A 67,399-nucleotide genomic window follows, 5' to 3' on the forward strand; every position below is an offset into this window, starting at 1 on the left:
AATTTGTTATTATTAGTGGTATCTAATTAAAATGAGAGTATAAATTGCCGCTTATTTTCTAATTTTGTGGATAATTATTAATAAGATTGCGTACAAAAGAATATATATGTTTTTTTTTTAAAAATATATATATATATATATATATATATATATATATAATGAAATGACAAGTTCTCACCCCTGGTTTCAAAAATTTCATATTCTCACGCTTAAATTAACAGAAAATTATTTAATGTAACGATCAAAGGGTAAAGTGGTAATTTGCATTGCATTAAATCTAAAATGAAAATAAAAAAAAATTCAAATAACCCTCCACATCTCAATTTCTCTCCCAAGCACTCTCAACTCACCACCATTGTCGACACCGTTGCAATCAGCCCAATAGGTGTGCATAGGGCGTTGGGCACTGGCGTTGGAGATCTGTGCGCGCACGCTCACTGTGGGCAAGCAGGCTGGTTGGGGAAATTCGTCAAGTAGATGGTGTGCCAACCCCAAAAACTCAGCAAACTCTAATTGCCAACCTGTCCAAATCCCATAAAAATAACACAAACACTCCAATAACAAACACAAACAACCTCCAAACAAAACCAAAACCCTCAAACTCCAAACAATTCACCAAATCGACTTGCAAAAAAAGCACAAATCAGCAAATCGCGAAGAGAAATGCGAACCTCTTGTTTGGCGAATTGACGAGCAACCAATTGCCGGTGAAAAGGGGGTTATGAAGAGCAGGAGCCGATGGTTGAGAAGGTGGTATCTGATTGCATTTTGGTCGCTAGATATGGCTGGAATCTGGTGAAGAACAGCAAAACCCTAAAACCAAAATCGCCAGCAAACGGAGGGATCATCCCATCCCCGCGGGGCAGGGATGGAGATTCCCCGACATCCCTGTCCAGGGGATGAGGTAGGGACGGGTGATCCCCTAAGGGGTGGGGGACGGGGCCGAGGACCCCATTCCTCGGCCCCAACCCACCCCATACCCATCTCTAAGTTAAACCCAAGTACCTTGACCTTCGGTTGCGTATATCCTAAGTCATCATTGTCGTCCACATCTAAATCATGATTGTTGTTCTTCATTACTATGAGAATCAAAATCCATAGCCTTAACAATATCATTTATTTGTTTAATTTTATAATATCATTGAGGCATAAATGAAACAATACACCAACCTTCATCTAATTGATCAACTACATAGAAAACTTTTTTCAATTGCAAAGGCTCCCGACCTGTTTAAGGCCTCTAACTTTAATTGCCGAAGCAATTTCCCTACTTCCATCCTACACCAAACCCACCATTTCCAACATAACAATCATAGCAAAAAACCCCACCTTTTGTCCTACGAACTACCATCAACCTTTCCCCTTCCAAATTAATAATCGCAGCAAGCCACCTCACCTCCATCATCCGTAATCAAAACTCCCCACCTCCATCAAGGTCTCAATCATTTTTGTTATGATTTGGGACTAATCTAAACGCTAATCAACCAATTAATCACAAAAGAAATCAAGAATAAGCAAACACACACAAGAGTTTAGCTTGGTTCACTTGCTCAAGATTTGAGCAAGCTACATCCACATTGAGCTCCGGAACACTGAGGCTCGTTGCACTAAGAAGCTCAATCTCGTTTACAGAATACAATTTCAGATTCTCAAATACTACCCAACTCACCTTGCTAATCTATCACTCAGCTTTTTTACCATAACCTTTGAACCCAAGAGAAAGACTACCTAAGCTACTCTACCCATGAAGGAAACACCACCTTCACTAAATAACCCAATTGATTGCACAAAGATTACAAGAGTTAAAGTAAACTGAAAACCCAGCAAAGCATAAATTTACAAAGTTGAAGAAGAAGAGAAAAATCTGTTTTGTTCACTATAGCTTTAATTGAATAGCAGTCATCTTTTGTACCTTTGACTTTTTAGGGAAATGTCAGCCATTAGATGAGCCTTGAATCAACCTTCAAGATTGCAGGAGGCTTGGACCAAAACGCCAACATCAGACTTAATCTTATGCGGCTGCGTTTTTAGCTTCACACATTTACAATTTCTCACCTCCATTGAAGCATAAGGCTCACAACCATTGTTGACCAAAGCCTTAGGCTGTCGCTAGTCGGCCTACGTAATTGAACCTTAAACAACCAAATCCTTAAACTACCGCCATTCGGCCAAAATCGATTGTGGACTGATTTACACATCTTAAGTGAGATTGTTTTAGTTTTTTTTTCAACATGTTTTAGATCTTGTAGTTTTAGTTTTTTTCTCATGTAAGAGTAACGTTGTGCATGCTTAGCTAAAGTTTATTGAGAAAGCAAGCAAAAATGACCTTTACACCCTTCTACCATTACAATTTTGTTAACAGAGTTTCATTTTTTGGTGGGACTTTGTAGTTTAGCATTCAAGGGATGGTAACTTGTATTTTTGCCGAACCTCGGGTCGGGAAAATGAATTTCGGCCAAATCTGATTTGTGGCCTAGTCTATTTAAGTGAACTAGTAGGAAACCAATTGATTGACCTTGACACCCAATGGCAGATCAAAGATTTTTGCCTGAGGGCCCTCTGAGGGTTCGTTGTCAAACAATTAATAAAAAACTTTAAAAAATCAACAAAACCTTAAATAAAGAAAATAATACAATATCAAGAACATGAAAGAAAGGAATGCAATAACATCATACTTTCCTTCTTAAATAAATCTATGAGAAGCAAAATTTTGAGTAAATGTGTTGAGTAAATCAGCAAACCTTGAGCAAAACCTTCTTTTAATTTTTTTATTTTTGGCTTCCAAAGATTTTAATATAAATTTCATGATCTTGATTAGACCTGGTCTAAGTTAAAGTCAACCAAAACTTAAATCAATCGACGTTGCGTGAACTTTTAATATGAATTAATAAAAAAAAAAAGGGGGAATTTTTTTAGTATAAACATAGATAGTAACTCAAATTTTTTTTAATAATTTTAAGCAGCTAAATGGTAACGATTAAAATATAGGAAAGTGATGGGTAAAAAATAACGTCTTTTAAAATATAGTTAAGGTTTTTTTTTGGGAACGTAGGAACGTTCTTAGACATAAAACACAAAATAAACTCACAAGATCCATGTCTTTTTCCCTCAAATTAGAATAAAAAATCCTCCAAAAAACAAGCATAATTCAACCTTAAAATAAACTAAATTGAAATGAATAATACACGTACCTAAACTGATAAATCAGAAAATGGAGCTAATTATGGCACCTTGAATAGTAAAAGCTTCAACAATTTTAATCTTCAAAATAACATGAGAAAGAGAATGAGAGAGTAAAGAATTTTAAGGACCAATTCATAAAAAGCAAATAGAGCCGTGAAGAAGAAAAGTGGAAAGAGTTTTCAACTTTTAATATGATGTGGGTTTGGAATATATATATATATTAATAATAAGTTTTTTATGGGTCTGGATATATAGTTCTCATTTTCAAAAAATATGAGGATAATACTAAATATATATATTAATAGCAATTTGTTATGGACTTAAATATTAATATTTTTTTTTTTAAAATCTGAAACCTACTCTCAAATGGGCTGGATCCGCCTCTTGACACCACTGCTATTATTTTCTTAATCACACTTAAATACAGTAACATTGAATGTTTGATAGTCAATATCTCAAATCTCATCAATTACCCCATAGAAGGACACATCATCGTAAACAGGATTTCTAGCTTTAGCATTAACAATTTCACCCCTAGGTTGAGTTATAATTAAACTCAAAATAAACCTTGTTTGTTATTATTCCAAAACTTTCATTTGCTCTTTTAAATCAAAAGTCATTTGCTAAATATTTATGGGATTTCATGCTAGAGTAGAGAAATTGAATGACGAAATAAATCTATGATCATTTTGAATTTTAAAAAGGTTATTTTTAACTTTTAAGAGTAATATTGTTATTTAGTTGCCAAAATCAGTCAAAAGTTAGTTTTAATGAAAAAAGAAAGAGAAAAATAGAAAACAATAGGGAAGGTGGTTGTGTAGTTTCAATACTAGGAGGATCAAATTGTCTATTATTTCGGACAACTAAAGAGCATGGTTGTCAAATCACGTATCGTATCGTGTATCAAAAACCTAATTTTTCAAATCATGTATTGCGTATCGTATTGTATCGTAAGATACGTCTTTTTCAAAAAAATAATAAAACAATAAAAATTTTCTAAAAATTAATATCATTTCCAAGATTAATTAACGAATTTTGTGATGTTTTTTTGCTTTAAATTATAGTTTTAAATATTTAAAATTAATCACAAAATTAAGAATCTATATCATTTCCTTTCAACCATTCATATCATTTCTAAGATCAATATCAATATCTATATCTCCACTTGTGTTATTATTATCATGCAAAATGAGCAACACATCTTTCTCTTTACTTTCTCCATACAAAATGAGTAAATTTGGGCAGGTTCTAATGAACTGAGTTGGGTAGCCCGGATCTGACCCAATCTATTTCAACCTGACCTGAATTTTTTTTTCCTCAATTAATAAAGTCATATCGATTTATATCGATATTTTTAAGGATAAGAACTAATATGTATCGTATCGTAGGATGCATATCAACGTATCGAAAGGTTTATGATACACTTTCTAATACGTATCATTAATGACCCTTATCGAGTCGTATCATAGGATATGTATCGTGTATCGTAGGATACTAATAACCATGCTCAAGAGTACTCTAAGATTAAATCCTTCATAAGTATTATATTTTCCTTTTATATTCGAGTAAAATTCACTACCAAACTTTATTGGAAATTTGCGCTCCCTTCACTCTAAACTCTAAAGTGAGCTTCATCCACCAAGGGTCCTCTGATGACACCATCAAGCCAGCTAAGAGCTGGCAATTATTGCCATTTTAATCAAATTCTTCCTAGGCTGTGTTTGGTTAGGGCTGTAGGCAAATAACTTATGTTACCTATCTTTGATTCCAAACATTCCTTTGTTTGGTTTGACGGTAATATAAGATTATGTGAATATTTCATTCCCAATAGTGAATACTGTTGGTCATTTTGGGGGTTACCAGATTACTTAGTCCGGGGTGTTAATCTTTTTTCATCGGGGTTATCTTTTTTTTTTTTTTTTTTTAACCAGATTTTCCCTTAAATAGAAGCCATTTCAGATTGAATTGCCTTCAAATGTCTACCAAAAAACAATTAATTACCTAGACCCCTTACATTTGAGAATTTAGCTAAAACACCTCAACCACAAAAAGTTTAAAAATTAATAAAATACCTTCAACAACCAAAGACTATCATCGGCCACCGACAATAGTTGCCAGATCAACACACAACCGGTAGGATCTGATTGACCATGCACCGATCTAGTTGTTTCAGGCCATATCGAAGGCCGAAAATGGCCAGATCACCGTGGATCTGGCCAAAGATGGCCAAAACAGATTTGTTCGTTTGTGGCCATTTCCAACTAGATCCACAATGATCTGGCTGTTTTTGGCCTTCAGTTTGCAGCGTATGGGTTTGGCTGGAAACAACCAGATCGTCGTGGATCTAGCCATTTTCGACAATCTACCTGTTTTTGGCCTTCGATCCGGCCAAAAACGACCAAAACGATGCATGACTAGCCAAATCTCGCCAGTCATGCACCGTTTTAGTGACTACCGCTAGCACCAGTCGTGCACCGTTTTAGTGACTACCGCTAGCATCCGGCAGTGGTGGCCGGCGGTCGGTGGTGGTCTTGGATGGCTAGGGGTAATTTGTTAAAATTTAAACTTTGTTATTGGTGTTTTAGCTAAATTTTCAAATATAGGGGGTTAAAAGAATTTATTTAAATAATAATAATAATATTATAATGATATTAAAAAGGAAGGGCAATTCAGCAAAAGCTTATGTTGATAATATTTTATTCTTCCCAACCAAACATCTTAATTATTTGTACTCATTAATTCAACTAAACATATTTCCCTAAACATTCCCAATAATTTTCAAGGTAATCTATCTCATTGGTAATCCTACATTTTCAGCAATAAAACATTCTGTGAACCAAACGTACCCCTAGAGCTTTTGAAAAGTTTGTCACTCATACTCCAAAAACCTAACATGTTTCGGCTGTTGTTAGGTTAGTGATTTTACAATAGTATTTTTTGCATTACAACATTATTTATAACTAATAAAACTACTTATTCAAATTAATTATCTTATATAAATTTATGTGGTACCGTATGATGTAATTTTAGTAAAAACTAAAATAACTAAATAAAAATAAATGATATTATTGCGAAAATAATATTGTAACAATTTGTATAATATGTTAGTGTGTGTTAGGTTGAGTTATCCAGTCCAAAACAGCACAATATAACGCATGAGAAACATATTAATTGAGATTGTGATTTATAAGCATAAGCGAGTGGTGTTATTTAAACCCCGTTCAATCTCTTTTCAAACCCCAATATCAATTAAAATGATTTTAAAAATACAATTTACAAATACATTATATTTCATTCCAAGATTACCCATTTCTAATATTTTCTTCTTAAATCTCTTCTTTGTTAGCCCACAATTTTTTTTTTCTTGAATTAAATTTGAGCCACCATTTTTACCATAATATAAATTTAAATACATTCGTTCAACAACATATTTCCTCTTCAAAACCTTGTTTGATATCAAGTTTTTTCGTGATTTATCTTTCACCAAGAAAATAGAAGATAGCGAAAACATCACACAAATTATATATATATATAGTCCTTTGGGACTGGTCCCAAATGGAACCAGTCGCTCATGTCTCAAGTCCATGAGAAATATGAGGACCTGGACCGGTCCCTAGGACTGGTCCTATGGGCCTGGATAATTTCTTTTCCCCCATTTTTTTTTATATTTTAGGGGCGAAATGAAATTTTATAGGGGGTTTTTAGTATTTTTTATGGGCAGATGACTAAGTTTCTAAAAATTTAATTAATTTTAAAAAATAATAAATAAATTAATAGTTAATTTTAATTTTTAACATAAATTCACATTCACACATTTACGCTTCACAAATAAACAATTAAATAATTTTTTATTAAATTATTCATTTTCATCGTCAACAATATTTACATCATTCAAATCTGTATTCCGAAAAAGTTCGAGTAGTTCGGGATCTTCAGGGTGTTGTTGTAGTCTTCTTTCTGCATGAGTCCAATCCCGTAAACACGTTATTACTTCAATCATCTCATCGGTTAAAGAACATCTTCTGTCTTCAATAATTCGACCACTCATTGAAAATGTTAACTCGGATGCAATTGTAGAAACCGGCACAGATAAAATGTCACGTGCCATTTGGGCTACAACGGGGAATCGACTTTCATGTTGGTTCCACCACTGAAGAATATCCATATCATGTTGCTCTTTCATCGTCATAAAGGACAGGTCCACTTGTAGGTAGCGATTCAGCTCATTTGGTCCATGTATGTATGAGCTAGAGCTGCTACTTCCGCCACGTTCCACATACGTCCACTTGCTCGATCCTTGACGGAGGGCTACATTAAGGTCCGAATCCTCTCTCCTGAACGTTCTACTTCCACTTCCACTTCCATTGTACCTGTTCTCATATAAAGAAAAAAGTCCATCCAATTTTTGTTTAAAGTTAGTCAAATAAGACGTATAATCATGTCCTAAATGCTGGCCTATCTCAGTAATTATACAGTTAACTACGTGTAATTTAAACCTAAGATCTAGAACAAGGCCTAATTCATATAAGAATAGAATATCTAACCAATATCTCTCATATTTTTCTTCCATCTTTAAAACAATTTCCCTTAAATCATTATTATATCTATATTGAACAAAAGTTTTAGCAATTTGAAGTAAAATATCTAACACTAAATTAGTAGTCGGATAATAAATACCACTTAATGTATTAGTAACATCATAAAAAATTTGAAGAAATTGATAAAAAAGTTCACAAACAGCCGAATCATCATAGCTGACAACTTCCTCTGGATAGTGCTTCCGGTTGACGAAATCTGTAATTTGTTTCGCGGTTGGCAAAGCTTTTTCCAACATCAAGTACATGGAATTCTAACAGATAGGCATGTCCGTACATAACTTCAAAGGTCGAACCGGTGGATCCTCTGGCTTACAATATTTGACGTACTCCTGCCATCTTTTATTGTTACCGTCGACGATAAATCTGATAGCCGGACACACCCTCTCCATCTTCGAATGTATAGCATCTAAACCTGCTTTAACTATCAAATTGATGATGTGGCAAGCACATCTCTAGTGAAAAAATTTGCCTTCACCATGCGGATTTAATCTCTTTTCAAATAAAGAGATTGCCACGGTGTTAGCAGCTGCATTATCTAGCGTTAACGCCACAACTCTATCAGTTAATAAATATTCTTGCAAAACTTCAAGAATTGTAAAATAAATAGTTTCAGCACTATGTTTTTCATATAATGGTTTAAAACCCATCAATTTTTGTTGTAAACCTCAATTATGATCTAAGAAATGTATTGTGACAGTTAAAAAATCGGTTTTTGATCTACAAGCCCATATGTCTGATGTAAGTGCAATAGATATATTCCTAAAATTTTAAAATTCGTTTTTAAGTTTATTATTTATTTTGTTATAAAATTTTAGTATATCTCTTCTTCGCTTCTTCTCTTGTACTTCTACTAACAGGGGTATATGCTAGACAAAATGTAGTTTTAATCATGTGAATAAAAATGATTTTCAGAAAACAAATGGGAGAGTCTGTACAACATGAATCTTGCATTTCCTCTCGGCAACATGTGCTTGTATTGCCATGTTGAAAGAGTTGAGGATTGTGGATTAAAATTAGTTGAGTTTGAATTGTCTACCTGATCCGCTTGAAGATGTATCTGACAACTGCATTATTTGGGGGTGCTTCTTCTCCACGTGTCGTCACATCGTCGAAGTCCCCTTCTTAGCACCAATAATGCTACAGAAATTACATATCCCACACGATTCTTCTCCCTCCCCATTTGCTTTGGCCGTTTTGATTTGATGAAGTGTCGTCATACATCGGACAGACCCTCTTGACGGTTGGGGGGTTGGGCTATGCCTATGCCTATGCCCGTTGACTCGCAACTCGCATTGTTTTGGTTCACCTCGTCCCGACCGAATGTGGTTGTAATTGCAGCTGCTTCCTTTGGAGAAAATGTTGAAAATGGATTGACCCTTCCATTTCTTCGGTGATGAATGTAAAACTCTTTGGGGAAGCCATTATAAATTTATGATAAAATATAAATAATTAAAATGAAAAGAATTAAATAATAACATGAATTATGATGATATTGATAATAGAAAAAATTGAATATATAAATAATAATATGAATAAATTAAAAAATAAATATAATTGAATGAGAATTTGATTGGAGATTTGGAGTGTCGAGATTGAGAGAATGAGAGATGAGTTGGTGTGGAAAATGAAAGATTTTAGGGTTATTTATAGTGTAGTTGGGGTGGGGGAATAAAAAAAAGGTTAAACTATATAACCGTTGGCAGAGATTGATTGGTGTGGAAAAAATGAAAGATTTTAGGGTTCTTTATACTGTAGTTGTAGTTTTGGGGGGGGGGGGGGGGGGGGGGGGGGGGGGGGGGGTGTGAATGAAAAAAAAATTTAATATAAATTATAACCGGGCTGCAGTGACCGTTGGCTGCCAGCCAACGGTTAAAAAATATATATACCGTTGGCAACCAACGGTTAGTAAAAATTTTTTTTTTTTTTCATATTTTTTGTAAAATTTATTTAAACCCTTCTAATTCATGTTTATTTAAAAATTATAGGGGGTTTTAAAAATTGTGCAAGGGAGTAAATTGAAAAAATCCAAAAAAAATTGGGCCCAAGCCTAGGCCTTGGAGGAGGGCCCGGGCTCTCCTCCTTATGGGACCAGGCCTCCTAGGACCAAGTTTTGGGGCTGAGTTTTTAGACCTAGTCCTAAATACCCACCTCTATTTGGGAGTATTAAACGCTTAAGTGTCTTTTTTGGCATTACAGTTTAAGAACGAGTGAATCTACCATAACACTACGGATACCGAATTTTTTACACCGAATTTTTGTACCGGCCGCTGGAACGCGTTCTCCCATTTCTTTATAATTTTTTTCTAGTGAACGGCCGTCCATCAAATTTGGACGGCCGTTCAATCACATGGACGCCCGTCCTCAAATATGGACGGGCGTGCCATATCCAGAGACGGGCTCCGTAAGTAATGGACGCCCGTCCCTATTAAAATAAAATAAAAAAGTTTGTAAAAGTTTAGGGACGGCCGTCCATCCATTATGGACGGCCTCCATCCATTGGACGCTCGTCCATCCTATGGACGGCCGCCATATGCGAGGGACCGCCGTCCATATTATATGACGGCCGTCCCTATTAAAATAAAATAAAAAAATTTGTAAAAGCTTAGGGACGGCTGTCCATCCACTATGGACGGCCGTCCATTAATTTTGGACGGGCGTCCACAAATATGGACGCCCGTCCTTCACCCAAATATGAAAAAAATAAAATTTTCATTATGGACGGCGTCCATAAATTTTGGACGGCCGTCCTTTTATTGTGGACGGACGCCCGTCCAAAGTAATCGTAAAAAAAAATTAATTTATTAATTTTTAACCATGGACGGTCGTCCATCATTAGGACGGCCGTCCATTAATTGTGGACGGGCGTCCATACTTAATGGACGCCCGTCCACTCATTATGGATGGCCGTCCATAATGTTATTAAAATTTTTTTAAAAAAAAAATTTCGCTGTTTAGGTTAAAAACTTTGGGGAAGTTTCAAAATTTTTTTATTTTCCCAGGCAGCCATTACCATCTTCTTCGTCTTCCATCTGTGTCTTCTTCGTCTTCGCGGTGTTTTCTTCTGGACTCTCTGCGTTCTTCTTCATCTTCCATCTGCGTCTTCTTCGTCTTCGCGGTAATTAAACAGTTTCCTTTTTCAAGTTTTTTTTTGAATTTTGTTTTGGTTGAATGAATGTGTTGAATGGAGTTGATTGATGAGATAAAATCCAGTCAATTTGGTGGGACTGGTTTGTGTGATTAGAATAGAAGTGTTCTGCCATTGATAAGAAAATGGAGTTTATTCAAAAAATGTTTTGTGTAAACTACCGTGAATGAAAAATGGTTTTAGGCTATGTATAAATTGATTTTAGGCACAATTTAGACACATTTGATTCGAAAAACAGGATAACATACACGATATACACGATATGGAACAGAGAATGTTTGCTTGATAATCAGTAAGATAATGTCATTGTGAGAATGGTTTAATTTGTCAGGTGAAGCTGATGGATTAATTGAGTATGGTATTAAACGATATGGAAACAAGCTGATGATTTAATTTGTTTTAAGTTTTCAGATATGTATATATATATTATATGTGAGTTCTGGTTTGCTTAATTTGTCCAATAAGGATAACAATTGATTCGAAAACATTAATCCCAGTCCATTTCGAATAAGAAATGTCCCTTGGTTTAGCAGCAAGCCATAAGACATTAGAAAAAGGGTATCTAAAAAAAGTGATCATGCAAGTCCTGGGCCCCCCACACAATTCCAACTCAGAATTTCAGGACCCCTCCAAATTCTCATCCTATCCTGAGTAAGCAACTGGTAGTGCATAACAAGAGAAAAAAACACATAAAGTGCAGCCAAATGAGCAAGAAGCCTCACCAGCTAGGGTACCATGGCGCTCTCCTTAGGTCTTTCTATAAGCAATGAGACAGTAATTTGCCGGTTACAAAGGTACTGACCATTCATTGCCTATTGACAATATAAAATCAATTAGAATGAAATCAACTTTTGAACAAAATAGACCAAACCGAGTCATAAATGTTCATAAATGTCATGGAGTGTTAGTCTTCCAAAGCCCTAACCATGTTAAGCTGAACTGGATTTGAATCCCATTTAAATTTGTAACAATTTCTAAGCATAAACATTAGAAGAAACCCATTACAAATTCAGCAACATAGAACATGATGGTTTACTTTTTGCATTATGAAATTCATAGTCATACCTGAGTTGCTTGAAATTGCAATTTGAAAACAACTTTGATCTTGTTCTTGTCGTTCCTCCATGACTTGAACATTTTTTAGGTTCGGATAAAAGCTTATAGTTTTTGTCAGTGAATCTTTGTTAAAAGTATCCACTCACCTCATTGGGATTGTGGCAAATGATAATGCCGCTTGTTTGGAATCTTTTTGCAGCAAAATTTAGAGGTGGGATGAGTAGGACAGAAACGATTAGTTTAATTTTGTTTACAACAGATAGCAAAAATTTCGGTGTCCGTAATGTTATTGAACTAAAAAAGCCCCACTGTTTGTTAAAATTTTATAATGACAAATTTATCTTCATATTAATTTCCTTTTCCTATTCTTTACCATTACTTTTGACACTTCATTATTATCTCATAAAACTTATTTTTTTTTTTTTTATGAGAATGAATGATAAAGATAGGGTTCGGAATATGAAATTATTTGTAGTCATATATAAACTTATTTTTATTTTTATTCAAAATATTGGTAGTTATTTTAATCCATATATTTTTTGTGTTGTTTAACTCTATTAGGTTCTTGGAATTATTTGTAAAGATTTTTTTTAATGTTAATTCTTTATGAACTTTCAATTTGATTATCTAATATGTTGTTTTAGGAATAACTAGGGTTATTCAGACAAATGCGTAAACCGAACTGAACCGATAACAAATTGGAAACCAAACTGAAAAACCAATTTTTGATGAAACTGGTTGATAAGAACCGGTTTTGCAATAAAAAATTAACTAAAATTAAAAATCCCAAAACCAAAAGGGCCAAAACAGGTAATTTATCAAACTAATCCCAAATCAAATGGCAAAAATTAGAATTCCCAAAATCTCAAATCCCTAACTTCGTTCAATCCTCACTCCTCAGTCCTCACTCACGCATCACGCTGCTCCCTCAATCACTGTTCGTTTCTCGGCAACGAAATGGTGTGTAAGAACTATCTTCTTCTTTAGTTTATCTCTTCAAGTTCTTTTCTCTTCTCCTCTGCTTTAATCTTTCGTTTCTCCACCTGCACAAGTTATGTGATAAAGTTCTAAAAAATTGCCAAAATCAAATGACAGATGTTGTACACAACTACTTTACGATTCTTGAATGCAAATCCACCATCTCTTCACTCTCTTTTGCATCACTCTCTTGAGTTTCAGTAGACGAAGAAGAGGAAGAAGATGGCCAAGAATGGTTTGGAAATACAAACCAAGTGAAAGTTTTAGAACCCAAAATAGAAACAAACCCAGATGCAACTGTCATTAATGGAACCATAAACAACAACCGCTTCATTGAAGACGATGAGGAAGACCACCATACATAGCAGTTTTTGTAACCTTCTCCCATTTTTAGCAAAGTTTTTTTTGTTTCTTTTCTCTTTCTCAGTGACTATGACTTGAGATTATGTTTCTGTTTCTGCAATTGAAGTAATAAAAGCAAGAGAGTCCGGGGAAATGTACTCAAATGTAAAAACCGGTTAATCCGGTTAACTAGAAAATCGGTTTTCCTTTGACTGGCTCGGTTTCGGTTAAAAAAATTCCTTTACATCGTGAAAGAAATTTATTTGGTAGAAAAAGAGATGATAATTATTTAAGGGGACATAAGGAATTTACCCTTTAAACGATCTAATCTTACAAAATAGTAAATAGAATAAAATATAGAAGAGGAATAAAAAGGTAAAATTAAAAATAATAATAATAATAATTAAAACAATCAATAGATGTTACAATAAGAAGTAATATAATAAAATCAACCGACCTGTAATAAGCTTACGAGAAATAAAAAATTCCTAATGTCCTATAGATATTGATCAATCTTGATTTATAACATGAAATTTGACATAACATATATATATATATATATATAAGTTCTTTCGAAAAAAAATCATTTTTTTTGGCGTTTTTGCCTTGGTGGGAAATTAGGAATAGGGTATAACATATATATATATATATAAGTTCTTTCGAAAAAAAATCATTTTTTTTGGCGTTTTTGCCTTGGTGGGAAATTAGGAATGGGGTATATTATGAACAAACATTAAATAATTACTTAAATTTAGGGGCCAAATGCCAAATTCTCTCAAGTTAAATTGATTGCTACTAATTCATAAAAGTATATGACTTTCAATATTCATATCAAGTATCTGTTCATAACTTAAGTGGAGGGAAGCAAGCTCACATTGCAATTCCAGCTGCAAGTTTCATTCCACATAAACAATAAAATCTAAATTAAAATTAATTCAAAACTAGAAATACCAAACAAAGTTACTGGGGTTGTGGTTCTTTTTTTATTTCNTATATATATATAATATCTTTATTATAAAAAATCTATCCATAAAAACAAGAGTCTAACAGACTCTTTATCTTTTAAATATAAATTAAGGGTCTGCTTGAGAGTTTTATAGTAGCGCTTTTGAGGGTAAATCATCGTAACGGTTTTGAGTAACGGTTTTTAAAGCACCCAACCTGTGCTTGAAAGTTTATTTTCCAATGATTCTGATAGTTTTTTTAAATGATAAATTTACATAAATGCTCATAAAGTTAAAACACACTCTCTTTTGCTGAATTAACTTTGATAAATATAGATAATGCCTACATTATTTGTTTTTATTCTCTTTCTCTCAAATCAAACAAGAGGCTCTCTCTGACAGTTATGATTACTTTAACAAGTTCAGTTATTGGAGGTCATTAGTTTCAGTTTGCAGTTGTATTTGGTTTGATGGAATATATTTTTGTTTCTTTCTATTAAGATTTGTAATGAAGCTCTTAAGAATAGAAGTTTGCTGTGTTGATTTCCATTACCATCATAAAATGGAGGAGTTGACTCTTTTGTGAATTAGCGATTGCAAATAGCAACTTTGTTCGAACTATCAGAAACCAAAATGCCTAGTTTTAGGTTGACGCCGCTTCTTAACTATCACAAATTAAACGAGTTGTGTGCAGCAAAGAGATTTGTGTGTAGCAAATTAAAACCATTCACTCACTTCGTGTGCAACAGCAAGAGATTTGTGTGCTAGAGAGAAGTCAACAGCAGCAAGAGAATTATGTGTAGCAAAGGGATTATTAGTGGAAAGAGGTTTCTTTGGGATAAAATTTTTAAACCAGTCAAAACACCCCGATTTGGGGTGTTTTATAAACCCCTCAAAAATACACTACACTGGTTATGGGGGGTTTTTTAACCAGTCAAAATCAGCCCATTAAAAATCTGGCAAGTAATGGTTTTTAAACACCTCAAAACCAGTCTAATTAAAAACCTCCCAAAACCAGTAAAAAAAAAACTCTCAAGCAGACACTTCAGAGTGAGTTTAACTCTCTACATCTAGAGAGTCAAATTTCACTTTCTATTTCAATTTTAATTAATAAACTACAAGTTTCTATACATTTTATTTATTAATTCTCTCCCTCATCAAGTCTTTTTCTCGGAAATAATGAGCATTTTCATTAAATTTAAAGAGTTAATTAAATTTGAATAAAAATTTTATTTTTAATATTAATAAATTAATAAAGATACTCTTTTTTTATATAAAAATACTCTTTAAAATAAATAACACAATTAAAGATGCTCTAAAACTAACTAATTATACTTAACGTGTGACGAAACTATGCACCGCCAAGTAGCATCATTCTCCTTTTGCGTTTTAAAGTAAAGGCAACATATAAATAACAAAGTACTCAAAAAAGCTTTATTTCTCATATACGGATAGTTAGTGTTAAAATCAAACATCAAATTAAAAGTAAAGGCAAACATATAAATAAGAAAGCACTCAAAAAAGCTCCATTAAACATCACGTACTTAGTTTGTCGTTTACAATTTTGTTTTTACTATAAAGCAGAATTGATTATGTTGTGGGAAATTAGGCAGAGGCGTTAAAAAGTTTCACAGAAGACTTGAGTGGCCAGTTTAGTTTGATACAAAATCATTGGAATGGTATTATTGCTGCATGTGTTTTCTCGTGACTATTTACTCTCTTTTTTATCTGTCTTCTTCATAACCAAAAAGGGTCAATTTTCTGTTGTGTTGAATTATTACTAATTCTGTATTTTTCTCTGCAGTAAATGATGAGAAAATTAATGTTTAAATTGTTCTATGTTCAAAACACATTTTTAAACATTCAATTGAAAATGTCAAAGACTTTAAGAGTAAGTTCTCAGCTCTTTGGAAATGTTTTAGCAAACCACTTTCTAAAAAAATAAATTTATTTTTATTTCATAGAAAAAAAGTTTCTAAAATCCATCTAATATTTTGAAAGTTAATAATTATAAACCTAATTAAATAAATGCATTTTATTTATAAAAATGGCTAGAAATTGATCTAATAAATGTCCTTTACAAATATTAATGAAACATACTAGTTAAAGGATGATTAAGAGATGGACCACAGGCTTGTCCCGGGACAGCAGTAGCACCAATATTAATGAATTATTATTAAAATTATGGTTGTGACATTACTAAATGTCTAACTACCTCATTTTATTTACATTAACTTTACCAACTACCATCATTTTTCCCTGCATTTACAACTTCTTATTAATTCATCATTTCAATTCAATGAATGCCATTTAGTGGTGACTGAATTTTATTATTAAAACAAAGAGAAAAATAAAAACGATACTACTATTCTTCCCAAAATTTATCTAAATTTTTTTAATCTATTAGTGGAAAACTAATAGCTGCACTCATAAAAATCATGGTTATTAGTATCCTACGATACGCGATATGTATCTTACAATATGATTCGATACGGGTCGCCAACGATACATATCAAAGAGTATATCCTAAACCTTTTGATACGTTGGTATGTATCATATGATGCAATACATATTAGTTCATTTCTTTAAAAATATCAATACAAATCGATATGACTTTATTAATTTAGGCCAGATCCAGGTCACCCAACTCGGTTCACTAAAACCCACCAAAATTTACCTATTTTGCATGAAGAAAGTGAAGAGGAAGATGCGTAACCCGTTTTGCATGATAACAATAACACAATGGAGATATAAATATTGACATTGATCTTGGAAATGATATAAATAGTTGAAAGGAAATGATATAGATTCTTAATTTTGTGATTAATTTTGATTATGTAAAACCGTAATTTAAAGTCAATAAAATAAAATAAAAAATCATTAATTAATCTTGAGAATGATATTAATTTTTAAAAAAATTTTATTATCTTTTAAAAAAAATGTATCTTATAATACGATACGCGATATACGATTAAAAAAAATTAAGTTTGTGACATATCATAACAATAAACGATTTGACAACCATAACAAAAAATAACATGCCCTAGCAAACCCACAAGCCCATAGAAAACCAGGAAGATTGAAGTATAGTCCCGGGATCCAGGACATATATTTAAAAAAACAAAAAAAAAAAATTAATTTTAAAATTTATGATTTATGATGTAATTTCTAAAGACAGTATTCATCATACACAATATTAATTGTACACTCTTTTTCTTTATATTTGTATGCCCTTTTAAAAATTTTGTTAACCCTCAGTCTCTGGTTTCTGTGATTTTTGATAAATTTTTATTGGCCTTTCTTTGATAAATTTTATGTTGGTCCTCCCTCCCAGTTTTGATGGTTCCATCCAGATTTAATTGAATGAACAAGTTGTATGTGAAATAAATTGTCTCTCCAGGTTGGGTCCCTTTTTACAGTTGTATTTATAATCAGATTTATTTGCTTCAATGGTAATGCAACATCAGATTTTACCATTCCGATGGGATTAATTCTCGGTAATGTTACTGCTGCATAAGATATTCCTTTTGATATATGCACTGATAATGACCTATTCTAAGGCCGGCAATGTTACGTGATCATATTTTAGCAAGATTACATGGATAAAGGATTCTGGCAAAGGTACAAGGCAAAGGTTACTCGGCAATGCTACCTTGTTAACATCGTTAACAGTTGACCTGGCGGTGATGTGATGAACCGTACAACGTGGTACAGGAAACATAATATTCTGGCATGTTAACGAACTAAAACATCCTTAAGCGTGATAAAGTCACTTGAAGGTAACGTTACAGGGAAGACTCCGGCAACCCTATTCGCCGTTAAATTGCTGTGTTATCGCGATGTTACATCCTTTACCAGTAACGCTGGCGTGATTGCGGTTACCGCAAAAAAAAAAAAAAAAAAAAAAATTGGACGGACGCTAACTTCCGTCACCGCGCATATTAGCAATAATCAGGGTAATTGTCGCTCGCCCATTAAAAAAAAAAGGGTTTAAGGCAAACAATTTCTTGAAAATCGTATAACACAAACATCAAATGAAAAAGATAAATTAAAATGTGGGGAAGATGATTGTTGAGCAATCAATGGTGGAAAATGAATCACAACTGCCCACCTTCCCTTAGTTGGTTTTGCAGGGAACTCTTTCGGATACATAGTGCATTGATCATGGCACAACGCCGATACACACAATCCCTGCTCTAAACATTTGAGAACCGAAAAAATTAAAGAAAATAAAAACCACTTCTTTCATGTTAATACAAAACATTGACAAAGTTAGGGTTTCTTTCTCAAAGAGACGAGGAGTTCACTGCTAGTGAGAGCCGCAGTGTATATATATACTGTGTATGAGGCGGATGAAGAAAATTAGGGTTTTGTCAATTGTCTGCGTAATTGCTTAAATGCCCTCGGGAAAGAAATGACCAATGGGCCTCGTTAGAAAATTTGACCGGCCTTTTCAGTTTTTAGGAGATATTTTATTTTTAATTGATCATTATATATATACAATTTTTTTTTTTAATAAAATTGTTTTAAGTATTTAATAGCTTTCTCGAAAATATTGTTTATTAGATACATTGTTCATAGACCATTTCAAATTTTGTTTTTTCTAATTTAAAAAACATTTTCTAAAAAAACTATATCAATTTTTTTGTATTTATTTCAATCAAATGCTGAAATACTTTAGGATTTACATAGCAATGTCTAGGGGTGTTCAACTCCGGGTACCCTGTATTTTTTGAAGGAATCGAAACCGACGGTTCAGGTTCCTAGGTACCCAGAACCGAAACCTGTAATAACGGTTCCGATTCTGGCTCTAGATATCCTGTAAAATTCTCCCAAAAATTTTTAAAATGGCAAAAAAACCCTTAAAAACTTACAAATCCCCCTCCACCTGGAACTTGTTAACAAAAATAAAATTATAAATTATAAATTCAAAATTACAAACTCTGTTACTTTGTAAAGATAGATTCTCAAAAGTCAAATCAACTTCCTTTAAATGTTATGAAATATAAATATAAATGTATTCACATTACTTTTTCTACAAAGTTTTTACTAACCCCCTACTCTTTAATTTTATTTTATATTAGTTTCGGTTCCCGGTTCTGATTTCGGTTCATAACTATAAGAACCGAAACTGCATAATAACGGTTCCAAAAATTTGGAATCGGAACTTACCCGTTTACAGCCGGTTCTGGTAGGAATCGAAACCAAACCCCGGGTACCCGCCGGTTCCGATTCCAATCGGTTCTTTTGAACACCTCTAGAAGTGTCTATGACAGATGTTTTTAATATTATTATTTTATCAGAGCAATAGTCTTTATTCTTTGCTTGAACATGAATATTTTTATTTATTGACCCAAAAACTTCTTAAATTATATTATTTCCAAGAAAAGTATTGCTACATCTATAGCTACAGAAGTAACAAAACTGGTGAAGGCCATACTACCTTGGTAAAAAAACCCAATTTGGTTTTCTTTTTAATTATGAAAGCAAAGAATAAAGAAAGTAAATATTAAATTATTTTTAAGATCGTATCACATTTTTATACTTACGAAAGAGATACATCTAAGATTTACTCCAAATCGGAATCTTATAAGATATGAAGAGATATATATTGGACCAGTAATAGTTCTTCCAAAAGCATAAAGTAAACCCTCCATGACACTTAATTAATAGATAATCATGTACTAAAAGAAAAAAGTAAAACATTAATGCTTGTTCTTAGCTGTCACTAAACTATTGAAGATTAAATGCAATCGCCATCTTACGAAACGAAGAGTAAACACATATTCTCACCCAAAGTTTAGCGAAATCTTAGATTGATACATCTAGTTTCAGAAATTCTAAATTCCCACTCTCAACACCATTACTTTCTTTTTAATAATTAAAGATTAAAATGGTCATTTTAAAAACCTGTATTTTTTGCACGACTTCCATTATTCTTGGATAGTTTTCGGGCAATTCTATCATCAAAAATCTAAGCTGCCACCACCATTCGATCCCTCAACATCTCCTCTTTAAAACCCATATCACCCCATTGCCCGATCACTCACCGTTTGTCGAAAAAGCCTATTGTTTTTTGCGCAAACGACCACTTTGTAGCAGCTTTTCCGACCGTTTTGTCAACTAGAAATCTTCACCGCCACCACCATTTAAACCCCCTCTATCTGCTCTACAAACCCTTGCCTACTTTTGCCTCACTTACTCACCGGTTGTCAGTTACGATCGCCTCTTTCTGCCAAGGGACAGTCACTTTTTGCAACTTTTTTGATCAATTTTTGGCAACCGCCGGTTCAAGCTAGTTTGGCTTGATTCCGACGCCGTTGTTTTGGTGAGGGCTGGTCAGTGATTACAAAGGTGGACTCAGTGACTAGGTGTTCGTTGAGGCAAATTATCAAACACCTGGTATGCACAGAAAGGAAGGAGGATGGTGAGTCGTTGACAAGAGGAAATTGGCCAGAAAAAAACATCTAAACAACACAAAACAATCACCCACTCCAAAGACAACCAATTCACCCCAACAACTCCAATTTAAACCCAAATTCACCAAAAAAAAAAAAAAAATCCCACAAGAAAATCTATAAGAGGTTGCCAACAATCAAAGAGCTAATACGGTTTAGGTTGTTGGGGCTTTTGAAGAGGAGAGACCGGTGAGTCTATGGGTGGTGAAAGGGTGAATTTTGGAGCCAAAATAGGGCCTAATAGACTACGATTATGCGAACAAAAAAATTGCGATGGTTGACAAACGACGACAGCACACGGTCAGAGATGAGAGGGGTTTTGGAGAGGGAGATGAGATGATCTTGATGGTAGTGTTGGATTGGACAGTCGGCGTCGGAATTAGGCAAGATTAGTCCTTAACGACGGTCGAGTGGGTTTGGTGGGTGTTGGTGGTGGCTGGATGGTGATGGTGGCTACGCGTAAAGGTGGAAAAGTAACTCGCCCGGCCCGGCCCGCGGCGAGTTACGAACTTTGGCGGGTCGGGCCTGCTTAGGCCCGCCATTTTGGGGGAAATGGCTGGCCCAACCCAGCCCGCCAACCCTAACCCGCTGGGTTAGGCGGCGGTCCGGGCCGGATTAGCCGATTTTTTTTATTTTTTTTGTTTTTTTATTTAACTTTTCAAATAAATAATTAACAATTTATAAATGAATCAATTATAAATGTAATTGTTTTTAATTAACTTTTCAAATATCAATAATTCAATTCAATTCAATTAATTTTTTTTTGGTTAACATTTCAAATATTAATTCAATTTTAATACAATAAAATTGTAATATAAGAAAAATTAGACTTATTCATTTATCAAAAAATAAAATAAGAAATTGACAAAAGTATTAACTCGTAAAAACGCTCACCCAAGAAAAAACAATGGGGGTAAAACAATGGTAAAGGGGGGGAAAAAGAGTGCAATAATGACAATTTATTTACAATATACATTTGCAAAACAACAATTTGGGGGTGGTTCACTATTAAGACTCACGCATCATTATTCATTCAATATGTGAACTTCCATAGTGAGATAATTTTTAGCATAAGAAGGATATTTGTAAAGAAGGTAATTGGACGATCTAAGATTCAATTTAATTTTTTATATTTACGTACCATAAAAATACAATAACACATGGCAATATTATGAAGCTTTATAGATTTAATATTTTGATGTTAGAAGTATAGTTTAATTTATTGTGTAAATGATTGTACGTTCAATCATAATAGTTTAATAAAAGAACCTAAAAAAATGGGAGAAACTTAAAAAACAAAAGTAAGTTTGTAATTTGTTAATTTTTTTTTTCGGCCAACCGCTATGTCCGCAAAAAAAAAGCAACCCGCGGGTTGGACGGGTTGGCCATATGCAACTCGACCCGTCGCGGGGTTGGGTTAAACGGACCCCCAATAGGGGTTCCGGGGTTGAACCCTCTTCATGTCGAGCCGGTTAGGTTGACGGCCTAACCACCGACCCATTTGTCCACTCTAGGACCTAGTGCGGGGTAGATTAAATCAAAAGTCAAAGGAACGTAGGGATAGCATAACTCCCAACAACCATCTTTACATCGTAGTTTTGTAACGGGTGAGAATATAGTAAAGTAACCAGGGGTATGAATTTGGGGGGTCGCTAAACCTGGGGGTGGGACTGCGATCGTCTAAAAAGATGAATTGGTTGTTGAAAGCCCAAATGTCGATGGCTTTAACTCATTGGAAACAATCTTTTGGGATGGTTATGGATTGAAAATTGTAGGCCCATAGGCCCAGTAATTTTGGGTGGATCTCTAGTGAATTAGAGATCACTTGACATGATCAAAATGGATAGATATTTAGGTGAGACGTTCTTTCGTTATGATTGAGATGTTTATGTGATCTACAACGCTTGTCATGCTCTCATAATTCAGACGATAAGAGACAGGGGTCGATGATCAAAAGTCAAACAAGATGACAAAATCTCACCGTAGATTCCACTACAAAATTGGAGCCCACAGGTATTCGTTTTGAATCGGCCAACCACCAATCCTCAAACTACGATGTCATTGATTACTCAATTCCATTTCGCAGCGGCTAATCAAATTGCCCTTTCGCAAGTTTTGCCTGCTACGCCGTCGTACAACCCTGCCGTCAAATGGAAATAGAGATCCACGTCCCACTTTTTGAAGGGGAATCTTAGGACATTGCGAAAAAAAAAAAAAAAAAAAAAAAAAAAACTCTAACAACTCAGCAAAACTTTTAACAGCCACTCATTGCTTAATCACTCGAATCCTCCTTTTTTTACAAATTAGGAAAGCCTCAAATTAGAATTATGATTTTTTCTGTAAATTATTTTATTAGATATTAATATGTTAAGACAATTTCAGCCTTCTCTTCTGAATGGGTGTTTTCTGGTATCATCATAAGATAAATAATTAAAGGAGTAGAATATTAAATAATAGGTGAAATTCACAAGGGCATGTTTGGAAAGGCAAGTTAGCCGTCCTGACTGTCCAAGTACCAAGGTAGAGGCAGAGACGCGAAGATGCAATAGCAAGGGACAAGAAGTGCACACATAATCAAGCCCGTGGCATCGTCCAAATATAAAAGCAAAAGTCCTCCATTCAAACGGCCAGATCTCCGGAATAACCGTACATACATACTAAGAGAGACGTAGCCACTAGTAGCAAAGAAATTAGAAAGATTAAAAGGGGAATGCTCTGTTTGCAGTTGCTTATTCTATCCTTCAGAATTCCTTAGGAAGAAGAGAGAAAACGATGGCGATAGCAGTACCGGCTTCATTACTTTTGTGGTACACGCTTGCGGTTATCGGAGCAGTTTTTTGTACTGGTTTGGGTACTGCACTTTAGAGGTGGATAGCATGGGAAGCTCCAAACAAAAGTCTATCTTCAACGTAAGTCTCTCTCTCCTTTTTATTTCCAAATCGGGTTTCTTCTTTATTGATTTAATAAAAAATTGTTTTTCCATCAATATGATATTTTCTGTTTACATTTGTGTTGCTTTCTGCGAAGTTTGGTAAGTATAGTTTCTGGGTTGGTGGTTTGAGAGCCATTTCAATGCTTGTGCAGTTAAATAAATAATGTCCAAACGAGTGCTATTTTTTTAGTTATCTTATCATAAGTAATGTTAATGAAAGGTTGAAGAAGACTCTTGACTTTGGGCTTTCAAAAATATGCCTATTCATGAGGAGAATTAATTTCTTACCATTTCGATTGGCATGTTGTGACTCCATCATGATTTGGTATTGGATGTCAACCAATGCCTAAGGCTTAAGACTCTTTTACCTTATTTTTTATTTATTAAAAAAGTGTAATTGGGATAAAATGGTCTAAAATTATTTATATTAATTTAATTTAAGGTACCTTACATTCTGGCGTATTAATTAACATTATCTTAAAGTAGGTGTATGTCTTATCCTGTGGGCATTAATTACAACTAACCACCCCAAGGTAATTAATAAACAAAATCTACTCTCCCGTGCACCAAACTTTAATGTTTTTTCTCACACCAATTCCTTCTTTGCACAAAGTTTTCACCTACTCTTCAATTCCTCCTTTCTTATATTACTATTTCGGATCACCCATTACATTTGTGATTTACTCTACATTTGTGATTTACTTGTAATATATCAATGGTCCGCTAGGATTAGTCAAAGTGCAACCCGAACACCCTGGTTATTAAAAAAATAATGTTAAAAATATCATTATTATTTGTATGTTAGTGAGAAATAAGTGGAGAAAATAGGCCTTATTAATGAGAGCAAAAATCTGTGCACTCCACACCCACAGGATGTGTGTGTGATGTGGCACATATTTACCATTTGGATTATTTTGCTGAAACTACACTTGGGTAAGCCTCTGTGGTGGTGAAAAAAAGGATTAGATCGTATGTGTCTATTCATTTGTTGGCTGTGTTGTAGGTATCTCTTTCCTTAATGTTTTATAGTCCAGAATTCTCGATACGAGTGCTTTGTTGGTTTTTTCTTGTCAAGATTTTTACTAGATCTAGATATATCTCAAACTTGAGTGACGAACTCTCAAGTTTATTACAGTTCTAATCAGATATGGTTGTTAGGTCATCATCAATAAGATTGTTTTGCAATACTTGCAGGATTAAATTAATGCTTAGCCATGAAGTATCAAACTTTACTCTGAAACACTTACAGCTTTTCTGTTACAAAGTACTTAGATAAGGGCTTCTTTTTTATCTCAGAACGTTATGTTCTTATTATGTTTCTTGATATTTTTTAACAGCTTCACCGGTACTGATGCTTATTGGCCAATCATCATGTGGGGTGAAGGTAATTTACGTAATTTGTTTATTGTAATTGTATCAGATGGCTACAGTTTGATATTTTACTCTTTTTAGGAACGTAATTCTGAGGTTAGTTCAATAAAAACTTGCAATCTTTTATCTGATTTTGTTTTCCTACTCAACAATTACAGCCATATAAGTTTAAAGCGCTTATTTGGAGAAAGAAAGTAAAGAAGCTTATACATCTTGTTCTCCATGCAATTGCCTGATACTGGGCTGTATTGGCATCTACGCTGCATTCAAATATCAAATGAGAGCTTCCATCGCCAATCTTTACAGCTTGCACTCTGGCATTGGATATCGTCATTGTTCTTATGGCATTCAGGTAATTCCCCTTTCATTATTGTAATCTTCTATTCTTATGAAACTTTGATCATCTAATCTAAACATGGAGAGATACTTTAAAATATTGTAGTGGATAGTAGGTTTCTGTTATTCTTCTATCGGAGGAACAGATGCATAAGGAGCGCGTCGCTGCCCTGGCACGTGCGTCGGGCTGTTCGTTTAGTCCTGGCAGTCGCCACTGCTGCCATAGGTTCTTGGAGAAGCTCACATTCGGGAGGTTCACGGTCGCTAAATATGGATCAGAGCCTTGCTTGTCAATTTCACTGCTGTAATTACAATCAATGGAAATGCCTTCGTATTCTTTCATGTAAGTCGGCTCCAGCGGAAGATTGACTATAGCATTCAGCTTAAAAATAAGAGAGGATGAAGATTTTTTTTTCCATTGGGTGGAAGCTAGTAATTAAGCTGTGAATTATATATATAAATGTGTCTTTAGATAAACGTTGTCACTTATCAACCATGTGCCTCTGTAATATTTTATTTATTTGGGACAGTGGCATTGTTATTTTTATATTATTCTATATAATTTAATTAAGCTACCTTATATTAATAGCCTTCCCATTACACTAATAATAAGTGGTGTGGGACATAATACAGCTTGAGTTGAACTTGAACACACCTAGACGATGGTTTCAAAGGAAAGAACATATGAAGGGCGAAATCTGTATATCATTTACTTCAAGTTGTCCATGGGAAGATAAAGAAAAAGACTGGAATTGATCGAACTTATATTTACCTAAACCTATGATTGGACATTGACACCAACCCAGGCCCGGCCCAAGGGGTTGGCAGGAGAGGCACTTGCCTAGGCCCCCCAAAAATAGGGTCCAAATTTTTTATAATTATTTTTTAATATATTTAAAAACGAAAATGGTGTATGATTTTTTATCCAGTCCAAGGGGCAAAAAAAAAAAAAAAAAAAAGCTAAAAAGACCCAAATTTATTATAAATTTTTTAAATTATTCCCATCCAAAGTTTGACAAAATAGCAAGTTTATACCTATAGTTTTATATATTCTAATTTACACCCCTAAATTAACACATTGAATTTCTTTTAACAATAAAATGTTAAAATAGTCATTTAAATGTCTCAAATTACTCTACCCTAATTCCATCCCAAAATTTGACATTCACATAAATCATCTCCACCCCTCTTCTGCCGCCAGCCGTTTAGAGCTGATTCCGATCAATTTTCTTACCTAAATTGATCGGAATCATCACTTTATCATTTCTCAAGTGTTTTTCTAACCTTGATAGCCCTTGATGTGGCCTTTTTTTTTTACAAATCTCATAACCCAACTCCACCGCACACGACAGCCATTTCGGCCTTTTCAGCTTGTACCCAGTGTTGTTGGTCTTCCCCGACATCACCATCTTCCTCCCCTTAACCCTCTCACCAAAATCCTTATCATACCTCATCTATTTACTCCGTCAATTACCAGCCACCGATACCTTTTGGGTTAGGACTTCTCAAGCCTTTCTGGCCAATCCAGGCATTGAAAATTACCTATTTCACCATCCATCGCTTCTCCAACATTTGCTCTCCAAAACCCCCCACAAACCTGAACCCGTTAGCCTGTCGATCGTCATCCACTTCTCCTAGTGATTTTGCATTTCAAAAAGCAATAAAATAAATTTGAAATAATTTTTTTAATATATGCTTATATTATTAGAAGACCCCTAAAATAACTCTTGTCTAGGATCATAAATGTTCTTGAGACGACCCTGCACCAACCAATACAAAATAATCTGAGGCATTGATGGGGGAAAAATGAAGCAGGTGTTATCAAACACTCTTGTTTCACTTTCATCTCCCCATTAAATAATTTTAACAAATTTCATGAGATATTTTTGTCCAATTTTAATACAATATCCATTTTTAAATTTGTACAAGTAAAGGAATGATATCGATTAATGTAAAATCAAGGTTTGATTGATACCAAAATACAAGTATGAATTCATATCTTTTTATATCAATAATGATATCCAAAAGTAAGATTGGAGGGGTTAAGTTGGGAACAAATCATATCTAGTATATAATATTTTTAATGTTTTCAAAAATTAAGTGCGGTGTTAGTGTTACATAATAATAGATGAATGAAAGAAAAATCTAATATAAAAAAATTAATAATATATTATCAGGAGAATGACAGACCATAAATCCATAATTGTGACAGATAGACGCTCAGTCGACAGTGGACCACTTGTCGAAGCTGACAGCCAACTCCAAGTCGCAGAATGTTTAGCTCTCAGGAGCCCACCACGTGGCAATCCGTCCGATAACCGCCAACAAAGCTTGTCATTTTTTAAATGTTTCTCTTCTGGTACTCAAACCAATTTAGTATACAAATTAAAATTACTTCTTAATATAAAATAATTTACACAGCTTAGAAAAAAATTAATGCAGTAGATAAATAGTTTGACATCTTTCATTATATAAATAAAGCTTGTCCTTATCCAGAGAGTTAGGGGTGTTCAAAAACGGTTAACCGAACCGATGAACCATTTTTTTGAACCGAAACCGAACCGATTTGGAGGGAAAATCGGTTTTTCGGTCAACCGGTTTTGAACTAGTTTTTGGTTAACTATTTTAAAAAAGCGGTTAACCGGTTTTGAACTAATTTTCCCTTTTTTTTTTGTAAATTTTTTTTATTTTTTCCTAAATTAAATTTTAAAAATAAATAATACATATCTAAATAAAAATTAAACATTCATATATATCCATTAACCACTACTAGCAATACATTAAAAATATTATTATTTTTATTTAATATATAATATAATATATTATTTTTATTTTTATTTAATATATAATTTTTATTTTTATTATATATATATAACCGGTTTCGATTAACCGTTTTTTATTTTTTCCCAAACTGGTAACCGAACCAGAAATTCAGTTTTTTGAATTTTTCAAACCGTAATCGAACTATTTTTTCAGTTAACTGATTTTTCGGTTCGGTTATCAATTCGATTCAGTTTTTACATTTTTTTTAAGACCCCTATATAGAGCGTCACATTTAGAGTTTTTTTTTTAATTATTATTATTTTGAACGACAATATGAGAGACCATATCCATATGTGATTGACATTAATTGCTTTCGCCTAACCCCTTTGGATAGAGATACAAATCATTCTCTGGTTGCTGCCTCCTACATTGAAATGTACTTTCCAAAGGTGGTCACAGGTTTTGAATAAAGAAGATGACAATAAATAACTCATGCTTTTTCATCTCGAATTCTATCTTTAACTTTCGGTATTATTAATTAAATTAAATCAAAGAAAACATTAAAAATAATAATTGAGATATGTCGTATCAGTCGTTAAAGTTAGTTGGATTATAGGATTAGCCTTATTAACTCTCTATTATAACTTATTCAAACATATCATTTGACATTAAGGAGAATTAGGTATGATTAGGGAATTTATTTTTGAGGAGGAGTATAATCAATTAATAAGATTAAAAATAATTAAAAATAAAATTTACATAAATAAATTCACCTGTCACCACTGAGACGTGATGACTCGTTACGAGTGAAATGAATTAATCATTAATTATAAAAATTATAAAAGCAACCAGCAAAAAGTTTGCAGAGAAATAATAAAAATAAAATATTATTTTCTTTTTAGGAAAAAGAAAAAGAAAAACTAAGGCCCCACCTGGACCGTAGGTCCCCGGGGCCTTTATATGATACAAGTCTATAATGTCAGGTAAAATTATTTCTGGTACCCTAAACATTAACTTTTCATAATGGGTTCCGACCTCACCTCAATCCTCAGAATCAGATGCTAATTCCTGCATAGCTCAAGCCACAAAGTTAATTTTTTCATTTTTTTTTATTTTCTTGAGTACCCTTGTTTTATGCCGTTGATGCATAAATCTGCACTAACTAGAAAATTCTAATCGACTTTGATGGGATCAGAATGGATGTGATTGTGATTAGGGGTAATCAGCAGTGGATGAATAATAAATGTAATAAAGTAAATGACAAAGAGATTTTTAAAGTAGTTCGACGAGGTAAACTCTTGAGCCTAAGTTCACTGTTTTTTGTATTTACTATGAGAGCTTACAAGGTGAATATTGTGTTAAAATCGTAACCCCTTTTTCATTATTTGTGAGGGTTTATATACAAGGTTTATACAAAGGAAATATCGAAAATAAAGGGATTACAATTAATCTGAACTGCAATTCCGATATTCTTGCAATTAGACGCTGAGATTGATGTTGATTTGGTCATTCCTACAATAACTGAGATCTAAAAATATCTGAGAATTAATTGAATGATCATTCGCGAGTTATTCGTGACTAGTTTATGCTTGATCGAATTATGTATTAACAAGCTTACGCTGGATCGTACAATCGATGAAATTAGACTAATCTTTGGTTGAACTATATCCTTACAATAACCCAAACTTGATAAAAAAATCATACACAACATATCTAAAACCATAAAAATACAGAAAAAAATTCGATATACGTCGCCTCGGATGTCCTTATAATATAAGTACAAAAATGAATACTTCCAAAATGAGTTTGTCTCATTTCAGCACCAATTATCCACATCATCTCAAATTGTTTTTTTGCAGTCCCTGTTACGCTCAAACTGTCTTTATGCCCTCATTCGGAAGGCGTATCAGATTAAAGCAATATTCCGTTTTTAATTATTATTATTATTTTTTTTTTGAAATTGGGCAGGGGAATTAAGATAGGCACGAATGTGTTGTCAAAAACAATAAGAAGTGTTTTCATATTTTAATCCTTGTATGAGCTGTCAGGACACTATTGGTTGTGAGAAAAACTCGCCGATAATGTGGATCTTTATTGATTGCAACAAGGATAATAACCAACTTTACAATCTGGCCCACAAAGATTCCGTCGCCGACACGAAATTGGTGATGAGGGTTGAGTTGAGTTAGAGTATCTCACAAGATATTGTGGTGGTTGGAACTTGGACTTGGGTGGTGAATCTTTGATGTACTGTATATTTTATGCGACGCCGTTTAGATTCTGTTCCAGGACCACCCTTGCTCATAAGTCAGAAATTTGGATTCTTATTGCGATGTCGTCTTTGGAGCGATTGTCTGCCACATGGGTCTCCCCTATTGGAAAGGAGATATTTTCAGAATTGTCAATTATATGAATATGATTTTTTAAAAGCCAGTGGCCAAATAATATTTTAATAACGTTAGGCTTACAAAATTATGATATCTTTAATTGATTAATTAAACTTTGAGAATAAGACATTATTATATATAATATTATTAATAATTTAAGAATATAGTGATGAGGCTATTAAAATGTGGGTTGGAGTAATTATTGAAAGCTATAAGAAGAGTTTCATGTGTGTTTCAACTTATACGTTTTAAAATGCGCAAAACATGTTAAATCAATTATTCAAGGTACATTAGTTTTTGAATTTTTCAATTATGGAAGTTTTAATATAATGAGAAATTCACTAATTGAATGTTGGTCAGTCCTAGCTAATGTTGAGCCTTTCCAAAAAAGAAAAAAGGAATACGATGTGCCTCGGATGATATATGATTGATTGTGATTGTCACATGTATTTAATTTATCTTCTGTAATTTTAAATAAATAATTATTAACCCTCAAATGATTTATATATCTTATTTGTTATTTCTATATTTGTAATTTCCGTGAACATTTTATATAACCATATTGAATGAAATATTTGACTTATAAAATAGACATCAAGATTTGAATGAAATTATTTGGTAATGGTTAGGTCTGCACAAAAAAATTGCACAAATGTCATCAATACACCTGGGTTTTAAGTAATGATGATGATTGATGTTAATGTTGATTATACTTTGATAATCATCATTTAAAACTATGACTTATAAAAAAATATAATATTATTATTTCATCAATACAATCTTTTATTTATAAATTATCCTAAATATATTTTTAAAAATATGAGTGCCGCACTAAAACTACGTCGTGCTATTTAAGAAGATATTTACCATAAATGTAGTGATTACGAGATTGCAATATATATATATATTCAATAATTCCAATTAACAAATATTCATGATAGAAATTCTGGAAAGAGTATTATATAATGTAGTAAAATGTACTTCATCAAATAATTCAGGCGACTTTAAATGCACGTTATGGCCAACTAAACCTAATAAAAAGTTTTAAAAATATCCACCATCGATAATGGAATATCTTAAGCCCATCAATAAAATAAAATAAAATAAATTAGTATCAAAGTTTTCATTTTAGAATCTAGATATGTATTAATTGATTTTCAGCAATTATTATTTAATTAATTTTAATCATTAACTTAAAAAACTAATGTTATATAGGGTTGTTCAAAAAAATGCAAAAACTGAACCATCAAAAATACCAATTCGGTTTCTGTTAAAGGAAATACATAAACCAAAAATTCAATTTGATTACCAGTTTAAAGAATTTTTAAAATCGGTTACCCAGGTTTACAAAACCAGTTTTCACTTTAAAATTAAAAAATCACTAAATTCCAAAATCTTTTTCTCTTTACTCTTCACCCTTTACGTATTTCTCCCTTTATTTTTTTTACACAGACACACACATTTCTCCTAAGTTCTCATCGATTTTTACTTTCTCTTCCCTCTCAAAATAAAAAATAATTAAATTAGGGAAAAAATAAAGTTAAAGAGAAAATTGGTTAATCGGTTTTTACTAACTGGTTAACCGAAAAATCGGTTTTTCTCTTAATCGGTTCGATTTTGGTTTAGGAAAATTTCTTAACCAAAAAACCGGTTTGGTTGGATTTTGGTTATGGATACCCATAAATTGTTATATAATATATACTCTTATCAAGTTTACATAGTAAGTTGAGATATTATTTAATATAAAATAAAATTTTAATAATAGTAATAAAATTAATGAGTAAAAATTTGTTTTGTGTATCGCTGGAGTCACTGTCTGCCAACGCATAATAGAGTACCGGTACCTACCAATACAGCTCGATATTTCAAGTTACAGTTAACTCCGAGTTTCAATCCCAACTATAATATCTCAACCTCCACCATTCTCTGCCAACTTTCTTCTTAATTTCTGTTAAATTCTCTCCGCTTTTCATATTCTCCTGTTTCCTTTTCTTTTCTCCAAATTTAGCAACACCTTGCAGAAAGATATGGCCGAGGAGGAACCAAAGAAGATTGAAACCGAATCACCAGCTGACCCTTCTCCTCCTCCTCCACCAGCTCCCGTTGCTGAGCCGCCTGTTGAAGCTCCCAAAGATGTTGCCGAGGAGAAAGCTGTAATTCCACCTCCACCTGCTGAGGAGAAGCCCGAGGACTCCAAAGCTCTTGCAGTTGTTGAAAGTAATTACTATTTCTTTCTTCTCCTCTGTGTTTCTTTTTCTCTTTTTTTCCCCCTTTTTAACTAAACTTTAGCATCGGTCGTTTTGTAAAAGAGGAAAATAAGATTAAAGGAAAAAGTTGTTTGGTGATATTAATTTTGCTTTTCTTGATGTTTCTAAGCAACCAAACAGAGTGGATGCTTACGTTCATTTTATGTCCCTTTACAGATCATCTTTCTTATTTGTTCTTCTTTTTTATTTGTTAATAAAATCATCTTTTGGTAACAAAATTATTTTAAACAATCAGAGAAAATATCATAATATGTTTGGATATTGGAAAAATTAATATAATTTAAAAAAATAAAAATAAAATTTTATTTTATTTTAAGATTCTTTGGAGAAGATTAAGAAAATTTTGAATGGTGTTTGCAAAATTTGGGCCTAATTTGTTCAAAAAACTTTGATATAGCACCTATTATTTCCATTAGTTTTTACAAATTTAGTGAAGTTATTGATAAGAATATCNGATATTATTTAATATAAAATAAAATTTTAATAATAGTAATAAAATTAATGAGTAAAAATTTGTTTTGTGTATCGCTGGAGTCACTGTCTGCCAACGCATAATAGAGTACCGGTACCTACCAATACAGCTCGATATTTCAAGTTACAGTTAACTCCGAGTTTCAATCCCAACTATAATATCTCAACCTCCACCATTCTCTGCCAACTTTCTTCTTAATTTCTGTTAAATTCTCTCCGCTTTTCATATTCTCCTGTTTCCTTTTCTTTTCTCCAAATTTAGCAACACCTTGCAGAAAGATATGGCCGAGGAGGAACCAAAGAAGATTGAAACCGAATCACCAGCTGACCCTTCTCCTCCTCCTCCACCAGCTCCCGTTGCTGAGCCGCCTGTTGAAGCTCCCAAAGATGTTGCCGAGGAGAAAGCTGTAATTCCACCTCCACCTGCTGAGGAGAAGCCCGAGGACTCCAAAGCTCTTGCAGTTGTTGAAAGTAATTACTATTTCTTTCTTCTCCTCTGTGTTTCTTTTTCTCTTTTTTTCCCCCTTTTTAACTAAACTTTAGCATCGGTCGTTTTGTAAAAGAGGAAAATAAGATTAAAGGAAAAAGTTGTTTGGTGATATTAATTTTGCTTTTCTTGATGTTTCTAAGCAACCAAACAGAGTGGATGCTTACGTTCATTTTATGTCCCTTTACAGATCATCTTTCTTATTTGTTCTTCTTTTTTATTTGTTAATAAAATCATCTTTTGGTAACAAAATTATTTTAAACAATCAGAGAAAATATCATAATATGTTTGGATATTGGAAAAATTAATATAATTTAAAAAAATAAAAATAAAATATTATTTTATTTTAAGATTCTTTGGAGAAGATTAAGAAAATTTTGAATGGTGTTTGCAAAATTTGGGCCTAATTTGTTCAAAAAACTTTGATATAGCACCTATTATTTCCATTAGTTTTTACAAATTTAGTGAAGTTATTGATAAGAATATCAGGGAACGAAAAATCAGCAAGCTATTATTCAACAATAAAAAACTAAATAAAATCAAGATATTATCCACACAATCTACTAAATATTCAAATTCTCTAATTCATGCAGAGCCCGCAGAGGCTCCTGAACCTGCTGAGGAGAAAAGTACTGAGGGCTCTGTCAATAGAGGTAACTTTCGATCTTAATTTGACTTAACTTTTGTGTGCCTGTTATATTTAAAGCTTGTGATTAATGTGAGAAAAAAACTCCATCTTCTAAAAAGACTCCATCTTCTCCAGATACTGTGCTTGCAAGAGTTGAAACAGAGAAGAGGATTTCTCTGATTAGAGCGTGGGAAGAAAGTGAGAAGTCCAAAGCAGAGAACAAGTAAGACCCCTTTTGACTTTAATAGGTGTTTTGTTAGCCACCTGCTTATGCAGGGCACATATTGATGATTTTTAACTGTGACGGTAGTCTTATTTTTAAGTGATATGTCCTGATTTCTTGCATTTTTAACGAATAAAAATTAAAATAAGCTGATGAGTTGTATATTCTTCAATAATATGCAGCTATTTTTTTCTTTTGAATTATGCTTTAGTGATTTACCGTTCTACATGTAATGGTCTATCCAATAAACTTGTTGCTGACAATTGCCTTTCAGTCTCATTCAAATTTTCGTGTATTACAACTTCTTGAAGATGGGTTGGATTCATACAAAACTTTTGTTATTCCATATTAGTCAGTTGGAATTTGGTGTACTAAACTATTCTTATTGGAAATTTTGCACAGAGCTCACAAAAAGCTATCTGACATTGGTTCATGGGAGAACAGCCGAAAAGCAGCTGTAGAAGCTGAGCTTAAACATATCGAAGTAAGTCTCCATTTTCTGTAAGGTCGATATGGAAAGTAACATCATTTGCAGTTCTATAAAGCTACATCATTATTTTTGGAAAATTTAGTTCAGAATATATCCTCATTGTAAAACCCTGCCTTGATGTTTATATATACGTGCTTTCTTTTTTTCTAACATTAGTTCTGCAGAAACTTGTTCTCTGAATGCTTTATTCATGAGCATATATAACTTTGTTGTAATTAATTCAATAGAATTTTTTACACCTAAATGTTTATGTATCTGTCTCTGTCTTTACTTTCCATTTACAGGCAAAATGTTCATGTTTTCCCTCTTCAACTTTTATTGATAGATTTTGCCTCTAAGGGTAACTGTTATAATTGGAAAACAATGATATGGTTAGTCATACTTGTTCGGGGTAAATTCAGTGAACCAACTTTTCCTGCAGTTTGGCTCCTAAGCTTTGTTCTATTTGTTAAATTACCACATTCGGTATTATAATTAGTACAATAATGTTTTGAAATCAGTCCGCTATGACTTGGTACACGGTTCTTTGTGTAGACCTCAAAGAATTTGCTTCCTAGTTCTTACCACGTCTAATAAACTTTGATGCAGAAGGAGGATTAATAATCTGCCTTAAATTTTCTCTCCAGAATTCACATTCTCTGACAATTCTGTTATATATGAGCAGGAGCAATTGGAGAAGAAAAAGGCACAGTATGTGGAGAAAATGAAAAACAAGATAGCACTGATCCACAGGGAAGCCGAAGAAAAGAGAGCAATGGTTGAAGCTAAAAGAGGAGAAGATCTTCTCAAAGCAGAGGAGACAGCTGCAAAATATCGTGCCACGGGAACCTCCCCGAAGAAGCTCCTTGTCCTTGGCTGTTTTTGAGGCTGGAAACCCTGAAGTGTGATTGAAAAATTAAATTATATGTATATGTTATTTGAACATTCATTTGTTAATTTAGTCTTGGTGTTTGGTTTTGTGGTGGAGAATTGATAGATGTAAGATGTTCATTATTGTGTGTGCACAGTCATGTATTTGTGTGTATATATACTTTGGGATGAATTATTGAATTTGTATGAAAGAAGTTTAAAATAATGCTGAATCTGAAGTGCAATCCAATCACTCTTTGTGTTTTCGGTTATATTTGCTGAACAGTAAACCTCAGGACACCCATTTCATATGTAAGAAGTTACAGGGAAAGAAAAGAAAATATAGAACTCAGCTCATGCTATTTGGTTCCAGTTTTTAACTCTTTTTCCTATCTCTTGTCAGAGCTAAAACACAGCGTTTTAGATGAAACTGAGAATCTACTACTCTACATACAAGCCATAACACTATGAAACATTAGAGACATCAGGTATTTCTCTTCCCATGGTACCACCCGTCTGGAAAATGACAGTTTCAGTCGCATTGAAGATTATCAGTTTGTTCGCGTAAGAATTAATTCCGTGTCATTTAACAACTGGGAAGTCTAGTAGCGACATCAATGCTGTATCAAAAGAATCAGGGAAGTCATTAGAGCTGTTGGTGTCTGAAGGAGGTACCATATCTACATTTGGTCGGTAACAATCATCTTGTTCCTGAGTGGTGGTGTCAGTAGAAGTACTGGTTCCAGTGGGTCTAGCTTGAAGTGTAGCAATCGAATCTGATTCCAATTCTGTTGGCAATGTTTCGGACACTGCATTTGTAAGCACTCCACCTTCCCTAGCAGTACTTGAACAAAATGATTTTCCAACTCGGGAATTCCATAATCTAAGAAAGATATCAGAGTCAGTTTTATCTTCCAATGATGAGTTGAGTTGGGACGATTCCATTGACAAGCGAACCTCAGCCTCAACCCTGATACTCTCCCATTGTACCATGTGGCTGGTTGAAGTTGAAGGTGACTCCAATTTGATAGTGCTTGTTCCAGAACAGGATGGGGATTGGTGGCTCTGCTTATTGCTCCCCGCGGAAAGAAGACGCCTCTTTAGATGCGTATTCCAAAAATTTTTAATCTCATTATCTGTTCTTCCTGTTACATGGGAAGCTATAACAGCCCACCTGAAGTGTTGCATATAGAATATTACACAAGTGTGCAAAATGGCTACACCAAAAAGCTATTAGCTGCAAATCAATACTAATACAAACTATTTATCTGGAAGACGGTCTTCAAAGTTCAAATCACAGTATAAACGAATATTCTTCAAGTAATTACTTGTTACCGAGCAAGCCATGAAGTTGAATAATAGTAGCCTCTTCTTCATGAGAAAATGGACCCCGTTTTATGTCAGGGCGAAGATAGTTTATCCATCGAAGCCGACAACTTTTTCCGCATCGAAGAAGACCTGAAAATACATCATGCTTAATGCTTAAAATTTCATGTAATTAAGGACTTTACAAAATTCATATTAAGGTTAATTTCAGGCATACTAATCAAACCCAGAAAACAAATAAATGAAAAAGAAAGTGTCCTGCTTCTTCTAATCCAGTGGAACAAAGCTACAATCATTTCTATGTCTCAGATCATTAAAGACTTAAAAGCTAATTTTCATCAAGCCCATGTTTAATGACACAATAAAGAAACCAAACCTGCTTCCTTAGGAAGGTTACGCCAGTTTCCATGGCCATGCTCTTTGATATGTTGAATTAATTTGGCATCTTCTTCAGGAGACCAAGCTCCTTTTTTCACTCCATCCTTATCAAAACATGGTGCTTTTCCCATCTTCACTTTCTCTTTCAGAAAACAATTATCAGCTCAGACTTAACTATAACCATCAAGTAACAAGGGTTTTTAATAAGAGAGAGAGAAAAGCTGTAAAGAATATAAATTTATGGGACTCATCAATGTAATCTGATCATGGGTTTAAATGCCACTGACGGTGTGTGCATAAATGTTACGTGATTATTTAGATATACATTGGCCTAAACTTAAATAACATTGTCACTCTTAAAAGAGTTAAGAATACTCTTGCCACAGCTTTTACATTTATCTATCACAAGTTGAAGTTAACCAAGAAAGATACTAGTTCTGTATAAAGTAAAGGTCACAGTTTTACATGAAAAGAGTCGTAGTTAAGATTGTGCAGAGGGATTCAGTTAATTTTTGGTCTTCAATGGTGCACAATTGTAAATGAGTCTCTGTCAATACTGGTCTTCTTAATTGTGTTGTCAGCTCGTACAGTGCATATGCTTTTTCAATTCACTATTAACTCGTAATCTTAATTCTTCACCTCGATACCAATTAATATTTGGTCTTTTCATTCTTTTCTTATCTGTTAACAAGACAGTAACCTGTATTTATTTAGTATAGGTTTCAGGGCAGAGCCTATTTGGCTATTTCACCATTTTCCATTTTTTTACACAGTAATTGTAAACAATGAAGCCGGCGGGGCCTCCCTTTGTAGGTCAGAGTAGGATTTAATACACTTCAAAGCCAAAATCATAAATTCTTCTATGTTGGTTACTAGGGACATTTGGCCACCACAATGAATTGATGCTACTCCGTTCATTTTAGCCTGAATATAAAATGAACTGATGGTGGCTACTGAACTTTCTGGGTTTGTGTTCATTCCTAACTAATGCTTAGGTTAGCCTGTTCTCAAGTAATTTTGTTCATTGTAAATTGTTAACTTCTAAATACAACTAAGAAGAGAAAGAGATAGAGGAAATGAATATTCTTTTGTTTCTTCTGCATACCAGAAAAGGAATTACTTCATTTTCAAGCTAGGGCTTTTGCCCTGGTTTTAGTTTTCTGCCCATCAAAACCTGATCTTTATATAGTGATTGTGAGAGAAAGAGTTCCATAAGTGAATATGGTAAATCTAACAATAGTTGGAAGGGTGAGAGATGGTTTAGCTCTGGCACAAGGCCCCAGGTACATTAACCAAGTGAATGATAACTTCTCATTTTACAAGCAACAAGCAGAGTTCATCCTCAAAGAAATCTCAAGAGGAGCATTGGCACCTTCCAAGATGACAATTCGTGTTGATCACAACTCCTTTCAGTATCCTCTTCTTCTCCATTGCTAATTTACTTTTATAAAATTTGTAGTATTTGATATTGGGTAGTCTTAACATAAGTCTTAGATTATGAAAAGACAATTTTTTTATTATATCAAAACAATCAATTGAAAAAAACACAAACTTGAATAATGCATTAATATAATCAACATTATTTTTTTATTTTAACATATGTCTTAAGATATAAGTTAAAGACTTTAAGACCCCCTTTTAATATTTGATCATGTGCATAGCATGATTATGACATGTTGATGCTTTCAACTTTCTGCTTCATGAATTTATTTTTTGGGTAATAGTTTTATGCTAGGAAGAAAACAAATGATCAAATAGGGATATGACTGTTCATTTGGCCTTTAGGAAAGTTAATGAATTAAAGCAGTTACCATTTTTAAGCAATAGGGTGATGGTGATTATCTCTTTCACTTTATTTTTGACATTAAGCTACCTGATGGAGAATGGAATCTGCTTCATCACATTGTCTGACTCTTCATATCCAAGAAAACTAGCTTTCCATTATCTTCAAGACCTGCAAAAGGAGTTCCAGAAGTTTGATAGTGACCTTGTGGATAAAATTACAAGGCCCTACAGCTTTGTTAAATTTGGTAAAGTGACATTAATAATTGCGCTACAATTGATGATCCTGGACAGCCCTCTAGTGATGTTTCATAACATTTCTCAGAAACCACAGGACCTTTATTTGTATCAGAATGATACCATTCTAACACATGATGATTTTGACATTCAAATCAGATACTTTTACCTAAAGTTGATTGTTTAATTTCCTATCTCTACTATGTCTTGCAGATAGTATCATTGGAAATATTAGGAAGCAATATTTTGATACAAGAACACAGGCCAATCTAGCAAAGATGATTGTTAATCGTGGGCAAGATCTAAGTATAATTATTGAGCACATGTCCCAAATTGTAGAAAGGAAACGTCATTCAGGTTTTTCGTTTTTACAGTTACTTTTATGAACCATCAACTGATATAAATCATCTATATATTTATATATATAACTTTCTTATATTTCTGCAGAAACTTCAGAAAGAATATATACATCTCCTGAACCTAAATCCTCCATATGGGGTTCCCCGCTCCTTGAGGTATATGTTTATTCCTTCCCATTCTTTTTTTTTTTTTTCTTGTTTGCTGCAAAATTATATATTAATTGTTTTTGTATGCAGGATATTGCTCTGAAATGGACACCTATAACAATCATTTTTGTCGGTTTTGCTGTTCTTTTCTGGGCCAACTTAGCCCTCAAAGAGGATTTCATAATTTGAAGTTCGCAATGAAGCTTGTATTATATGGAAAGCTTAATGATCAAGTTGTATCTCAGAAAACTTTTTATATGAAAATGTAACTTGAATCTAATCATTAACATTTAAATTTACACGAAAACGTCCATGGATCAGGTCAGTGGGACATGGAATTGATATGTTGTTTGATTGCTTGAGGAGGTTTTAAATGAATTAGATAATGAGTTATGGAATCCAATGAGACTGTTCTTGTGATTATTAGCCTTAAAAATTTCTAATCGTACATCATACTGGGTGGACTTTTAAGGGCAGTTGCCAATGAAAAACCTGAACCTAAAAGAATTAACAAACCTCATTGTGAGGTAAGCGAAGGTTATATCCTTTAAAAACCCAATGACAGGGCTGTAATGAGGTGGCTCTTAATTCCCTCAGGAGTGAATTTATTAGAAAGTCAATGCGACTAAAATCTTTTGGAATGCAAGAGAGGTATCTCCTTGGGATAATAAAGAGTCAAGAACAGAGAACACAATTAATGGTGATTATTTTTTTAAGTTCTTTCATAAATAAAATAAATTTATGCAAAGGGAAGTACAATAAGCTGTTGAATATTGCTGCACAATGGAAANTTTTTTGCTGCAAAATTATATATTAATTGTTTTTGTATGCAGGATATTGCTCTGAAATGGACACCTATAACAATCATTATTGTCGGTTTTGCTGTTCTTTTCTGGGCCAACTTAGCCCTCAAAGAGGATTTCATAATTTGAAGTTCACAAAGATGCTGAATGTATTATATAGAAAGCTTAATGATCAAGTTGTATCTCAGAAAACTTTTTATATGAAAATGTAACTTGAATCTAATCATTAACATTTAAATTTACACGAAAACGTCCATGGATCAGGTCAGTGGGACATGGAATTGATATGTTGTTTGATTGCTTGAGGAGGTTTTAAATGAATTAGATAATGAGTTATGGAATCCAATGAGACTGTTCTTGTGATTATTAGCCTTAAAAATTTCTAATCGTACATCATACTGGGTGGACTTTTAAGGGCAGTTGCCAATGAAAAACCTGAACCTAAAAGAATTAACAAACCTCATTGTGAGGTAAGCGAAGGTTATATCCTTTAAAAACCCAATGACAGGGCTGTAATGAGGTGGCTCTTAATTCCCTCAGGAGTGAATTTATTAGAAAGTCAATGCGACTAAAATCTTTTGGAATGCAAGAGAGGTATCTCCTTGGGATAATAAAGAGTCAAGAACAGAGAACACAATTAATGGTGATTATTTTTTTAAGTTCTTTCATAAATAAAATAAATTTATGCAAAGGGAAGTACAATAAGCTGTTGAATATTGCTGCACAATGGAAAAAAAAAAAATCAACAGAGGGTATCTCCTGAAACTATTCCATGGACGAACAACCACTAATTAAGCTTGTATGGTTTCTAATTTCTTGGGGTCTCATTCAGATGACAAGATTATTATGAGAAGTGTAGTGAGAAGGTTTTCTTCATGCCCTGAAATTTTGAACTATTAACAACATGCATGCTCTCATATGTACATTACATCATTGTTCATATTCAAATGGCTACATATGTCATCCCCTGAGATAGAATCCACGAACCCAATTCCAGAAATCTGATCTTCGAACTTGAATCCCGAGACGTTAAACATTTCATCCACCAAACCATTGTTAAATCCAGTATGGAAATCACCACCAAATGCTCCCTCATTCAAAAAACAACCATGCGTGAAAGAATCTTGAACAAAGTTTGTGTTGTGATTATTAAAGCCATCCCTGGAAACCACTTGCTCATGACCTGAATTTACAGAGCTCCCACTATGAACATTCTCTACTGACAGCCACTCGGCAAATAAAAGCTTTGGCAAGCAGCTTTTGTGACCCTCTTTAGCCAAGTCATTATTATCACTTGATGATTTCTCCATGTGATTCATTAACGAGTCATAGCTTGGAATTCGAGTGTTGAGATTATTATCAGGAGAGATTACTGAAGAATCCATATTCTCTGAGCTTGAAGTAGCGGTGCACTGGGTTTTGATATGAGCTTCCATTTCTTCAAATTTGGCCACTTTTTTCTTCAGGTGTGAATGCCAGTAGTTCTTTATCTCATTATCAGTTCTTCCAGGCAAATGCTGAGCAATACTTGACCACCTAATTCATCAGAAAAAAAAAACGATTACTTTAATCAATTATTGTCATCTAATACAATAATAATAACCATAAGGCTTCTTCCAATTCAGTTAAAACTTAAAAGTTTACTATAGCTTCCATTTCAGTATCATTGACCAACTGAACAGAAAAGTCAACCTTAAATTTCAGTGGGGACCCACTAGTTGAAAGAAAAAAAAAAAATAGGTGGGTCCACATTATTTTCCGCAACATCTAAGACCGTTACTTACTTGTTCCCTAACAGGCGATGGAGGGACAAGATTGTTTCTTCTTCTTGTACAGTAAACATTCCTCGCTTTAATCCTGGTCTCAGGTAATTAATCCATCTCAATCTGCAGCTTTTCCATTCCTTTGCAAACTGCATGCATGTAAAAATTAAATTTCATTAATGTCCTGAAAATAATTATCTCAAGGCTAGTTTAGTAAATTGAAGTTCAAGTTATAATTAGTTTCTTTCTCTTAATTATTAATATGTTTATTCTCCCTTGAGAATAATAGAAATTAATCCATCTTTTTTTCTACTGAACATGTCAGATTTTCGAAAAATTCTTTCGTCTGGTTGACTGGAGTTGCCATGCCGTCCAATAATACAGAAAATTAGTGAGACAACCAAAAAGGATGAAATATCAAATTTTCATATGTATAGAACCAGAAACATTTAATGGGACCCCGTGACCCTCTTTTATTGAAGATATATATAAGTTAATAATATATAATGAAAGGTCAAATTATAATTATCATCTGCTCATCTCCAATTCAAGTAGCTCACCAATAATGCGACTTTAATCTTCTTATCTGGTTGAAATCAAGCAAATGCAGCTTGTTTTGTAAAACAGAGCTTTATCTTATCTGGGTCTGATCACAAATTCAGGAACATTGTAGAAAAGCAAACAAACTTGGAAAATGCTTACAAAAGATGGTGATATGTGTGAACAAACTATAAATTTTGCAGAGCTACAACATGAAGGACTTTATATAAACCTATAATTCATGAATACATGCTCTGCTCTTTTTTATCTTCTCAGAAAATTTAATGAAGATAAGCAGCATGGAAAGTCGGTAAACTAAATCAATAATCAACTATTTATAAGCAGTTCTCACCGGCTTAACAGGAACGGAGCTCCAGCAAGCGTGGCCGTGCTTGAGAACATAGTTTCTGAGCCTGTGCTTCTTCCGGTGACCTAAACCCTTCTTATGTTTTAACTTTGGTTTATCAGATGACTTAAACCCCATTTTTGCTTAATGGATAAAGTAACAATAAGCTTAATGACAGCTTAAAAGATGAAGGAGAGAGAAAGAGAGTGAGAAAAAGGAGATGGAGAGAGTTTGCGATGTTGTAAAGAGTAGCAACAGAAGGGGCAATAAATAGCCGACCATAAAGCCAAGAATATAAAGCCAGATTAGTTGTAATTCTACGATTATAAAAAGAGAAAAAAATATATATATTCCAAAGCAAAAAAAAAATTGTCTTTGAAGAAAAATATTTTTTATGAAGAAATGGCAGTAAGAGCCCTGATGGCTTAAAAACCAGAAATGTGAATGTTACCCTGTGTTTTAAGCAATGCAATTGACTTTATGAAACCTACTTCATATTCTGGAAGAGAGACTAAGAGAGAAGAAGAAAAAGTATTGGAAAGAAAGAGAGAGAAGAGAGCTATAAATTTTCTTTCGTTTGGTAAAAGTGAAAGGAGCATAACAAGGAACACGAGGTGGAAAAACTTTTCCCTTGGACCCCTCATTTTCTTAACTTCTCCCCTAAAGATAAAGGGTAATTAAAGGGATATCTCAGCTTTGTTAAGTTATTTTTGCACCCTTATTATAATTAATTATTTCAATTACACACTAATCTTCTATATAAAGTCTTTGAAATTATCGATCGAGTAAGAGTTTTAATAATCATCTCTATTAATGTACGAGAGGGTTCATACTAATTTTTCCTCTCTTCATCCGAATTTACAAAAAGAAGAGCATGTATCTTTTTCTTTCTTCTGCTTTCTTTCTCCCTTCCTCGTTCGCATTCAAAGTTCTGAAGTCCTGGGAAAGTGTATAAACTAATAAAAGTTACATTGGACTGTGATTCTCTTTCTCCTAATAAGACACTGTGGGAACACCATGACATTAGTTAATGTTTAATTTCGTTTCATCTGAGCAGTTAATTTTACCGCAGACTTGATGATTGACCCGTTGCGAACAACTGCAATAAATTATGAATAAAAAAAATTGAGCAGATGATGAAATGGTGATTCAAGCGCTGCAGCTCATCTGGGTACACTGTGAGGAAAAGAGTTGACGTCAGTGAAAGCTAAGGCTTGTAGTATAAATTAAAAAGGACTTCCATCTGGGTACACTGAACTGAACACAACTTCTGACATTAGCAATAACTAATTGGATAAAGATGAAACTTTGTTGGATCTTCTACCTCAGTATTAACTGGTTGTACTAATAGTTTTTCTTAACTTGAAATGTGAAAGGATTAATAGAATTTCCACCGACAAAATAAAAATTTTGACCACTAATCATTTCTGAGTTTACCATCTACATCACCCTAAATTATTCATTGGAAACTTGCAGAAATTGAATGGAAAAACGTCTCCCTCCACCGACAAGTTAAAAACTTTTCTCATCGTTTTATCATATTATTATTTCAATTAAATCTCCATATAAATATGATTTTAATTAATGAAACAATTTGCGAATCTTTTGTAATTGCGTGTATGATTTAATTAGCTAATAATAGGAAATAATTTATTGAAGAAAATCCCCCATGTTCTGATTATGTTCAACAAATCAATGGATAGTTTTCAATCATTTATGAATCATTGTCAATAACAGGCCACTCTGGTTCAATAACATCACATTAAAAAGAAAAACCAAAAAAAAAAATTAATAAAAAATTAATGAAGCCCCATTGCCAGATTGTATTTGTCTACTTTTTTGCATATTGGCAAGAATAATATCATTTTATAAAAAGAAGTTATCGGCCATGGGAAGCTTCTTTCTAATTAAAATAAATATTATTGTCATGTCAACCCTGACCTCCCATTTGTCAGTGAGGAATTAACAAATTAATTAAAGCTCACCACCAATTAATCTTAAACAAATCTCCAATTAGCCGTCAAACATATAATGTAAACCCAACTTTCTTTTACACGTGCCATAATTAGCAGGCTTAATTATATATATTTTTAAAATCCCACCTAAAACAAATTTTAATTATATGTATTGAAAAACAGAAGTTACATATAATAATATAATAAAATCGATACTGACCATATGGCCATATCGAATCCTTTTGAAGAGGGGGTGGGCAAGGTTCTATCTTCTGGATAGAATGAAACTGTTTTCGTTTAAACCTAATCACAATTTTTTTCTCTAAAGTAAACGATTTAATGTGGCTGCTATGAGAAGACCAGACTGTTAATTATTTTAACTAGGTGTCGGTATCACTACCTTGGAAAAGAAAANGCATGAACCATCCATATGCATTAATTGTGCATTAAGAAGTAGCTTGAGAAAGAGTAGAGAATTTCTACACTATGAGTATTAGCTTGAGAAAGAGTAGAGGTTTTTGTGCTTAAACAAATCTAAGAGCTAAAGAAGAGAATATAGAAGGTTGTGCGATGGGGAACCCGTGAGTGATGAGTAAAGTCACGAGAGTGGGTGCTTTGTGATCCCCAGCCGTGCCTCCAGTCAGATGAGGCCGTGACCGTCACGTACAGTGGAACATTAGGTTCCAGCGGTGCCTCCGGTAAGTAGGGGTTGTGACATTTGAGAGATAGAGAGAAAGCATGTACACTCACATGGCCAAATGTTCCGAATCCATGCATAACCGAATCCGATCGGTACAGAAATGAGTAAAAGTCACGTAGAGCGGGAGAGTTCCCGGTCGTGCCTCCAGTAAGATGAGGTCGTGATATTCCCATGAGTAGAATGGGAAACAGAGAAATAGAAAGAACAGAAAGAGAAAATGAATAGAGTCATGGAGAGTGGGTTAAGTTCCCAGCCGTGCCTCCGGTAAGATGAGGCCGTGACACACACCAAAGAGTATATAGAAAAGAGTATGAGAAACAGAAACAGAAAGGGAATAGGAATGAGAAGAGAAGAGAGTAAGGAAAGAATTAAGAGAAAGAGTTACGGGGATAGACAAGTAGAGGATTTACTTATTGAGCATTATTTTGCTCACCCCGTTGTTTTTTTATGTTTTTGCAGGTTCTAGATGAGGACGCAGTCGGATGGATGTCAGCGAGCGAGGAGGAGTAGTTACACTGTCCACCACACTTTTGAGTACTTTTATAAAAGATACTGACTTTTGTAAAAGAATATGTACATTCAATAAAAGAAAAATTTGGGTCCAACTATTTTATTAATGTACTCGTATTCTATTATACATATTTTTGTATGAGTATAGTAGTATCAAGCAGTTGTTACAATGTGGCTGCCTCTGACTAGCTACGAATCTACCTAAACTCTGACTTTTTATGTTGACTGGGTCTTGCGTCAGCCCTGCTTTTTCAAGCATAACAAAATCATTGGAATCAAATGCATTACTGCCGCCAAGGGAATTGACACATGTTGATTAAACCTTTGTGTTCTCGACAGTCGTGGTAGAATTACATAAAAGATAATATTATATAGTTGTTAGGTTTATGATACATTCAATAAAGAGACTTGTCTAGGCGTTATTTTCTGTCCAAATTACTTTTACTGTAAGTCTATAACCACTTGGTCATATTAGGTATAGAAAAGCCACCCAACGCTACAATGTCAAATATTACGAGCTGAAATTAAAATTTGTTTTTTCATCTTCCATAAATATATGTTATTGATTCCATACATATGTATATGAAGTAACAGTCTTTTAATTATGACCTAATATCCTGGAGTCAGCTTTGAAATGCTATATTGTAAATCTGATTTCATATTTTCTGAATGCGTTGTTTAATAATTAAAACCAGCATAAAATCTTCCAAGATTAGAATATATAGGTTTTCATATATAGAAATCTTAAGGCTATGTAAATCTGATTTCATATTTTCTGAATGCGTTGTTTAATAATTAAAATCTTCCAAGATTAGAATATATAGGTTTTCATATGTAGAAATCTTAAGAGTAGGTAGCACTATAGAATGATTCAAACATAAGAGAATAGAATATTATAGGATCAAAATGCTGTTAGAATTAGAAAGTTGAATTGCATGCATATATATATTGTTATGCCTGGAAAAGTAGGGCTGACGCAGAGCTCTGTCAGCGCAAGTGGTCAAAGCTTAGATAAGTCCAATAGCCATTCAGACGCAGCCACGTCGCACGCTGATGCAAGCGGCATGCTCCTACTAGTGCAATAGGTGTGCGCCAGGCTGGTGAAAGGCTGAAGGCGATCCACGTGTCCAATCCCTGCAAGAGTCAAGTAAATCACTCGAGCAGATGAATAACGAGACGCAAGGAAAGATTTACACGACAATCTGACTCACTCCCTGATTTAGTAATCATTACCTCAATTCATCATACTATAAATAGAGCGCTCCTCTCCCATTTGTGGGATTAGCTAATTTCTCTCTGGAATAACATATATTCTCTCTCTCTCTCTCTTGTAATCTCTTGTAAATCAGCTCGTTGAATGCGACCTGATCAAATATATTAATACAATACCAGTGGACGTAGGAGTCGCTTATTTAAGCATCCGAACCACTTTAAACAGTATTCTTCTTCTTCTATTCAGTTCAATACCCCTATACACGTGTGTCTTCTGAGCCAGCTCAGCATGATCCACGTACGTTTAGTTGGTGTCAAAATCACGCATCAATATATATATATATATATTTCACATGACAAGTTGAATTATGATATTAGACGTGAAATTTAATTAAAAAGAAGAAGATGTTCTTGTTATCATTTGGAGTTAAATAATAAAAATGTTCACAGCTACAAGGAAGCTTTATTATAATGGTATTTACTATTTTATTTCTCCAATTTCCATAGCTGACCAGTTTGTCTGTAACCTTGGATGCAAAGTATAAAGTAATTAATTAAGCTATTAAATTTGTTGGTTAATAGGGAAATTATTATATGCGTAGACGAAAACTCAGTCAATTAATAAAGGAAAAAATTTGTAATACTAGTCAATGGGTCTAATAAATATTAAATTGAATGTAGTTTATAATTAATCTGAAGTTATCGGTTAGGTAATGAGATGGATAAGTTTATGAGAAGGTTTGCATGTGCCTGGACCACCAGTTAATTACATTAGGGTTTAATTTATTTTCACAACTACTGTCTCTGCCAAAATTCTTCTTAATTAACTTCACCAATTATCAATTGTCATCAAATCTACTTTGATATATATGGATAAGTCGTGATCAAATGCTTTAGATTGGTTTCTTACATTGATTTTTTTTTTTTTTTTTAATGATGATGTTTGAGTCAATCGATGCACACCTCAATTAATTCTTCAGGATTCTGAAATTATCGATGAGATAAAAGCTCTAATGACTATCCCTAATAGCAACGAAGAGTGATTCCAATTCAAGACATTTTGAGTAATATACCCAAGAATTCTTATTGAACCACTCGACCACCCGAAGATCATTAGGTTTGTTACATTGTTTTTGCCCACCTTAACTAATCTTTCAGGATTTTGAAACTATTGGTTGGATAAAAACTTTAATGGCTACCCCTATTAGCACTTAAAGAGGAATTTGAACTCAAGATTTCTTGAGTAATACACCCAAGGGTTAAGAGTCTTTATTGAACCACTCGACTATCTAAAGATAGTTAGGTTACATTGATGTTACAGTAAAGTTTTAATTTATTTCACCATTAACCAAGCAAAAATCCAAATAAAAACATCACCAATCATCAGCTAATTATTTAAAAAGAAAGGTTAGTGTAAATAATCAATTCAAAACTATTCATATTTTTTAGTTTATCATTCTCTTATCTTTATTAATTTAAAACATATCAGAGTTTGGACTTCTCATAATAAATAAGTATTGCATAAAGAGAGAAACAATAATTTATTCTGTGACCAGTTCCCCTTTGATAATTAATTTTTATTGATAAATAAATTTATTCTCGAAGTATCTCTTTGTCTTCGTTGCTTAGCGATAGTTTATTTATTGTATACGAAAGAAAGGACAATTATATAATTAATTTTTGTTATTAATTTTTCAACTTTGGAAGTGACTCAACATGTTGGTGATTAATTAAATTTTAGTAATATCTAAAAAGGACAGAAGGATCGATATGATAACTGTGACGGTTCAATAAAATATACCCAGTTTAGCCGTCTACACAATTGGAGGTTTTGATGTGTCCAAAATTCATTTGATTTCATGATACTAACCCAAAATTCATAATATTAAAAACAAATTAATTGAATTAGATGATTGAAACAAAACTGTGACACAACATTCACGCCATACCGTTAATCAATTATATGATTAGTAAACGAGTTTTATGGTAAGCATTGAATAAACTATACTGTAAGAATGATGATGCAACTGCAACCCTAATTGTCTCTTAATTTGTGAATATGAAAGAAAGTTTATGATTGCACTGGCAAAATCCAAATTGTAACTGCGTCATTAGAGTAAGACAATATTATCTAAGTAACTTTCTCTGGGTGGTCGAATGGTTCGATAAGAACTCTTAGGTGTATTATTCAAGAGGTCTTGAGTTTGAATCCCTTCTTGGTTGTTAATAAGGGTAATCCCTAAGATCTTATCCGGTCGATAATTTCAGAGTCTTAGAGGATTAGTTAAGGTATGAATAAACTGGTTGGATACCCCAAATTATCAAATATATATATATATATATATATATATATATAATCCCGGTAAAATTTTTGGTATTTCAATTTGCTTTGATGGATATAGACATATTCTAAGATTCGTTATCAGTTAATTAATTAAAAGTGGGAACAAAAACAATAAATAAAGTTGAGGTCAATTAATACAGAAACTTCGAATGTCAACTGATATTATTATAAAGCAACAGTCGCTCTCAACAAAAATCAAATACACTTTTCAATGCTATCGTATGTGAATACGACAGTATAATTTATATTGGTGTATAAATATACGTGTATGGCTACCTTATATGTACTCACTATTTTATAATCTGCATTGACTATGACTCTGAAAATCTACTGTCGGCTGCATGAACAAATCATAACAAGCCTTTTTATTTGTTTTTTCTTTAATTATTATTGAGTTTGTTTCCAAATTATTCAATAAAATTCATGTGTACGCTATCTACTTCAATTTGTCAAACCTTTCAATAGTCAGATTAAGGCATGACGATTGATAATATTCCTCTTCTAGTTAACATAATAATAATATTGCCCTGCCCTTTCTATATAAGTAAAACAAATAAAACACGAGAGAATAAATTATGAAGAAAAATAAAAAAATTCTGCTACCTGGCTTATACTTTATATATGTTCTTTTTTATCTGTAAAAATAAAACCTAATTGAAGAACATTATACTTTTTTAAATGTAACGAGATTAGTTAATCAAAGTATTGATTTTATTTTTGAGCTTATCTTTAATTGAATTGGGTAATTAGGAGAACTATTAATAACCATTTACCAAAGTCTACGTTTCGAAGCACACAAGCCATGAATGAATCCATCATTCTCCATTGAATAGTACAGTCATGTTACAACAGCAACATGTAAGCTACAGTGATGTTACAATGGCGGCATAATCAGCACTGCCGAGAAAATTTTGCAAACAGACCATGCCTCCACCACAGCCCATCGTATCCACAACAGTGTAATTCCTCAACAACATTCTACCATTAATACTATCAAACAATTCATAGACTACGTAAGTCATGATATGGCTCTAAAAACTTGAAAAAAGACCAAGATTTACCCAAGAACCTAAGCTCAATCCAATAACATAATAAATAAAATAGTACCAAGTTACCAAATATAGATGATAGAGTTCGTCATAATGTTAATCTTCTGTCATCTGCATAACTTACGAAATCCACTTTTAACTGACTCAAATGTCTGTCATGAAGAACTGTTAAGGTATAAATATCAGCTCTTGGAATTCATGCATTTATAGCTCTTTGAATCTAAACAGTACCATGCAGGTGAGAGCTCTTGAAATCCGTATGCTTAAGTCATGTGGTAATCATATTGAACTGGAATCTAGAAAGCTGCTGAGGAATGGTTGATATCACTGGCCCGTATCTCTGCAAAAAATAAGTGCAGTGACTTGTTAAAAAACTAGAAACAATAATGAATATTTCGTTTCATAATACTGAAAGAAGCAAGAGTAGGATGGAGATATCTGTGCCAATCAAATTCAAGAAATTAGAGGTAGGTTTTCAAAAAGCGGGGAAAATTACAATTGAAGGAGCTAAGATAATGCACTGGAGGTATTTCAGAACAGATTCCTATCTTCGCCTATGAATCCCATATTGTGCATCCAGTACTTCCCATTCACCTCATGGGTGAATTTTCAATTCAACAAAGCTATTTTTAATTAAAACACTCATACCAAACAAAACAAGCAGTCTGAAGCTAAGCACTCGAAACTCATAATCAACAGAGCAAAATGCTGAGATAACATTAAGGTGGTAAACAGATGAATGGGCACATATTCTCCATACCTGGACATTATCATAGAGTTCAAACAATGGCACAGCAAGAAGTTTCAAATTTTTGGGCACTGCAAAGTACTCTCTCTCAGACAAGTGAACAAGGAAAAGCTTCTTACACTCCTGCATTACCAAAAAAGGGTAAAGAGATGAGAAGGGACAGGTGTAATCCACAAAATCAGCAACACCAAGAAAAATAAGATGAAGAATGATTCAAGATGCCTGCAACAGGTAAAATCAACAAGTCACTCCAACCACAAATTACCTTGGGTTTTGTAATGTGGGGAGGGCAATATGGATACATTATGGTTTCAAAGTTTGGCCTCCACCAGATTGCAACACATTCACCAATCTGAAACAAGAAGACAACAAAAGGATGAGGACTAATGAAATAATATTCCAAACTTCAAAATTATCCTGCAAACTTTAGAAAAAGCTTTATAATTACAGCCATCACATTCCTAGTTGAAATAAATGTGTTCTATCAAGCTTTTTTACGATAACATACTCGTCCAAAGTGATAATTTCTTAGACTTTACCATTGAGATTGATCTAAACTATCTTGAGTCTATGCTAAACTAATGAAAACTAAAACAGGATAGAATACCTGCCAGTCTGGCACAAGAGCAGGTGAATTGGCACCAAGCTTGCTGGTCAGCTTCCTTTTCAACCCCTCAATTTCTGCCAAAAAAGTGAAGGTATAGACATAAACCAGAAAATATTTCTGAGCAAACAAATACAAAAAGAACACTCAAGCACATGACAGAAATACAAAAGATCTCTATGACCTTTAAAAAAGCAAATGACTATACCATTCTCTCCTGGCTTCAGACGCCCACCAGGAAGTTTGCAGAATGTGTTTCCAATCTGCAGAAGAAGTATGTGGGGATGATTATGTTCCTGAACCTGCATGACACAACAGCATGCTAAGGCTAGTGAAAGAAGGAAGCTAGTTGACATGTCAGTAAAAATGTTATTATAAGGCAAATTTTTAGCAAAAGCAAGGGATGGCAAGGTAACAAATCAAATAACTAAACATTAACAAATCATTCATATATAGCAAGAGAAATTTCCATCTGCAGACTTCTAAATTGATAAACATAACAGCAATCAAAAAAACATATTTTCCCTTCCACTAAATTGGGATGCAGTCAAAAGACTTTCAACATACGGCTCCTTGCAGGCCATATTACTGTTCCTACTTTTAGCAAGTTCCGCTCAATGAACAAATTATATAACTCAAACCCTTATAAATCCACTGGTCACAGTTGTAATTTTCCATAAGATTCACTACCTTTATCATGTGCAGATATATTCTTATGAAGTAGAGAAATAGCTAAGAAGATAAAGAAAAATGTATCTAATTTCTTGCAGAAAACTTAGCAAGTTTAAGCTAGTAAGATATTTCAATGGTTCTAGGAGATCCAATAATAAAATCAAAATTATCTGCACAAAGCTGCATTTTGGGGAGAAAATAATTGCTACAAACCATAAACTGCAAGTTCATATCATGCTGATCAAGCCAACCCGACACCCCTTACGAGTGAGCCCACCCAACTCACTTTAGTACAATAAAGGTGAACCAATCCTGAGGCTTGAACAAATTAGACCTTATTATGCATCCATTTTGAGCTATTGCTACCAAAGCAAAACCCATTAAATCTAAATTTTTAAATGAAATTGTCACCAATATTTACTGCATGGACAGTATATTGAAGGACAAACATGTAATAATAACCATGTTAGAACCATTATTTTCAGTGAAACAATGACAAACTACCTGATAACATTCAAAAACTTTGTAAATACATATCTTGAAATGAATAAGAGACCATAAAGGAGAATGTTGTAGCACAGAACAATTAAAGCAAAGATAATAGCAAACTAAGAAGATAAATTTCAGAAAAACTGATTCACCATTAATAAAACTGCACTTTTCCTACTACACTCTCACACTAGAAAGCATTTAAAAGTTACAGAGCATATAAAAAAACTGCTTAAAAACTGAACATAAACTGAACAATAACCGTAAAAAACTAACAGCAACTTTGCCACCTTGGCATCACTTTTTGGTTACAGTAGTTTTTAGATGCACATCTACAACACTCCTCCTTGCATCTAAGCTGCTGCAAACCCCTAACTTCAGTCTCAAAAATTCAAATCTGATCTTGGACAACGCTTTTGTGAATATATCAGCTACCTGATCTTCAGACTTACAATATTTAAGTTGAACCAACCGTTCCTTTTGCACATCTCTAAGAAAATAGAGTTTTATTTTGAAGTGCTGAGTTCTACCATAAAACACAGGATTATTAGAGATGGCAATGGCAGCTTGATTATCCACAAACACTTGAATGGCTTCTTCTTGCATCATATCTAAATCAGCTAACACTTTTCTAAACCATAAAGCTTGGTTTACTGCTGCTGTAGCTGCTACATATTCAGCCTCTGCAGTACTTTGTGCAACAAGTTCTTGCTTCTTTGACCAAGAGAACACTCCCAAACCAAAACTAAAACAAAAACCTGTTGTACTCCTCATGTCATCTACTGAGCCTGCCCAATCACTATCACAAAATCCATGAAACTTAAAATTTTGACAATAGGAAAATCAGGTACCATAATCAATTGTGCCTTTAATATATCTGACAACTCTTTTTGCTGCCTGTAGATGTACCTCACTAGCACAATGCAAGAACCTGGATAACAAACTCACTGCATACATTATATCATGCCTTGTTGCAGTGAGATACATTAAACACCCAATCAAGCTCCTATACAGCCCCTCATCAACCTTTTCAGCTCCATCTTCCTTGCTGAATTTTTCTTTAGGATTCATAGGAGTATTTGTAGCCTTACACTCACTCATCTGAAACTTATTAAGAATCTCCTTAGCATACTTTTGTTGGCATACAAAAATCTCCTCCTGGCTTTGTTTCACCTCCATCCCAAGAAAAAAAGTCATTCTCCCAAGATCAGTCATCTCAAAAACCTTCAACATTTCAACTTTAAACTCATTGATAAGCATCTCAATACCTCCTGTCACAAGCAAATCATCAACATAAATGGCTACAACAAGTATATCAGCAACTTCATTCCTCACCTTCTTTACATACAAAGTCGTCTCACTAGGACTCTTCACAGATCCTAGTCTCAATAGATGTTCATCAATCCTCCTATACCAAGTTCTTGGAGCTTGTTTAAGCCCATAGAGAGCTTTCTTCAACAAATATACATGACTCTCATACCCCTTTTTAACAAACCCTTCAGGTTGCTCTGATACCAATTTGTTGTAGCACAGAACAATTAAAGCAAAGATAATAGCAAATTAAGAAGATAAATTGCAGAAAAACTGATTCACCACCAATAAAACCGCACTTTTCCTACTACACTCTCACAATAGAAGGCATTTAAAAGTTACAGAGCATATAAAAAAACTGCAAAACAACTGCTTAAAAACTGAACAATAACCGTAAAAAACTAACAGCAACTTTGCCACCTTGGCATCACTTTTTGGTTGCAGTAGTATTTAGATTCACATCTACAACAGAGGAAAACATGTAGAACAAGGAAAAGATGCATTTATGGATCCGAGAACTCAAACCAATTTAAATTTAAAACAAGAAGACAGAATCCCGCTCTAAAAGAACCTATAAAACTGAGTAGTGCTAATTTCTCCCCTTTGAAAACCATTATTTTCAGTGAAACAATTTCAAACTATCTTGATAACTTTCAAAACTTTGTAAATATATATCTTGAAATGAATAAGAGACCATACAGGAGAAAAATATGTAGAACAAGGAGTAGATGCATTTGTGGAACAGAGAAATCACACCAATTTAACTTTAAAACAAGATGACAGAATCCCTCCATCAAAGATCCTATATCAATGAGTAGCACTAATTTCTCCCCTTTCAGTATGGCTCTTAGATGAGACCACAATCAACCAATGCCAAGTAGAACACCAGGACTGTAATTACAGAAAAATTTGCAGGTTGTACAAACTTCTCCTTCCTCATCTAGATGAATCATATGTAGTCCACAATCCATATTGTCTTTCATCAGAATTACATGGCATATTCAAGAACATACAAAATTATTGCACATTGTGGTAATGAATTATACAAGGAAATACAGAAAGATATGAAAATGATAGATACGAAAAAAAGTTACCTCATACTCTTAAAAAAATAATAGCAATAATAAAAGCAACTATGATGAAAACTGAGTACATCAATTAGATTTATAACATAATGCATTCCAAGGCTAAAATCAATGCGTACACAGAAAGAGATGATGACAAGGAAGGGTCAAGTACCATTTAACTGATATCTTAGTTGCTTTTGTCATCTTACATGTGATGAAAACTCAATAAGTGATTCAACATGCCAACGTCAAACATTAACAGCACTCATAGGCCAAAAGAAAATCTAGACTGTACAAAATACAAACTATCACCATGACTAACAAAAGTTAACCATCGTAAAAGGATCTCTTGCAATGGAATTACAGCACAAAGTTGTTAAACGTAACTCAAACAAACATACCAATAAAATTGCTTCCACACTTGTCCTCATGCCTTCTTTCATATAACTGCAACCCACGTTAAAAAGCAATTATCATATTGTAGGGGCATTACACAAAAAAATCAATTCAAAACATACAATTACACAAATTCTCTGAATCAAAACCTAATTTATTTTATTTTTTCCACACTTAAAACTACAGGGGCAGAGCTCAGTCAATTTTCAAAAAGTATTTTTAGTATTTCAAGTTTTACAATTTAAAGTAAAACTACAATACGCAGAAAAATAACAATTTTTTTGCAAATTTTCCAAACTCTCTCTCAAAGAACAAGCAAGAGTATTTTCTCTAAATGACGAAGAATGTGCATAAACTAGGGTTTTATTTCCGACTCTTGGATCCTTTCACTAAGCCAACGGTTGACACAGAGATAGCTACCGATCAATTAAACGTTAAAGCTAGGGTTAGTTTAAACAACGCATGAATCGTTTGAAACAAGGAAATTAACCTTACAGAGTTAGGTTAAATTAAGTTGAGCAGAGGTTTATCTAGGGTTTTTGCGACAAAGAAACTATTAATTTAAAAAATATAAATTAAAAAAATAAAAACAAAAATCATACTTGACTTTCATGCGAGCTAGACGATCAGCGACGGAGGTGTCCTTCTCCATCTTCGGCTCCTTCGTCCCAAATGTGTAGCTCGACAGTGGATACGTGTTCACGACCGGTGACGTCACCATCTTTCTCTTTCTCCCTCTCTGAAAATTTTGTATCAACCTCTCCACCCCCACTCCTCTTTCTTGATCAGTCAAGAGTTAGTGTTGCCGCGGCCGTGCTGGTTTTTTAATTTCGAAAGGGTTTTTTTCCTTCTTTTACATGCGCGGCCGACCCGTAACCCATTTATTAGTCCTTTTTTAATGTATAGCGTGATTTAAATATATTTAAAAGACTTACTTTTTAATTTTTAATCTCTAAAAAGGTGTTTAATAAATATTCAAAAACTATTTTTGAGAAAAAAAAAAATAGTTTTCTCTAATGTTATATTTTATTTTTTATTTTATAATTGTTTGAAGAATTTTTTTGTCAAACCAAATAATTTTTTAATTCTTTATGCTGTAATATTAGAAAATAATAGTCATGTGCTCATTGTTAGGGTCAAAAATCGTCATCGGCCCAAATAGGAAAACGGGTCTGACAATGAGGAAAAGACCAGGCCCAATCCCGATGCGACCCAATCCAAAACTCACCGGATTAGGCCCATTTGATACAAGGTACAGTTGGCCCAAACCGTCCAGACACAAGCCTCTTAGTCCTAGTTCACTTCCCGGATCTATGAACGAATTCAGAGCCCATGGTCACCTACAGATCACATTCCTATTCGCACGCTGGTAAAGTAGTCCACTACAACCCCAACTCCTCCAAGGTTCGTGTCAGAGTCATACTTGGACTCCCTTGTACGCCAGGATAAGCGGATTAAAGGATATATCCCTGGAGGAAACGGATTGCTACGAGAACTCCCAATCACCAGACAGTCACTATTTAAACAAGAGGCCATCCCTCTCACAAGGCAGATTACACTACACCTTCAGACCCCGGAGTTTTAGCTTGAAACTTCACATCACAGCCGTAGTCACAGTCTCTGACTAGACTTCTAGTAACATTTCTACTCTTTAGCCCTCACTAAATCAGCCTTTTTCAGCCTTGCTGATTTGAGCGTCGTAGTGCCTACAGCAAACACCAGCTCGATGTTTTCTGTCGCTTCACATTTGTTTCTCTTACGTGTGCAGGTACAACAGATCGCTAGTGGCTTCAACCTCACGGGATCAATCCCTCCTTCCGTATAGGTAGATTTTTACGTCTACATTCATGATAGCTAAACACCTAATTTGTGATTTTGGATTACAAATTCATATGATGTTTAAGGTGATCAACTTTGAATGCTTATACATTTTTTTTATAATAAAAATGATAAAGGTTGGAATTTGATAAAAATAAAAACTAAGTAATTTTATGTAAAGTTGTTCTTGACATGAATTTGTATGTTCGACTCGAACTCTAATGACTTGAAATGAATTTCATTTAAAAAAGAGCAAACGACTTTTCCCACCCAAGGTATCCCTTAATGACATTTTCCTACCCAAAAAGTTTCAAAATATCACTTCCTCACCCAAAGTTAATATACTACTAAAAGTCAATTGCGGGGACGAAAATTCTCTCTGTCACCACCATTTGAACCTTTGGTCTCTTCTCTACAAAACCCCTCTCAGCCTGTTGCACCTAATTTCTCATCTATTGTCAGCCACTGTAAAATTAGAGTTTCTTATTCTTAATTGATTTTCGACTGATTTTCGTGGCGAATATTCAATCGGTCACCACCATTCGATCCACCGGCTTCCACAATAAAAAACCTCTCTTACCCTGTCTCTTGGAAACTCGCTGAACATTGGCTGAGAAAGCAAAATGTATTTGGGGTATTAACGAAATATAAACTTTTGGTGGAAAAGTGGTATTTTGAAATTTTTTGGGTGGTAAGGTTCATTAAGGCAAAGCTTGGGTGAGAAAAAGTAGTTTACTCTTTTAAAAATAATACATACACAAAGCATCATTAAATGGATAGCATTTCAAAATAGTTACAATTTAATTGAAAATTGAGATCAATTTCATGGCATCAATTAAAATATCTGTTTTTTAAAATTGAATTAAAGGTAGAATAGTATAGGTTAAAAATTAAACCATGTCTTAATTTGTCAATTGAGATGCATGTGTAAAGGAATTAGGACATAAAAGAAAGCTCCCAACATCACCACGATAATGTCCTTATAAACTTAAATAAAAAAAAAATCACTCCAACAATTTAGACCAACAAGGTTAAAAGAAATATAATAGTAAGTAGTAGCATATTACTTGTCCCATCTTAAATTTTGCATTTATATCAGTAACATGATAATGTTATCTAATTGGTTAATAGAAATTTGGCATGTTTTTGGAATATATCATAGGGAATAATGACAATTTCCCACCCAAACTAAGTCATAAGTAATCTGACACCGGGAATGTTTTAAAGAAACAATTTTTTACCCATCGTTAAAATTCAAAAGTTAGTTTTAATGGCAGAAGGGCATTATTGTTTGATTGCCCAATATATATTATAGGGTTAATATTATTTACACTCCTAAATTACAAACACATAAAGATTACCTTCACCAACTTGGGAATTAGTCATTTAAATCCCTATATTCAATTTCATTTTTTTTTATTTTAATTTTTAAAAAAATCCGTGAAGAATAAAAACTAGTTGGCGTGTATGTCGGCCAACCGCCGTCAACAAGATTTGGGTTTAGCCTATGGTGACGAGTCCAACCACATTGTTGGTGCTGTTGGATCTATCCAATTGTGTAAATGAGGAGTCCTTTAGTGAAGTCGTTTTCCGACAACCATCGTCAGCAAGATCTATGTTCAATCGTGGGATGAGAGTACGACCACTCCATTGGTGTCGTTGGATAGATCGACCAACGATCTATCCAACGCTGTAAACCAGGAGTCCCTTGGTGAAGCCATTTTTTGACAACCGCCATCGGTACGATCTTGGGTCAGTCGTCGACTACAAGTCTTGCCACACTGTTGATGTCCTTGGATAGATCAGTCGTCGATCTACCCAACAATGTAAATGAGGAGTCCCTCGATGAAGCTGTTTTGTCGAAAAAGGACGTTGAAGAGTATTTCACAAAATAGTCTCCAATGTTTTTCGAGGAATAGCCATCACTAGTGGTTTCCCTGCTTGTGCCGTTGGATAGATTGTCCAACGATCTACCCAATAGCATCGATTGTGTCGCCGACAACCTACAAGTCCATGGTTCATTTTAAATAACTAAGCAATTGCGGTCAAATGAATTTATTTGACTTTTGAAATCTTTATATTGTACGAAACAACACTCCTATATTTAATTATATTCTTCATAGATGCATGGTTCGGGAATCCTCTTTTCGATTATGAAAAACAACCCCAAAGGGATGTAATTAATTGTCAGCTCTCCTCTTTTATTTAAGTAGGATTTTCATTTTTTTTTCCTAAAGGCCGTACCACGTATGACTGGATTTTAAGAAGAGTAAAGACATGTTCCTGCCCAAGGTTTGGCCTAAGGACAGTTCTCACCCGAAAATTTTTAAAATGATGGCTTCGTTTGGTTGGATTTTGGGAATACTACTTTTAGTATTCCCAAAAAAGTTAAACAGTAAAATACCCAAAAACTTACAATATTATTCAACTTTATTCAATATTTTTTAAACCCCCTAAATTTGTTAATTCAATTAAATACCCCTAAATATTTTTAATGTTTTTTTTACGGCGACTCCGTCCACCCTCCGGCGGTGGTGGCCAGCTGTCCGTATTTGAGGGTGGATTGGAGGTGTTTTTGTTAACTTTTAATATTTTATTATAAGGGGTGTTTTGTAAAAAAACAAATATAGGGGGTATTTTAAATTTGTAAATCCTACATCGTATTACCCGCCCAATTCAACTTTTTTTTAACTTTTTTCAAAAAACTTTTCCCAAAAACACAAAATTGTGAACCAAACGGAGCCGACATTTTCCCATCCATCCATCCAATTTTTCCGCTATTTTTAACGGTATAAGGACATAATGGTAATTTTAGAAAACAATTAAAGGATAGTTATGTCATTTAACCCCAATATAAAGTTGAAAAACAAAAACCTAATTTTTTCTTTTCTTCTCTCTTTTTTTTTTTTTGTTTCCTTCTTTCTCCTTCTTCTCACACTATTTATAGACGTGGATTTTTCTGCATCTCTTGTCTCCTTTGTTTCTTTCTATTCAATTTCAATGCTTTTCTTCTTCATCTCCAGTTGCCTCCCCTCCTTCATAGATATCACTCATTCTCCATTGCATCTCTCCTGCCTCTCATTCTTCCCAAATTCCCCCCAAATACCTCTCCTTTCTTTCAAGTTTTTTTCGTCAAAACTAGTAATTGCACCACCACCTTTCAGTTTTATCTTCACATCCACTTCTCTCTCCTTCTTCGCTGCTAATCTTAACTTCCTTCCGTTGTTTCTGCAATATCTCGACAACCACCGGCGTTGAGGTGGATTCGGGAGGGGCAAGGCCATGATTTGGACTAAGGGAAAGGCCGGTGATGTGGTTGATTTTTGACTATGTTGAAGCCGTCGACAACGATGTTTGACTGAAAAAGCGGGAAACGTTTACCACTTTTGTGGCCAAATGTCGTCAACAATGGCTCCCCTCTTTACACTGTTGGATAGATCGACCTGAGATCTACCCAAAAGTGCCGGCGATGGCGTAGACGGTTATGAGAACCGCCAGCAGCAGTTGGCCAACAACCTCCCGACCAACTGCTTTTTTTTTTTTTTTTTACTTTTAAAATTTTTATTTATTTCTATAATTTTTGAAATATTTTAATATTTTAAAAGGTGATAAAGATTAAAATAAACTGAATCTACTATTGTATCCTTCAGCAGTTAAAAATAACGGAAAAATTGGATGGATGGGTGGAAACCTGTCATTTTGAAACTTTCGGGTGAAAACTTGTTTTTAAGCCAAACCTTGGGTGGGTAAAAGTCCTTTACTCTTTTAAGAAATAGATTATATATAGCGAGAGCAATATTTTCCCACCCAAGGTTTGGCGAAACGACACTTTCCTACCCTTCAAGTTTCAAAATGACACTTTTCCACCCCTCATTAGGTTTTGTTATGTTTTCAGTTAATATTTTACTGAAAAGATGAAAATACCCTTAAATGCTTGATTTTATAAATTTTTTATTATTTTTTAATTAGCCAAAAAGTCAAATATAAAGTTAAAAAAAAAAAAAAATTAGTTAGCCCCACTTAAAAAGTTAGGAGTAAGCTATAGAATTGTTTAAAGTTAAATTACCTTAATATTTATTTATTTATAATGTCATCAATATCCCATCATTATTATTTAATAATTTATTAAATTTATAATGTTTTTCATAATATAATATTTTTCATTTTTACTAATTAACATAGAAAATCAATATTCCTAATTAATTAAATAAACAAAGGAAAAAAAATATCTTTACACTTGAACTAATAAATAATTGAGTAAAAACTTTGACTTTATTAAATTTTAATTTATAATAAACTATTAAGAGTATTTTTGTCTTTTCAGTAAAATATTAACAAAAAACTCCAACAGAATCTGATGAAAGGTGAGAAAGTGTCATTTTGAAACTTGATGGGTGGGAAAGGGTCGTTTCACCAAACCTTGGGTGGGAAAATGTCGTTCTCCCTTATATATATTCAAACAACATTCCTTAAACTGTCAATTGAGGCTCAGTTAGGGCCAAAAATTGTCCTCGGCCCAAAGACGGAGATACCTCCAACAAAGATGAAAGCTCAGGCCCAAATCCGATGGGGCCCAAATCAAAGTTCTTTAAATGAGGCTAATTCGATATGCCTTCCTTGTTCCTCACCATCTGGACCCAGGTCTCCTGATCCTAGAACGCCTTCTGGGCTTACGATCAACTTAGAGCCCACGGTTGCCTACGAACTATAGTACTATTTGAACTCTACTAAGAAAGTCAATTACTATCCCAATTCCTCCAAGGTCTGTATCCTAGGCACGCTCGAACTCCCTTCCCTGTTGAGATAAGGGAGCCAAAGGCTCCACCCTTTAGGAGGACCACCACTATAAGGACTCACAGTCCTACCAAGATTCAAAGACCATACAATTACTATTTAAATAAAGGCCAGCCCTCTCACAAAGAACAGAGACATTACACCTTTAGACCCTAGAGTTCCCACTTGAGAACTTCGCATTACAACCGTAGTCACAGTCCTCGACTAGACTTCCTGTAACCTTTCCTCTCCCTAACCCTCACTAAATTAGCTTCACTCGGCCTTACTGACTTGAACGTCGGAGTGCCTATGGAAAACACCACCCCGATGTTTTCCGTCTGCTTCATGCTTGTTTTCTTACGTGTGCAGGTGCAGCAGATCGCTAGTGGCCTTAACCTCACAGTATCAATCCCTCTTTCCTTAATGGTAGATTTTTGCATCTACAGTTTGGCGCCTACCGTGGGGACTCTGGCAATCATTCGTCTCACAAACCCTGCTATGTAAAGAAACTCTTTATGGCTGACAATTCTGATAACACTAATCCTAGCCTCGAGGCCAAATTGGAGGCTCTAACCGCCCTCATGCAACGACACTCAAACAAGGTGGCCGTACTGGAAGCTGAGAACACCGCCATCCGGACTGAAACGCCTCCATCAGGGCCGAGAACCAATCTCTAAAAGAGAAGGTAAGCCAGTTTTATGAATTTGAGCTTCTGCTTTGTCAGGTACAACCCAATCAGTTTCGTGCCTCGGTTCTGCCTATGTAGCGTCTCCAAAGTCCAAACTCCAGAACATAGACCCACGATCTCGGATACAAGGTCGTGCCAACTGTGTTAATCATTAGTTGATGATTCAGCCCTGACTAACAGTGAATGGGGGCTGTCGATAGAACCACTCTCGATCAATCCGCTTCAAGCGCGAGATCAAGGCGTCTAAGTGACAGAAAGCCCACTACAAAAAGAACCATCCATCCTCGTCGTCCCATCTCACCTTCAGTCAGTCATCCCTACCCAAACTCCACCTGGCTCGGCTCGACTCATCCTTGCAGGTTGAGCGGTCCCCCACTCATTCAAACCATTCCGCTCGAGTCCATTCATCTTAACGGACCGAGCGAATCCCAAATAACCCCTCTTACAATCCATGTGGGGTGAAACATCTGATCGATCACGAGGGGAGTCACCTAATCGGAGGGAATGAATGGGGATCAAAACTACTAAGCAGCGCACAACAGAGTGATTCGTCAGGTTACACCACTCGGATTAACCCACCAAAACGCACCAGGTGCGAATCGCGTGGCCAACCAAGTTAACCAGGACGACTTAGTGGTATCCGCATCCCACATGGAGCAGATATTAGCCAAGAGACTAGCCGATATAGAGGCAGTGATGAGATGCATACCCAGAATGCCAATCCTAACAAAAAAGAGCCAACCTCACTGTTATGCTGATTCACACTTTGTAACGCAATCGCACTAGCCGAATACCACACAAGTTCACCATCCCCAACATGAAGCCCTACGATGGCACAATCGACCTAGATGATCATATAGCCTCCTACAAGCGGTGGATGTTTGCCGTATTAATACCTCGAACATTGAGGGAAGCTTGCATGTGTAAGAGCTCGGTTCAAGCTTCTCCAGCCCAGCTCTTCAGTGGTACACTAACCTACCAAACTGTTCAATCAACTCATTCGCCCATCTCATCGATACCTTCGTTGAACAATTCGCTAGAAGTAAGAAACTCGAGAAACTATTAGCCAATCTGTACAGAGTCTATCAGAAAAGGGGGAGCCGCTGAGAGAATACGTCAACAGGTTCAACAAAGAAAAAATCTTCATCCCCTCCCATAACCCAGAGACGACAGTAGATGTCTTCAGAAAGGGTCTCCTCCCGGATGGAGAACTATACAAAGACCTAATGAAGCTCGGCTGCACCACGATGGAAGACGCCTTAGCCAGAGCTGTAATTCAAATAAGGTGGGAGGAAGATGAAATGAACTGGATGAGGCATGCCAAATACAACGACCATCACCAAAGGCGAAACGATAGAAGGCCAATGTCCAAATCGATTGAGCCTCGTTACCAACCCCCTCCACGCAATTTAAACAAGGTTAAAAGACCATATAACCACCCGCCCGCCAATTAGAACTGACAACAGACTATCCGAGTCGAGCCAATACAAAGCTTCAGAGTACAACCTTAATGTCGAACCAGCTCAGGTCGTGGCAATCATGAAAGGAATGGGACATACCATTAAGTAGCCAAACAAGCTCAATCCCGAAGTAAGGAGGGACACGACCAAGTGGTACGAATTCCACGACGACCATGGTCATAACACCGTCGACTGCATCGCCCTGTGATTGGAAGTCGCCGCACTACTGAAGAGGGGACATCTTCTCCGAGATCTGTTGACAGATAAAGGGAAGAATACAATCAACTAAAAAAGCTCGAAGAAAGCATCCCCCCCCTCGGTGAGAAACTACACCAAAAGATTTCTGCTCCATTATCTTTGGTGGGTCGGACATCAGTGGGGTAAGCTACTCGTCGGCCAAACGCTATGCCCGAGCCAACCATCACTTTGAAGTCTAATACATCCATCCGCCCTCTCGGCTGCACACCAACTAGGTAATCTAGTTCGAAGATGACGAGCCAGTCACCCTAGTTGCCTCTCATCACGACGTTCTAGTCATCTCCCTCCAGATCGCAAACATCCTGGTCAAGAGAGTATTCATAGACAGGAGATCCTCGACAAACATCCTCTTTCTTAAAGTAGTGAAGGCCATGGGACTGGATAAAATAAACATCAGCAGACGACCAACCATACTGGTAGGGTTCAGTTCTAGCAGAAGTACACCATAAGAGAAATTGCTCTGCCTGTCTACACCAGCAGAGTCAACAAGCAAACCATCTTTCTAGTGCTCGATTGTCCTTTACCATACAACGTCATCTTGGGCCCACCTTGGATCCACGACATGCGAGCTGTTCCATCCACCTTCCACCAAATCATAAGGTTTCTAACGAGATGGGGAGTAAGAGATCAAGGGCGATCCTAAGGCTTCCAGGGATTGCTACAAAACGTCCTAAAAAACAAAGGTCATGCTTCATAGTAACTACAATCTCATCCAACTCCTCCGACAGAGCTAGATCAACCATCTATGAAAGAGTTGGATGAAGTGCAGATACATCCATACGACCTCAAAAGGAAGACCCAGATAGGCTCATGCCTCGGGCACGAAATAAGAAAAAGCCTTGTAGAATTCCTCAAACAAAACCAGGACTGCTTCGCCTGGTCCCACGCAGATATGACAGGAGTCAGCCTAGAGGCAATCATCTACCACCTTAAAGTAGATCCGGATCACCCCCTAGTGAAGCAGAGGCGTAGGAAATTCGCACAAGAACGTAACCAAATTATTAATGAGGAGGTTGACAAATTACTGAATAATGGCTTGATTAGAGAAGTCCACTATCTCTACTGGCTGGTAAACATGGTGTCGTGAAGAAGAAGAACATAAAGTGGAGGGTCTACATAGACTTCATGGATTTAAACAAAGTATGCCCTAACGACTCTTTCCTGCTCTTGCATATCAACATGATGGTCGATGCGACAGCAGACCACAAACTCTTAAGCTTCATGGATGCCTTCTCAAGGTACAACCAGATGTTGATGCACCTGGATGACTAGGAGAAAATAGCTTTCATTACAGAGAGAGGGACCTACTGATATAAGGTGATGCCGTTTGGTCTCAAGAACGCCGGGGCTACCTATCAGCAGCTAGTCAACAAAATGTTCACTGAACACCTTGGGGACACCATGGAAGTGTACATCGACGACATGCTCGTCAAGTCCCTCATGGCCAAGCAGCACCTCGACCACCTCAGCCAGACATTTACCATCCTAAAGAAGTATAACATGAAGCTGAATCTGGTCAAAGGCTCGTTCGGGGTCTTATCAGGGAAATTCTTAGGATACATGGTAACTCAGCGTGGGATAGAAGTCAACCTCAACCAAATCCAAGTGATCCTCAACATACCATCACCAACTTGCATCAAAGACGTCCAGCACCTAGCAGGACGAGTAGCTACCTTGAACCGCTTCATCTCCAGATCTATCGACAAGTGCCACCATTTCTTCCACACACTCAAAAAATATAATAAGTTTGAATGGA

General features: G+C 34.6%; 5 protein-coding genes and 1 non-coding gene across 7 annotated transcripts; 2 read left to right on the forward strand and 4 right to left on the reverse strand.

The window, feature by feature from the left end:
- Positions 1-18,297: 18,297 nt before the first annotated feature.
- On the reverse strand, positions 18,298-18,444 carry LOC116119504. The gene has a single exon (XR_004126404.1). It is a non-coding gene; the product is annotated as a small nucleolar RNA snoR135 (small nucleolar RNA).
- A 13,883-nt stretch (positions 18,445-32,327) lies between these two features.
- On the forward strand, positions 32,328-36,158 carry LOC116119480 (remorin-like). 2 transcript variants are annotated; one of them, XM_031405425.1, is made up of 5 exons: positions 32,328-32,710; positions 34,312-34,371; positions 34,482-34,569; positions 34,972-35,053; positions 35,724-36,158. In XM_031405425.1, the coding sequence occupies exons 1-5, from the start codon at positions 32,521-32,523 to the stop codon at positions 35,922-35,924; spliced, it is 621 nt and encodes a 206-aa protein (XP_031261285.1). In that variant the 5' UTR covers positions 32,328-32,520; the 3' UTR covers positions 35,925-36,158. The 2 variants fall into 2 exon arrangements, with proteins under 2 accessions (XP_031261285.1, XP_031261284.1); XM_031405424.1 differs by lacking the exon at positions 32,328-32,710 and adding an exon at positions 33,326-33,702.
- A 267-nt stretch (positions 36,159-36,425) lies between these two features.
- Positions 36,426-37,883, reverse strand: LOC116119482 (transcription factor MYB17-like). Its single transcript, XM_031405426.1, has 3 exons — positions 37,611-37,883; positions 37,237-37,366; positions 36,426-37,082 (listed from the first exon to the last, which is right to left on the reverse strand). The coding sequence occupies exons 1-3, from the start codon at positions 37,741-37,743 to the stop codon at positions 36,491-36,493; spliced, it is 855 nt and encodes a 284-aa protein (XP_031261286.1). The 5' UTR covers positions 37,744-37,883; the 3' UTR covers positions 36,426-36,490.
- Positions 37,884-38,833: 950 nt separating this feature from the next.
- LOC116119477 (25.3 kDa vesicle transport protein) lies at positions 38,834-41,069 on the forward strand. Its single transcript, XM_031405422.1, has 6 exons — positions 38,834-39,024; positions 39,482-39,642; positions 39,845-39,988; positions 40,079-40,146; positions 40,228-40,278; positions 40,971-41,069. Exons 1-6 carry the CDS (start codon positions 38,834-38,836, stop codon positions 41,067-41,069), a joined length of 714 nt encoding a protein of 237 aa, XP_031261282.1.
- A 740-nt stretch (positions 41,070-41,809) lies between these two features.
- Positions 41,810-43,790, reverse strand: LOC116119500 (transcription factor LAF1-like). Its single transcript, XM_031405447.1, has 3 exons — positions 43,596-43,790; positions 42,725-42,852; positions 41,810-42,476 (listed from the first exon to the last, which is right to left on the reverse strand). The coding sequence occupies exons 1-3, from the start codon at positions 43,725-43,727 to the stop codon at positions 41,855-41,857; spliced, it is 882 nt and encodes a 293-aa protein (XP_031261307.1). The 5' UTR covers positions 43,728-43,790; the 3' UTR covers positions 41,810-41,854.
- A 7,335-nt stretch (positions 43,791-51,125) lies between these two features.
- LOC116119493 (pre-mRNA cleavage factor Im 25 kDa subunit 2) lies at positions 51,126-57,434 on the reverse strand. Its single transcript, XM_031405439.1, has 7 exons — positions 57,249-57,434; positions 56,652-56,697; positions 52,920-53,013; positions 52,715-52,788; positions 52,373-52,459; positions 52,120-52,230; positions 51,126-51,699 (listed from the first exon to the last, which is right to left on the reverse strand). Exons 1-7 carry the CDS (start codon positions 57,365-57,367, stop codon positions 51,628-51,630), a joined length of 603 nt encoding a protein of 200 aa, XP_031261299.1. The 5' UTR covers positions 57,368-57,434; the 3' UTR covers positions 51,126-51,627.
- Positions 57,435-67,399: the final 9,965 nt, after the last annotated feature.

This window comes from Pistacia vera, unplaced genomic scaffold (genome assembly GCF_008641045.1).
Source record: "Pistacia vera cultivar Batoury unplaced genomic scaffold, PisVer_v2 Contig890, whole genome shotgun sequence".
Taxonomy (NCBI): Eukaryota; Viridiplantae; Streptophyta; class Magnoliopsida; order Sapindales; family Anacardiaceae; genus Pistacia; species Pistacia vera.

Excerpts from the sequence above, each read along its gene's own strand:
- LOC116119480 (XM_031405425.1), top strand. The coding sequence starts at position 32,521 with ATGGCCGAGGAGGAACCAAAGAAGATTGAAACCGAATCACCAGCTGAC. Across the intron at positions 32,711-34,311 it reads AGCTCTTGCAGTTGTTGAAA|AGCCCGCAGAGGCTCCTGAA; the intron begins GTAATTACTATT and ends TAATTCATGCAG. Across the intron at positions 35,054-35,723 it reads CTGAGCTTAAACATATCGAA|GAGCAATTGGAGAAGAAAAA; the intron begins GTAAGTCTCCAT and ends ATATATGAGCAG.
- LOC116119482 (XM_031405426.1), bottom strand. The coding sequence starts at position 37,743 with ATGGGAAAAGCACCATGTTTTGATAAGGATGGAGTGAAAAAAGGAGCT. Across the intron at positions 37,367-37,610 it reads TAACCTTCCTAAGGAAGCAG|GTCTTCTTCGATGCGGAAAA; the intron begins GTTTGGTTTCTT and ends ATGTATTTTCAG. Across the intron at positions 37,083-37,236 it reads CATGGCTTGCTCGGTAACAA|GTGGGCTGTTATAGCTTCCC; the intron begins GTAATTACTTGA and ends GCAACACTTCAG.
- LOC116119477 (XM_031405422.1), top strand. The coding sequence starts at position 38,834 with ATGGTAAATCTAACAATAGTTGGAAGGGTGAGAGATGGTTTAGCTCTG. Across the intron at positions 40,147-40,227 it reads GGGGTTCCCCGCTCCTTGAG|GATATTGCTCTGAAATGGAC; the intron begins GTATATGTTTAT and ends TTTTGTATGCAG. Across the intron at positions 40,279-40,970 it reads TCATTTTTGTCGGTTTTGCT|GATATTGCTCTGAAATGGAC; the intron begins GTTCTTTTCTGG and ends TTTTGTATGCAG.
- LOC116119500 (XM_031405447.1), bottom strand. The coding sequence starts at position 43,727 with ATGGGGTTTAAGTCATCTGATAAACCAAAGTTAAAACATAAGAAGGGT. Across the intron at positions 42,853-43,595 it reads GCTCCGTTCCTGTTAAGCCG|TTTGCAAAGGAATGGAAAAG; the intron begins GTGAGAACTGCT and ends ACATGCATGCAG. Across the intron at positions 42,477-42,724 it reads CATCGCCTGTTAGGGAACAA|GTGGTCAAGTATTGCTCAGC; the intron begins GTAAGTAACGGT and ends CTGATGAATTAG.
- LOC116119493 (XM_031405439.1), bottom strand. The coding sequence starts at position 57,367 with ATGGTGACGTCACCGGTCGTGAACACGTATCCACTGTCGAGCTACACA. Across the intron at positions 53,014-56,651 it reads GTGTGGAAGCAATTTTATTG|GTTCAGGAACATAATCATCC; the intron begins GTATGTTTGTTT and ends TGTGTCATGCAG. Across the intron at positions 52,789-52,919 it reads TCTGAAGCCAGGAGAGAATG|AAATTGAGGGGTTGAAAAGG; the intron begins GTATAGTCATTT and ends CTTTTTTGGCAG.